Raw genomic sequence first — 72,089 nt, 5'->3', positions numbered from 1 at the left:
CCACCTTCCCTGGAAGAGAGCCCAATGATCCAAAAATCTTATGCCTTCCCTCCTACACCAACTCCGTAGCCACGTATTAAATTATATAAACTTTCTAGTTCAGGCCTTACTGGCACATGGCATGGGTAGCAATCCAGAGATCAAAACCCTGGAGGTTCTGACATTTAACCTAGCACCTAACTCACTGAACTCTCTTTGCAGAACCTCCTCACTCATCCTACCAATGTCATTGATGTCTATATGGATTATGACCTCTGGCTGTTCACCTTCTTACTTAAGAATGCTGAGGATTCCATCAGAGATGTTCCAGATCCTGGCACCTGGGAGGCAGCATACCATCAGGGAATCTCATTCTCACCCGCAGAACCTCCTGTCCGTTCCCCTACCTTCCGAATCCCCTAACACCACTGCATGCCTTTTCTCCATCCCTTCCCTTCTGAGTCACAGGAGACCTGACAAGAGACCTGACCACTGTGACTTTCCTCTGTTAGGTCATCCCCTTCAACATTATCCAAAGTGATATACCTGTTGATGAGGGGGGTGGCCACAGGGGTACTTTGCACTGGCTCCTTAACCCTTTCCCCTTCTTGACTGTCACCCTGTTCCCCATGTCCTGCACCATGGTTATAACTACCTCTCTATATGTCATATTGATCACCCCTTCAGCCTTCCAAATGATCAGGAGTTCATCCTGTTCCAGCTCCTCAACGCAGATTGCTTGAAGCTGCAGCTGGATGCACTTCTTGCAGTTGGAGTCGGCTGGGACACTGGAGGTCTCCCTGCCTTCCCACATCCCGCAACTGGAGCCTGACATCTCTACTATCCTAACTGAGATGGAAAGAAGGGAAGGAAAAAATAAATTCTACCCGCAGCTTTTCTTTTTTGCCTTTTCTGACTGAAGCCTCTCTTCGATGGAGATTCGAAGAGCAAAAGCCTCATCACTCTAACTCTGTCCAATCTAATGACAGTCACTGTGATGAAGGCTGCTGCACTTGCCCCTCTATTCTTTACTTTGCTCTTACTAATCAATCCCAAAGAGTGATTGGTCACTGTTCAGAGCTCCAGTTAAACCACCACAAGCTGTGACTCCTTGTTCTACTCTATCAGTAGACCTGAGTGAAATCCACTCAAACTTCTGATGTCTGAACTGAATTGAAATGAATTGACTTTATTACTTACATCCTTCCTATACACGAGGAGTAAAAATCTTTACGTTATGTCTCAATCTAAATGTGTAATGTGCGATTTACGGTAATTTGTCATAAATATTACGTACAACAGGACAGTCAATATAAAATAGAAATACAATTGTATTAGCATGAATTAATCAGTGCGATGGCCTGGTGGAAGAAGCTGTCCTGGAACCTGCTGGTCCTGGCTTTTATGCTGCGGTACTGTTTCCCAAATGGTAGCAGCTGGAACAGTTTGTGGTTGGGGTGACTCGGGTCCCCAATGGTCCTTTGGGCCCTTTCTATACCCCTACCTTTGTAGATGTCCTGAATAGTGGGAAGTTCACATCTACAGATGTGTTGGGCTGTCCGCACCACTCTCCACAGAGCTAGTCAGAGCTCAAATTTATACAATATTTCCATGAAATTACTTCAAGGTCAGGTTGTCTCTCTGCATTTATAAATGTATCAGTGCACTTCCTGACATTTTCACTGTTTGATTTTTTTTTCGGACATTCTCTTGGAAGGCCCTCACTTTCAACAAAAAGCAACTCCTTTTTGTCCATTGGAATGTATTCAGTATCAGATTTATTTACTTGTCACATGTACATCAATACATGCACTGAAACACATCATCTGTGTCAAAAATCAAGAATCTGCTGGGGCAGGTGTGCCCACACAGTCCAGAACCAACATAGCACGTCTAGAATGCTTGGCTGAGCCGCACAGATCACAACAAGCATCAAAAGCAACAGCAAAACAAGCTACAGTCCCCCCTCCCACCTAGCCACCCACGCACATACTGCACACAGATCTGTAACCCCAGGACAGGCCGTCTTTGGCTGCCAGGCTCCAGAAAACTCATGGATTTGCGATCATTGAGCCTCTGTTTTCCCCAGCAGACCTGCAGAGATTCACAGAGTCAGGGCTCCAACAACTGGACCTTGACTTCGGCGGATCCGATCGACCTTCGGACTTTGATTTGGACTTCCTGCTGTCCTCTCCGGCAGTCCTGCTCCTCTGGCCCCGTGTGAATCATCCACTGCAACTGCATCAATTTTAGTGAAAGAATCACAGAAATCTTAGATAAAAACAAAACAGGTGAGAGTCTAACTACAGAAATTTACTGTCCAAGATCTTTGAGTCTTTCCATGGTCTCATCTACATTTACCTCAATGATAGTTTATATAGCTCTAGGCACTTTTGTGCTTCTATAACACTTTTCTGTAATGACTTCCACAACTGATTAGCCCCATCATCATGGCCTCTTCACTTGCAAAGGGTCCTGATGTAAAACATTGACTGTCCTTTTTCTTCTGCAGATGATTGCTGACCCACTGAGTTCCTCCAGCAGCTCATTATGTTGCTCCAGAAATGATCTCCTGCTTCTATTTCTTCCCTAAGGGTGTCTGTGCTTTTGCTGGAGCAGGTGAGGGGAGGGGAGGGCTAATACTGTTGCTGCTGCTTGTGTACGAGGGAAGGGGGCTTTGGGGTTCTGATGTTTCGGTCATTTGTTATTTGGGTTGTTTTCTGTTTTTTGGAGGCCTCTGAAGAGTAAGAATTTCAGGCTTTATACTGTATACATTCTCTGAACCGTTGAACCATTCCTACCTTTCAAACTTTGAATGGCAGCTCCATCTAGGAAACAATAACAACAACAAAACAGAAGCCCTCATATCAGGGACTGTTTGATGGCCTTAACCTTGTTAGCTATTCTTAGCACATAATAGCATATTTTACCTGCTGCTTTAGAGGAAATTGAGCACAATATGCATCTTGGAAGAAGGGCACTGTGAACAGTGTAAAGTCACGATTAGTCAATGCTTGCAATAATCGGTAGTTAAGGCTTGGCAATTTTTCCTTCTACTGCTAATTTCTTTGAGTTCCTCATTTATCCTGAACCTGCAGTCTTTTGCTATTTCCAGAAGTGTTCATCCTTTTTGTTTCTTTTCCACAAAGGTGCATTCCTGTGCAAAAGTGCAAACAAGAGGAATTCTGCAGATGCTGGAAATTCAAGCAACACACATCAAAGTTGCTGGTGAACGCAGCAGGCCAGGCAGCATCTCTAGGAAGAGGTACAGTCGACGTCTCAGGCCAAGACCCTTCGTCCTGTGTGTTTCCTGTGCAAAAAGTGTCAGCTGGGGTGCCTAAGACTTTTGCACAGTACTGTATCTACTAAATTAACAACAACATAAGACTCACAGATATTGCTGTTTCAAGGGAAGATAAGAGAGGATGGAGATGGATGCCTTTCCACCATGTGCTTCTTCTTCTTCTTACAGAAACATCTGCATGATGCTAAACTAGGACACATCATCAGTGATGCTACCTGGGGTCGTCAAGTGTTTCGGGTCTTTCAACATCATACACCCTCGCCCAGACGACCCGACAGGGGTTGATCAGACCCCGGCCTGTGTCCTAGCAGCAACCCATGGATCTGCCCTCTTTATCCAGAGCCATCTTGATGCTTTCTCTGCTGCATCTATGGTGGTAGAAATGGCTTTCCTTCTTATCTCTCCCGTGATTCCAAGTGCAGTGTACACTTTGCAGAGTGACTGGCCTGTAAAGCCACGTCACCCGACCTCCATGGGCCAACACTTTGCTCTCCAGCCTCTTCTTTGGCAGTTGTTCTTCAGATCTTCATACTTGGCTCTTTTCCGTCTCGTAGGCCTCCTCCATGCGTTCTTCCCGCGGCACGGTAAGCTCAAGCATAAGAATGTGCTTCGATGAGTCGGATCACAACACAATGTCGGGCCACAATGTAGTCTCTGTGATGTGGGGAGGAAACTGCAGCTGTTTTCCCAGGTCTGCTTTTAGCTTCCAGTCCTGCGCAGTGAAGAGCAACCCAGTTGCTTTCCAGTGTTCTGTTGGTCTTTCCCCCTCTTTGACAAAGCAGATAGTATCCTTGACCGGACTTGTTTTCCGGCAGATGTTAAAGGTGCTGCAGATTGTCTCAGCAATTGTCTGGAGGACCTGGTCATGCCACCACCGATAACAGCCATCAGCAAGAGATCTGGGGCAGCAGCTCAGAATATGCTCTGGCTCACAGAGGGTCTTCTCACAGAGGGGGCAAGCTGGTGGTTCTGCAAGGCCCCAGCAGTACAGGTTGGATGGACTAGGAAGGATGTCATAAACAGCCTGGATAAGGAATTTGATGCGGTGTGAATCCACCTTCCAGAGATTGTTCCACGTGATCTTTCGCTCGATCACCCACTCCCATTTGGTCCAGGCTCCTTGCTGTTTCATTGCCACTGCTCTGCTGATCCTCTCCTCCTCCACAGCTGCCCTTACTTCATTCTGGACTGGTTCTCATCGCTCTTTCCCTTGTACTTTGTCAAAATGGGGGAGCTTCCGAGTCCAGCTCTTCCCTTGGCGACTGCCCCCACCAGCACTTTGTGACACAGTCGTGCCTCAGCTTCTTCCACTGCAGCTTCTGCTCCCCGCTTTCTTCCAGTTCTCACTGCCACTCTTGCTCCGGCAACCTTTGGATCCGAAGATTCCTGGAACCACAGCACCTCTCTTGCTCGCAAAACCTTGAACTCCTCCTCGATGGATTTCAGGGGGAGCCTCGGTTTGCAGTTATTCCTGTACAGAGCGATGCTGCTGATGTTCCTTGGTAAACCCAGCCATCTTCGCAGGAACCGGCTGACTATCCTCTCTAATTCAGCAACAGTGGAAATTGGGAACTCATAGAGAAGCAGTGGCCAGAGGATTCTTGGTAGTATACCGTGCTGGTAAATCCATGCCTTAAACTGCCCTGGAAGACCTGTCCCGTCAACCTCTTGCAACCATTGTTCAAACTGCCCACAGGTGTTTCCTATCACCGCCTTATCTCTGAGTGTTGCATCAAACATCTTCTCAAGAATTTTAACAGGGTTTTCTGTGATGGTAGGATTTGAAATGTCCTCAATAGAGAAACAAAATCTCTCCTGTACTCTCCCCTTCTTCAGCACTACAGATCTTGATTTTTCAGGCTTAAAGGACATCCTTACCACCTCATCAACCTTTCCAGCCCCTTAAGAATCCATCTAGCACCAGGCACTGACTCCGTAGTGATAGTCAGATCATCCATGAAGGCTTGTATTGGTGGTTGGCAGAACCCAGATCTTGATCTTGGGCGTCGACACTCTGGCTCTGCAGATTTTACCAGCACGTTCATTGCCAGGGTGAAAAGGATGACTGAGATGGTGCAGCCTGTGATGATACCAGTCTCCACCCTGCACCAGTCTGGTGTTATTGGCCCTGTTGAGACTCTCAGGTGGAACTCGTTGTAGTAGTCCATAAGGAGGTCTCTGATTCCTTCAGGAACATGGTGCCTCTTCAGAGCATCTTCAACAACCTCATGGGGGATTGACTCATAGGCACTGGCCAAATCCGACCACAAAACCACTAAGTCACCCTTATTCTCTCTGGCGTCTCTCAGGAGCTGTGTGATGACTCCAGTGTGCTCCAAGCAGCCTGGTACCCTTGGAACGCAACCCTTCTGAACGGAGGTGTCGATGTAATAGTTCCTCAGGAAGTACTCTGTTAGGCGCTTTGCCACCACGCTGAAGAAGATCTTCCCTTCAACACTCAGCAAGGATATTATCCTAAACTGGCTGATGTTCTCGGAGTTCTCTTCTTTTGGAACCCACACTCCGTTTGCATACTTCCATTGCTTGGGCACTTTGCCTTTCTTCCAGACAACCTTGAGGATTCTCCACGGCCGCCGGAGAAGCCGGGGGCAGCGTTTGTAGATGTTGTAAGTGGTGCCACTCGGACCAGGAGCTGAGCCAGCTCTGACTTTCTTGACTACTTGCTGAACCTCCTTGAAGAGAGGCTCTCGAAGGTGGAAAGCCTCTGTTGGTTCTGCGGGGGCGATGAGGGCATCACAGTCTCCCAGTTCAACTTCTCTGTCCGGTTTACTGAAGGTGCTTCGAAGATGGTGGTCCATCAGTTCCTTTCTGCAGGACAGCTTTCCACTTCTCTTCTGACCCAGCAGCTGTTTGGTGAACTGAAATGGGTTACTGATAAATGCAGATCTTTCCTGTGTTCTTTCTCTCCTGCGCCTCCGATGTTGCTCCGCTCTCCTCAGAGTTATGAGCCTCTTCCTCAGCATCACAAGCAGCTCTTCCAGTGGTGCCCTTTCCTCATGGTTTGCCAATTTATGTTGTTGCTTGATCGCCTTGAGTTCTTTCTGGATGTTGTGGATTTTGGTGGCCCTGTTGTTTTTAACGTATGGCTGTTTGGCCCGTTTCTCTTCCTCAGTACCAAATCTTCCTGCTGCCACAGTTATGATCACTGTTGTCATTAACCGCACCCCCCCCACCTCTCAGGCTTCCCTGGGGGTATCTTTCCATTCTTTGATCTGAAGCTTTCTCTGGTACTCCTTTACAGGAGCTGTGGTTCAGGCTGCTAACCCACCCCACCCCGGTTTGTTGTCTTTCCAGGCTGCCAACTGTCTTTCCAGTAGTCACCAAACTTTCTTGATCGTCAACCAGACTCTTCAAATCAAATCAAAATTTACCCATGCAGAAAGTGATGCAAAAAAACAGCCTGTGCAAATCTTAGGCACCCCAGCTAACACAAAGACTTTTGCACAGTACTGTAGGCATTAAATATTTGTTTTTTTTTTAATAATTAACACCATATTTGTCTTAATCAGTCAGTTAGGGTCCCACATTAAGTTGCAGTAATCTTTTCCTTTTTATGTATGTGTCAATTCTCATACAATCTATATCTGTTTTTTCCTGGCCTACTCTTGTATTGTGTCTTTGCTTTCCTTATCAATGTCTTTTCTGGAGCTGACATATTTCTAATCCACAGGTTTGTGGCTTTTATTCTGAGATACAACGGACTGGAATCTGGCGTGAGAACAAACTGCTGGAGGAACACAATGGGCCAGGCTGCATCTGTGCGTAGAAGTGGACAGTTGACATTTCGGGATCTGGACTGCTGAGGGACCTCAACCCAAAATGTCATCTAGCTACTTCCCTCAATAGGTGCTGCCTGACCTGCTGAGTTCCTCCAGCTGCTTGTTTCTTTACTAACAGGTTTTTCTATTGGCAAGGTTAGAAGTCTTTATTTCTAATTTTAGCATTTTGTAATACCACTGAGCTTACAAAATAAATAAAAAAAAAACCTATGTAAGAAAACCAGCATGAACGAAAGATTCGGGGAATAAAGGAGAACATTGGAATCCAGCCTGCAATCCAAGCAGTTTACCACCGTAAGTACATATTTTCCTCGCAAAATTTCAGTGCTGGATATCCTGAATATTGCACAGATGTTCTGGGCACATCTTACACCAGAATCCATTAAAACAGCATCCAGTAATGTAAAGCTATAATTTTTTATTTTCTTTTCAAAATTGTTTCAATTTTTTTTTCTTTTGTTCCCTATGTAGTTATTTTGTCTTATTTAACAGGTGTTAATTACACACCATCCATTTTCCACAGGTCAGATCAAACGAGTTTATTATATCAGTAAAGAGTGGTAAGCTGTTCTAACCAAAAATGTATTTTTTTTGGATGTATAACCATTTCAACATGGTTCTCATTGATAGGCAGGATTATATTTATTTGGGAATAAGAACTGTCAGATTGTGTTGGTCTCAGGTGGCACATGAACACAATAATCACAAGAGCTAAGAAGGAGAAAAGCACATTCATTCATCACATCAACACTTGTTTCCATATGCTAACTGAATGATTCCAGCATTCTGGTCTCCACTATACTATCTGAATGCAAATTGGTTGGTGTGACTAAGTGATTTTTGACATCAAAATAAATACACCTTTCGCTAATTTCTACCCAGTTTACATCTTTGCTTATTATTATTATTATACTTCAAGCAAGAGTCAGTTGCTTTTCAATTCTTAAAACATAAGGTTCCCATCATATACACTCATACACACTTTATTAGGTACTTCCTGTACCTAATAAAGTGGCCACTGAATGTATATTCATGGTCTTCTGCTGCTGTAGTTCATCCACTTCAAGGTTCGACATGTTGTGCGATCAGAGATGCCTTTCTACACACCACTGTTGTAATGTGTGGTTATCTGAGTTACTGTCTCCTTCCTGTCAGCTTGAACCAGTCTGACCATTCTCCTCTGTCCTCTCTCAGTAACCAGCTGTTTTCACCCACAGAATTACCCCTCACTGGATGATTTTTGTTTCTCACACCATTCTTTGTAAACTCTAGAGACTGTTGTATGTGAAAATCCCAGGAGATCAGCAGTTCCTGAGATATTCAAACCATCCCATCTAGCACCAACAATCATTAATTCCATGGCCAAGGTCATCTGGATCACAATTCTTCCCCAATCTAATGATTGATCTGAATAACAAATAAACTTGAACATGCCAGAGGCTTTCATGCACTGAGTTGTTGCCACATGATTGGCTGACTGGATATTTGTACTAATGAGCAGGTGTACAGGTGAACCCAGTAAAGTAGCCACTGAGTGTATGCAAATAAATGTGACACTTCTGCATGATGTGTTTGATGATGCAAGCACTATTTTGCATATTTGCACAGTACTCAAGTGAGCCTGATGTTCCCGAAAGAGCTCTTTATGCTTCCTCTTACTATTCTTCATCTTCTGCACATTATTTAACAAAAGATTAGGAACTCACAGGAGCATTTATGGTACAATGGTGATGGTACCCAAGACCAACGAACTGATTGTGCATTTCAGGAGGGGAAATTGAAGAGATCAACAAGGGTAAGCAGTTTCAAATTCCTGGGTATCAATAACTCTGGAGATCTATCCTGGGTCTAACATACCGATGCAATTACGAAGAAGGCATGCCAGTTGTTATATCTCATTAGGAGTTTGAGGAGATTTTGTACGTCTAGCAAATTTATACAGTTGTACCAGAGATAGTGTTCTAACTGGTTGCATCACATTCTGGTATGGAGGGACAACTGCACGGGATCCGAAATCTGAAAAGGCTGCAGAGGTTTGCAAACTCAGCCTGCTTCATTATGGGCACTTGCCTCCTCAGCATCGACAGCATCTTCAGAAGGTGATGTCTCGATCACTAAGAACCTCCATCACCCAGGACGTGCTCTCTTTTTATTACTACCAGCAGAGAGAAGGTACAGGAACCTAAAATACACACAGCATTTTATGAACCGCTTCTTACCCCGCCCCCACTATCAGATTTCTGAATGGATAATGAACCAAACTATGAACACTATCTCACTATTTTCACTCTCTTTTTGCACCACTCATTTATTTATTTACATTATATATATATAAAACTGTATATATGATAAGAATGTTTTCTCGAAACCAATAGAAAACCTGATAAAAATTGGCATGGATGTAGCTGCCAATTTAGAAAATGCTATTATTTCACACAAGACAATGGTTGTTTCATTTGATGAGATGATAGGTTACGGAATCACTTGAAACTATAGAAACCACAGAAAAAACTACAGCACAGAAACAGGCCTTTTGGCCCTTCCTGGCTGTGCCGAACCATTTTCTGCCTCGTCCCACTGACCTGCACACGGACCATATCCCTCCATACACCTCCTATCCATGTATTTGTCCAATTTATTCTTAAATGTTAAAAAAGAACCTGCATTTACCACCTCGTCTGGCAGCTCATTCCATATTCCCACCACTCTCTGAGTGAAGAAGCCCCCCCTAATGTTCCCTTTAAACTTTTCCCCCCTCACCCTTAACCCATGTCCTCTGGTTTTTTTCTCCCCTTGCCTCAGTGGAAAAAGCCTGCTTGCATTCAGTCTATCTATACTCATCATAATTTTATATACCTCTATCAAATCTCCCCTCATTCTTCTACGCTCCAAGGAATAAAGTCCTAACCTATTCAACCTTTCTCTGTAACTGAGTTTCTCAAGCCCCGGCATCCTTGTAAACCTTCTCTGCACTCTTTCAACCTTATTGATATCCTTCCTGTAATTTGGTGACCAAAACTGAACACAATACTCCAGATTTGGCCTCACCGATGCCTTATACAACCTCATCATAACATTCCAGCTCTTATACTCAATACTTTGATTAATAAAGGCCAATGTACCAAAAGCTCTCTTTACGACCCTATCTACCTGTGACGCCACTTTTAGGGAACTTTGTATCTGTATTCCCAGATCCCTCTGTTCTACTGCACTCCTCAGTGCCTTACCATTAACCCTGTATGTTCGACCTTGGTTTGTCCTTCCAACGTGCAATACCTCACACTTGTCTGTATTAAACTCCATCTGCCATTTTTCAGCCCATTTTTCCAGCTGGTCCAAGTCCCTCTGAATATGGCACTTTCTGAGAAGTGATAAATTTGTTACCAGAAAGTTCATTCAAATCTGGCAGTAGTTGTATTAGTTGTATACAATAGTTGTATTGAGGAATCTGTCTTGGCAGTACAATTTTGGAGTTTTCTCATTTGAGCACTCTGGGACAGGTTTATGTGGTGTTTGTCAAATGAGCAAATCTAAACTAAATTATTAAATGGACAAGATTTAGCATTTGAACATGCATGAAAAATTATCAGATCAATGGAAATGCTAAGAAGTTCTAAAAAGTTTGATCTGGTGCAATATGTCAGGCTTAATGCTGTAAATAGTCGGATGGAGGTAGCAAGGGCAGGAACTCAGACACAAAGCCCAAATCTTATTTGCGATTTTGGCATGAAAGGAGAGAATGTCAGGTAATGTTACCACTTACTGTATGTAACAGAGATAATTCATCATCCAGTTTGGGGCAGTGAAGTATTTCAGCTACAAAAGGAGAGGGTAGGTAGCTCCAGTGGGCAAGGCTAGAGAGAGAAATGCAAACCATAATACTGTCAGCCAAGTAGGTTCTCAATGTAAGAGTAACATTTATAACAGAGAACCTGAAAGGTGGGCTTGTAGAGTATTGAAGTTGACGAATAGTTGGGAAAGTTAAACCTAAACAGATTAAATACCATCAATAGTGAAAATGCACTAAAATTAAAGTGTAAGTTAATCATTTGAATACAAATAAAGTTGCTGATTGCTGTTTATTACAGGGGTATACACATTTCTTAAAAATCAGCAAATTGTTATTAATAAAAAGCACACCGAGATTCAACACATGCTCTATTCTGGCACAATACTGGCGCAACAAGGTTTCTTGTTAGAAACAAAAATTGAAGCTACCAAACAAAAACAGAGTACTCCATTGTGAAAGATTTTATCAACAAATAAAAAAGCAAATGGAAGAATGTACTGCATTTAGTGTGAGCATTTTGCAACCACATCCAGATAAACTTCTGGAGAAATCTACAGATTATAGTCACAAATTTGTATGCTGGCATGAAGGCACACAGCACTCATTTGTCTGTTGAGCCAAGCCAGGTTATTGCAGGTCCAAGCTAATACCTTATGTACTGAAGGAGTTGAACAAACTCAAATAACCCAGTGCACTGAACAAAACTGCACAGACAGACTGGGTGGCAGGCATTGCTGCTGATCTCAAAATGAATAGCACACGTGAACAGCTAACTTGAACGAATTACAAGGAAATGCCCGGCAAAGGCATAGAAAATGAATAATACCCATTAGCAATTTCATAGGATATTTGTGCTGAATTTAGAGAGCCCTAGGTCTTTAAACATTGGATATCAGCAATAGAATGTGGATAAAGATAGCTAACCCTATCTAGTAATTGGCACCGAGAGATTCATGAAGGTATATACAGAAAATATATGTACATGGGTGTATACAGCATACAGTATATGAAGATGTAAACAGAAAACTTCATTAAATTATTGAAGAATAATTGTACGTTTAGATGAGCAGTTAAAAACAAGAGATTCTGCAGATACTGGATATCTTGAGCAATATGTTCAAAATGTTGGAGAATCCTAGTAAGTCAGGTAACATCTGAGAAGGGGAATAAACGGTCAACATTTTGGACCGAGGCCCTTAATCAAGTTCTGATAAATGGTATTGGACCTAAACGGGAATTGTTTATTCCCTTCTATAAATGCTGCCTAACTTATTGAGTTCCTCCAACATGTTTTGCCTTTGGATAAAAAGATCTGAACTCTGACATGAATGGTCACAAGTCTGTCTGCAAAAGCAGGAGTGTTGGGCATGGGGCTAGTAATTCCATTCCAGAAAAACCCGGTGCTACAGAAAGGACAACAGAAGCTCTGGAAGCCTCATTCCTGGAAGAGGAAGGATCTTTGAGAATGGGCTACACCTGAACCAAATAAATTAGTATTCAAATAGCCAACTAAACTAATCCCTTATGCCTAAACAATCTTGATATCCTTCCATTTTCCTCACATTTATGTGCCTATCTAATTTAGAAGTCTCTAATATTTTTGTCTCTACCACCACCCCAAGCAGCGAATTCCAGGCACCCACCACTCTTTGTATAAAAAAAATCTGGATGTGAATGTGGCGCCAGTGAACAATGCAACCAAGGGCGACATTCTTCAGACAATTCACGAAACTACTTATTTCACTTCTTTTAATTCTTCTTCTTCTTTGAACTATGATTCTGCTACGGTTGGAACCTGTGACTTACATTTTGATGGTGTGTTTTCAGGCTGATTGAGTGACCTGGCACTTTGCTTTCTCAGAGGAGTTTGCTGAGGTTTTGAGCAGAAGCCAGGAAGCCTGGAGATGGTGCGCGAGACCATGATCGACTCCATTTCGTGCTGAACTCGCTATTGAAAGTGTTGAGCAAGATTGAAATCAATGAGGCCGAGAGCGGAAGGAGAGTGGATATTCAGGTCTCTCTCTCTCTTTCACTTGCTGCTGCCAGAGGAAGATGTTTGTGCTTGCTCATTACTGCTGGAGGATGGTGCCGGAACCTTACAGGCTTGGACAAGGTTTAATCAACACAGTTTGTGGATTCACCTCTGCAGTTCATGTTATATACAGAGGTAAATACAGGACTAAAGGTGTATATTTGATTGCATCAGTATATGGAATAAGGTCGATGAAGTTGTAGCACAGTTACAGATTGGCATGTATGATGTTGTAGACATCACTGAATCATAGCTGAAAGAAGATTATACTTGGGAGCTTAATGTCCAAGGAATGAAATTGTACTGAAAGGACAGACAGGAATGACGGGGGAAAAGTTTAAAGGGAACATTAGGGGGTGCTTCTTCACACAGAGAGTGGTGGGAGTGTAGAATGAGCTGCCAGACAAGGTGGTAAATGCGGGTTCTTTTTTAACATTTAAGAATAAATTGGACAGATACATGGATGGGAGGTGTATGGAGGGATATGGTCCTTATGCAGGTCAGTGGGACTAGGCAGAAAATGGTTCGGCACAGCCAAGAAGGGCCAAAAGGCCTGTTTTTGTGCTGTAGTTTTTCTATGGTTTCTATGGTTTCTATGAATGCAGAAGAGGTTACAACAGGAGGTAGAAAATGCATGCCAAAACGGCAATGTTGCAATAGTCATGGGGAATTTCAATATGCAGGCAGATTGGGAAAGTTAGGTTGGTGCTGGATTCCAGGAGGGGGAATTTCTAGATTGTCTATGAGATAGCTTTTCAGAGCAGCTTGTGGTTGAGCCAACTAGTGGATCAACTATTCTGCATTGGTTGTTGTGCAATTAACCGGAATTGATTAGAGAGCTTAAGACCGAAGAGCCCTTAGAGCTAGTGATCACAATATGATCGAATTCACCCTGAAATTTGAGAAAAGTAGCTAAAGTCTGATGTATCGGTATTGCTGTGCAGTAAAGAAAATCACAGAGGCCTAAGAGAGGGGTTGGCCAGAATTGATTGGAAAAGAACATTGGCAGTGATGATGGCAGAGTGGCTGGAATTTCTGGAAGCAATTCGGAAGGCACAGGATATATATGTACTAAAGAGGAAGAAGTATTTTAAGGGTAAGATGACACAACCATGACTAACAAGGGAAGTCAAAGCAACATAATAGCCAAAGAGAGGACATATAACAGAGCAAAAAAATGATGGGAAGTTAGGGTATTGGGAAGCTTTTAAAAACCAACAGAAGGCAAGCAAAAAAAAATTGAGAAGGTAAAGGTGGAATACAAAAGTAAGATAGCCAATAAGATTAAAGAGGATACCAAAAGTTTCTTCAGATACATACAATGTAAAAGAGAAGTGAAAATGGATATCAGACCACTGGAAAATGATGCTGGAGAGGTAGTAATGGGGGAAAAGGAAATGGATGTTGAACTGAATAAGTATTTTGCATGACTGGACACTGTGGAAGACAGTAGAGGTTTGGTGGAAGTTCCAGGTGTCAGGGATCATGAAGTGTGTGAAGTTACCATCACTAGAGAGAAGGTTCTTGGGAAACGGAAAGGTCTGAAGGTAGATAAGTTACCTGGAGCAGATATTGTACACTCCAGGGTCTGAAACAGGTGACTGAAGGGATGGTGGAGGCCAGTAATAATCTTTCACAAATCACTAGATTCTGGAAAGGTTCCAGAAGACTGGAAAATTACAAAAGTCACTCCATTCTTCAAGAAAGGCGAGAGCCAGAAGAAAGGAAATTATAGGTCAGTTCGTCTAACCTCAGTGGTTGGGAAGATATTGGAGTCCATTGTTAAGGATGTGGTTTTAGGATACTTGGAAGCACAGGATAAAATAGGCTGTAGTCAGCATGGTTTCCTCAAGGGAAAATCTTGCCTGACAGATCTTCTGTAATTCTTTGAAGAAATAATAAGCAGGATAGACAAAAGAGAATCAGTTGATGTTGTGCTGGACTAGACACACCCAGACATCATCCCTGAAGACATTGGCAGAGTCTGTCATTGAAATGTTGGTTATAATTGATATCTGTACCTGATTGGGAGCCCAAGAAGAGTTTATTCTAGAAGGCATACATTTAAAGTGAAAGGGAGTAAGTTCAAAGGAGATGACTGGGGCAAGCTCTTTTCACAGTGTGTGATGTGTGCTTGGAACACACTGCTAGGCATTGTGGAATAGTCAAATACAACAGAGACATTAAAGAGACTCTTAGGTAGGCATGTAAATGTGAGAAAATGGAGAGATATGCTGATGCTCCTGCTGCGGCCTCCTCCACAATGGTGACCTGTCATAAATTGGGGGGGACGGGGGTTGGTGCTGCTTTGTCAAGCACCTCCACTGCATCTGCCAAAAGCAGAAATTCCTGGTGGCCAAACATTTTAATTCCAATTCCATTCTGACAAGTCGGTCCAGGGCCATCTCTTCTGCCAAGATGAGGCCACACTGAAGGTGGAGGAGCAACACTTTATATTCCATCCAGGTACCTCCAAACTGATGGCATGAACATCGATTTCTCCCTTCAGTAAAAAAGATCCCCCTCTCCACTTCCTGTATTCCTCACTCTGACCTTTTATCTCTTTTCACCTGCCTAACACTTCCCTGTATGTTCCCTCCTCCTTTCTTTTCTCCTTTGATTCTCTCCTCTCCTATCAGATTCCTTCTTCTCTAGCCCTTTACCATGCCCACCCACTTGGCTTCACCTATCACCTACCAGTTAGTCTCCTTCCCCTTCCCCAACCTTTTTATTATGGTATCTTCCCCCTTCCTTCTCAGTCTTGAAGAATGGTCCCGGCCCAAATATCAACTGTTTATTCATTTCCATAGATACTGCCTGACCTGCTGAGATCCTCCAGAATTTTGCGTGTGTTGCATATGGACATTGTTTAGGCAGAAGGGATTAGTTTAGTTAAGTGATTACTTGCTAGTTTAATTGGTTCAACATAACATCATGGCCAAAGAGCCTGATTCTGTGCTGCACTATTGTATATTCTATGTTCTTTGACTTTTGTTTCTTTCTAAGGGAAGCAGATACAAATAAGTCTCATGGATTCTTGGTTTCATGTCTCTGCTAGGTGACATGTCTGACCTTCAGTAAGGCACTGAGCTTTCAGTACAGAGCATGGGCTGTGACCTGTGGAGTGAGATTTTAAAACACAACCTTTTGAAATGATGCCAATAATGATGCCTGTGCCCCTTGGTTGAGGTCTCACTTATTCACCTGAAGAAAGATATCGAGGCCAAATAAAGCTGTGGTGATATGTGTAAATTTTCCTGCATCATTTGGACGATGAACCATATCCCACTCAAAGAGGAACACCACATAGTGATTTTTCTATTTCACAGACAATCAATCTTTAAGGTCCTTCTGAGAATGTCTGCCCAGGAATCCAATCAATCCTGCATGCAATCTCTACATTGTAGTGAGGATATCAATCCTTTGAGCATCAGACCAAGGTTGACAAACGTATTTCAGTGAAGACTATTGATATCCTCCAGAGGCTATCCATCCACCAGGAACTGACCCAACTGAGTCTGCGGGTTGAGAGGAACTGTGTCCGAGATATCAGTTTTTTAGTCTGTAGATACAACTTGTGTGCATTTTGGTACTGGTATTGGTTTATTATTGTCACGTGACAAGATACAGTGAAAATCTCATCTTGCATACTGCTCATTTAAGATGCAAGACTCAAAATTGCTTATTGTCATTCGTCAGTACCCGAGTGTAAAGGAAAACGAAAGGATTGTTACTCCAGATCTGATGTGACATAAAAGAACACAGTAAGCATAAAAAATACAAGAAGTATAAAAATAAAAGGAATCCTATACAACACAATGTACAAGTAATTGTTTGAGTGTGTCTATATGTATATAAGTTTAGCTTATATACATACACTGATTGTATGTACATCAGTGATGCTGGGTGCAGGAGTATCTGAACATAACGCTGATTCAGATAGGAAGTGTTGAAGTGACAAATTGACTCTTGGCAAGAACAATATTTAGAGCCATACAGTTATAGTACAGAAAGAGGCACATCGGCCCATCTAGTCCAGGCTGAACTATTAATATGCTTAGTCCCATCAACCTGCACCCAGACATTAACCCTCCATACCTTTCCCATCCATGCACCTATCCAAATTTCTTTTATATTTTGAAATCGAACCTGCCTCCACCATAAGACCATGAGATATACGAGCAGAATTAGGTCATTTGGCCCATCAGGTCTACTCCTCCATTTCATCATGTCAAATCCACTTTCCCTCTCAGCCACAGTCTCCTGCCTTCTTCCTCTAATCAAGAATTTTTCAACCTCTGCCTTAAATATACCCAATGATTTAACCTCCATAACTGCCCGTGGTATCAAATTTCACAGATTCACCACTCTCTGGTTAAAGAAATTCCTCCTCATCTCTGTTCTAAAAGGATGCTCCTCTGTTCTGAGGCTGTATCCTTTGGTCTTTGACTCCTCCACCATAGGAATCATCCTCTCCACATCCACTCTAACAAGGCCATTCACCATTCAATATGTTTCAATGAGGTTACCCCTTGTTCTTCTGAATTCCAGTGAGTAGAGACCCAGAGCCATCAAAAGCTCCTCATATGATAAGCATCAATCCCAGGATCATAATTTTGAGCTTCCTTTGTACTCTATCCAATGTCAACACATCCTTTATTAGATAAGGGGCCCAAAACTGCTCACAATACTCCAAGTGAGGCCCTACCAGTGCTTTATAAAGCCTCAAAATTACATCTTTACTTTATTCCATCTACCACTTCTTTGCCCATTCTTCTAATCTGTCCAAGTTCTTCTGTAGCTTGTCTTCCTCAAAATTACCTGCCCCTCCACCTATCTTTGCATTGTCCATGAACTTGGTCACAAAGCCATCAGTTACATCATTCAAATCATTGACATATAATGTAAAAAGAAGCGGTCCTGACACAGATCCTTGTGGGAAACCCCTAGTCACCAGCAGCCAACCAGGAAAGGCTCCCTTTATTCACACTCATTGCCTCCTTCCAAATAGCCAGTGCTCTGTCTATGCTAGAATCTTTCCTGTAATACCATAGGCTCTTAACTTGTTAAGCAGCTTCACAAGTGGCACTTCGTCAAATGCCTTCTGAAAATCCAAGTACATAACATCCACTAATATTTCTTTTTCTATCTTTCTTGTTATTTCTTCAAAGAATTGTAACAGATTTGCGAAGCAGGATTTTCCCTTAAGGAAACCATGCTGACTATGGCTCATGTGTCTCCAGATACCCTGAAACCACATCCTTAACAGTCAACTCCAATATCTTCCCAACCATTGAAGTCAGAATAATTAGCCTATAATTTCCTTTCCTCTGCCTCTCTCCCTGCTTGAAATGTGGAGTGACATTTGCAATTTTCCATTCTTCTGGAACCATGCCAGAATCTGTTGATTCTTGAAAAATATTTACTAATACCTCCACAGTCTTTTCAGCCATCTCTTTCAGAACCCTGAGGAGTATGCCACCTGGTCCAGGTGACTTATGTACCTTCAGACTTTTCAGTTTCCCAAGAACCTTCTCTCTAACAGTGGCAACTTCACACACATCTGCCCCCTGACATTCTCAAACTTCTAGTATACTGCTAGTGCCTTCAACAGTGAAGACTGATGTAAAATACTTATTCAGTTCATCCACCCTTTCTTTGTCCCCATTACTACCTCTCCAGCACTATTTCCAGTGGTCCTATATCTACTCTCACCTCCTTACACTTTATGTATCTGAAGAAACTTTTGGTATCCTCTTTAACATTATTTGCTAGCTTACCTTTGTATTCCATCTTTTCCTTCCTTATGACTTTTTTAGTTGCCTCCTGTTGATTTTTAAAGGCTTCCCAATCCTCTAACTTCCCACTAATTTTTGCTCTATTATATGCTGTCTCTTTGGCTTTTATGTTGGCTTTGACTTCTCCTGTTAGCCACGGTTGTGTCATCTTGCGTTTAGAATACTTCTTCTTCTTTCTTCCTGTGCCTTCAGAATTGCTCCTAGAAATTCCAGACTTCATTGCTGCTCTGCCATCATCCCTGCTAGTGTTCCTTTCCAATTAATTTGGCCAGCTCCTCTCTCATGCCTCTGTAATTCTCTTTACTCCACTATAATACTGATACACCTGACTTTAGCTTCTCCTCAAATTGCAGAGTGAATTCTATCATACTATAATCACTGGTCCCTAAGAATTCCTTTACCTTAAGCTTACTAACCAATTCCGGTTCATTGCACAACACCCAACTAAGGATAGCTTATCCCCTGATGGTTTTAGCTATGAACTGCTCTAAAAAGCCATCTCGTAGGCCGTCTAGAAATTCCCCCTCATGAATTCCAACAGCAACCAGATTTTCCCAATTTACCGGCATATTGAAATCAAAGTTCACAATTTCAATGTTCAAAGTACGTATAAATTATACAACCTTGAGATTTACCTGCTTACAGGCAGCCGCAAAGCAAGAAACCTGAAAGAACTCAATTTAAAAGAAGTCCAACATCCAACGCATAGAGAGAGAGAAGAAAAACACAAATCATGCAAGCAATAAAAGCAAGCAACAGTATTCAGAACCAAATTGAGTTCACAGACCTGGAGCCCGGAGCAACTGGAGTCGGCCCACAGCCTCATTCTCAGTTTATCACACAGCAGGCTAAATCACCACGATGCTTGCAGACACGAGGTTGGAGCAATCTCACAGCCTCAGCACTGCAGATAAAGGAGTAATCATCATGGAAGAGTGAGCAGAGTCAGCCCAATCCTCGCTTCTGGTCCTGACACCCTGCCTTGATGGTCTCTCCGGGCTGGTGTTTAAAACATCCCAACACTGAGTCATCACCCACTCTATATCACTGAGCCCTGCCACAGTGATATGCTTTGGGCCTGTAACACGTCACTCCACCCATGACTATACTTGACCTTTCCAAATCTTTCCAAATGTTGCTTAGATCAATCAAACCTCGCTCCCTGTTTAGGTGAATGGACTCCGAAACTCATGCGCACTGACTCCTCTCTGATTTGTTTGCTCCAACTCCAACTTGACCATTCCTTGTCCTTGCTTCTCCTTGAAAATAATATGCTCCGACTTTGCATCACACCCACATGGCTCAACCCTCAAGTCAGCCTCACCTTCACTTGCCTCTTTATTGTTTGCAGTGATAATTTAATGTGTTATTAATAAGGTATTTAGTCATATTTATTGCCTTTTGAACTACCAGTAAGCTGTTGCCTGACTTCACTAGCGCCATCTTCATCCTCCATGAACGTTGTAATATTGCCCTTTTGACAAGCGTTCTCTATCTCCCATTGTAATTTATAGACCACATCTTTACTACTGTTTGGGAGTCTGTCTGCAACTCCCAACAGAGTCTTTTTACCCTTAGCTTTGCCCACAACGATTCCACATTTTTGAATCCTATGTCCCCTCTTTCTAATGATTTGATTTCATTTTTTACCAACTCCTCCCACCCCCACCTACCTGCCTGTCCTTTCGATACGTGTATACTTGAACATTGAGCTCCCAGGTATAATCTTCTTTCAGCCACGATTCAGTGATACCCATGATGTCATACATGCAAATTTGTAAATGTGTTACAAGTTCATCTACTTTATTCCGTATACTGCATGCATTCAAATATAACACCTTCAGGTATGTATTAACTCTTCTGATTTTGTCCACCTTTTACTTTGCAGCTGTCTAATAAGTGGACAGTCGCAAGGCTGTGGGACTGGATGGCATCCCAGGGCGGGTACTCAGGATGTGCGTGGCACAACTGGCAGGTTTGTTTACAGACATTTCTAACTCCCTCTCCCCCAGTGTACAGTGCCCTCCTGCTTCAAAACATCCACCATTGTTCCCCTACATAAAAAGACCAAGGTAACATGTCTGAATGACTGGCGTCCTGTCACACTCACCTCAATAATAAGCAAATGCTTTGAGAGGCTGGTCAAGCACTACATCTGCAGCATACTGCTACCAACACTGGACCCTCAACAATTCACCTACCGACACAACCGACCGACAGATGACACAATAGTCACAGCTCTACACACCGTCCTTACACATCTGGAAAAGAAGGATGCTTATGTGAGAATGCCGTTCTTGGACTACTTTTCAGCATTCAACAGCATAATTCCCTCCAGGCTCGAGAAGAAGCTCAGAGTCCTTCACCTTCACCCTGCCTTGTGCAGCTGGATCCTAGACATTCTGTCAGATCGCCGGCAGGTGGTAAGAGTGGGTTCCCTCACCTCTGTCCCACTGATGATCAACACAGCAGCCCCTGAGGGCTGTGTACTAAGCCTCCTCCTTTACTCCCTGTATACCCATGACAGTGTCGCCACCCACAGTTCCAATCTGCTAATTAAATTAGCTGACAATACTACATTGATTGGCCTAATCTCAAATAATAACGAGGCAGCCCACAGTTGTGTCAAGAAAACAAACTCTCCCTCAACATCACAAAAACAAAGGACCACACAACAAAGTTGCTGGTGAAAGCAGCAGGCCAGGCAGCATCTCTAGGAAGAGGTACAGTCGACGTATCAGGCCGAGACCCTTTGTCAGGACTAACTGAAAGAAGGGATAGGAAGAGATTTGAAAGTGGGAGGGGGACGGGGAGATCCAAAATGATATGAGAAGACAGGAGGGGGACGGATAGAGCTAAGAGATGGAAAGTTGATTGGCAAAAGAGATACAAGGCTGGAGAAGGGAGAGGATCATGGGACGGGAGGCCTAGGGAGAAAGAAAAGGGGAGGGGGGCACCAGAGGAAGATGGAGAGCAGGCAAAGAGTAATTGTGAAAAGGACAGAGAGAGAAAAAAAGATAAAAAAGGAAAAAATAAAAAAATAAACAAACAAACAAACAAACAAACAAACAAATAAATAAATAAATAAATAAGGGATGGGGTAAGAATGGGAAGAGGGGCATTAATGGAAGTTTGAGAAGTCAATGTTCATGCCATCAGGTTGGAGTCTACCCAGATGGAATATAAGGTGTTGCTCCTCCAACCTGAGTGTGGCTTCATCTTGACAGTAGAGGAGACCGTGGATAGACATATCACAATGGGAATGGGATGTGGAATTAAAATGTGTGGCCACTGGGAGATCCTGCTTTCTCTGCTTTCTCCATCTTCCTCTGGACTCCCCTCCCCATTTCTTTCTCCCCAGGCCTCCCGTCCCATGATCTTCTCCCTTCTCCAGCCTTGTATCCCTTTTGCCAATCAACTTTCCAGCTCTTGGCTCCATCCCTCCCCCTCCTATCATTCTCCTATCATTTTGGATCTCCCCCTCCCTCTCCCACTTTCAAGTCTCTTACTATCTCTTCTTTCAGTTAGTCCTGACGAAGGGTCTCGGCCCGAAACGTCGACTGTGCTTCTTCCTATGGATGCTGTCTGGCCTGCTGTGTTCCACCAGCATTTTGTGTGTGTTGCTTGAATTTCCAGCATTTGCAGATTTCCTCGTGTTTGCTGAATAGCGGGAAGTTCACATCTTGGAATGGGGCCTGGAGTCAATGACGCCTGGGGGAAATCGATGGAGGACTAACGGATGGGAAACCGTAAGCGCCAACATGCACATTAGACTGTTTCAGTAAAATGGGCCCTTTTCTTTTTTGTTTTTTCTTTACTAACCCTCTAGTCAAATTAAGAATTATAAAGCTAAATTGTTTAATTGCATATAGTGTACTATTATTTCGTGGTATTGATTTGTAACAGGGGAACACATCACGCAGCATCCAAACAAACAAGAGGTTTTGCACCTTAGCTTTCACATGTTTGGCAGGGCCAGATGCTGTCTTAGAATAACGCCGCCAGCCGAACCTGAGGGTTGCACCTTCGTCAACTTTCCTGGTAACTTCCTTGAAAACCTCTATTAAATTGGTTAGACACAACTTACCACACAAAGCCATGTTGACTGCCTCTACTTATTCCCTGTCTATCCAAACTATTTCCAGTCCCTTAGAATACTTCCCAATAGCTTTCACACTACTGATGTTAGGCTCACCAACCTATAATTTCCTGGCTTATTTTTACACCCTTTCTTAAACAAGGGTTTAAGAATGGCCTATGGTCAGGCCACACTTAGATCCCCTCCAGTTCACCTACCAGCCCCAACTAGGAGTTGAGGATGCCATCGTCTACCTGCTGAGCCGTGTCTACTCCCACCTGGGCAAGCCAGCAAGCACTGTGAGGGTCATGTTTTTTGACTTCTCCAGTGCGTTCAACACCATCCGCCCTGCTCTGCTGGGGAAGAAGCTGATGGCGATGGAAGTCGATGCTTTCCTGGTGTCATGGCTTCTTGATTACCTGACTGGCCGACCACAGTACGTGTGCTTGCAACACTGTGTGTCCGACAGAATGATCAGCAGCACTGGGGCTCCACAGGGACTGTCTTGTCTCCCTTTCTCTTCACCATTTACACCTCGGACTTCAACTACTGCACAGAGTCTTGTCATCTTCAGAAGTTTTCTGATGACTCTGTTTTAGTTGGATGCATCAGCAAGGGAGATGAGGCTGAGTACAGGGCTACGGTAGGAAACTTTGTCACATGATGTGAGCAGAATTATCTGCAGCTTAGTGTGAAAAAGACTAAGGAGCTGGTGGTAGACCTGAGGAGGGCTAGGGTACCGGTGACCCCTGTTTCCATCCAGGGGGTTAGTGTGGACATGGTGGAGGATTACAAATACCTAGGGATACGAATTGACAATAAACTGGACTGGTCAAAGAACACGAGGCTGTCTACAAGAAGGGTCAGAGCCGTCTCTATTTCCTGAGGAGACTGAGGTCCTTTAACATCTGCCGGACGATGCTGAGGATGTTCTACGAGTCTGTGGTGGCCAGTGCTATCATGTTTGCTGTTGTGTGCTGGGGAAGCAGACACCAACAGAATCAACAAATTCATTCGTAAGGCCAGTGATGTTGTGGGGATGGAACTGGACTCTCTGACAGTGGTGTTTGAAAAGAGGATGCTGTCCAAGTTGCATGCCATCTTGGACAATGTCTCCCATCCACTACATAATGGACTGGTGGGCACAGGAGTACATTCAGCCAGAGACTCATTCCACCGAGATGCAACACAGAGCGTCATAGGAAGTCATTCCTGCCTGTGGCCATCAAACTTTACAACTCCTCCCTTGGAGGGTCAGACACCCTGAGCCAATAGGCTGGTCCTGGACTTATTTCCTGGCATAATTTACATATTACTATTTAATTATTTATGGTTTTATCACTATTTAATTATTTATGGTGCAACTGTAACGAAAACCAATTTCCCTCGGGATCAATAAAGTATGACTATGACTATGACTAAACAACAGAACAAATTTATCTATCCACCAATCCTCTGATATCTCACCTGTTGCTAAAGACATTTTAGGTGTCTATGCTAGAACCCCTGCAATTTCAGCACTAGCCTCCTGTGGGGTCTGATGGAGCATCATGTCAGACCTGGGGGATTTATTCACTGTAATTTGCTGAAACAGCTAACATTTCCTTATCTGTAATCTGTCTAGGGCACATGACCTCACTGCCATGTTGCCTCACATATGTAGACTCTGTGTCTGTCTCATGAGTAAATACAGATGCAAGCATTTCATTTAAGATCTCACCCATCTCATTTGAGTCCATGCATAGATGACTACTGTGATTTTCCAGAGGACCAGTTTTGTCCCTTGCAATCCTTTTGATCTGAATATATCTGTAGAAGCTCTTGTGACTTTCCTTCACCTTGACTGTTCCTTTTTTCTATTCACAAAAGAAATCTCATGCCTTCTTTTAGCTATCCTGATTTCCTTTTTAAGTGTTCTCTGCATTTCTTATACTCCTCAAGTACCTCATTTGTTCCTTCCTGCCTATACCACCTTCTTCTTAACCAGGACCTCAATATGTCTTGAAAAGCGAAGTTCTCTGAACAAGAGAAAATCTGCAGATGCAGGAAATCCGAGCAACACACACAAAATGCTGGAGGAACTCAGCAGGCCAGGCAGTATCTATGGAAAAAAGTACAGTCGACATTTTGGGCCAAAATGAACCACAACCTCTGACTGCTAACTCTCCCACTTAAGAATAATGTGGACTCGATCCAAGATGTCCCTAACCCTGGCACTCGGAGGCGACGTATCATCCTGGAATCTCTTGCTTCCAAACCCAACTGTCCATTCCCTTAATCATTGATTCCCCTATTACCACAATTCCGCTGTCTTCCCCCTTCCCTTCCGAGCCACAGAGCCAGACTCACTGCCTCTGTGGCTTTCCTCTCAAATGTCACCCCACACCACTCCCCAGCCTCACCAGTGTCCAAAGCGGTACACTTGTTACTGAGGGGAACAACCAAAGGGATACTCTGCACTGAATGCCCATGTCCTTTCCCTCTCCAGATAGTCAGCCAGTTACCTGCCTCCTGCAACTTGGGCGCCCCCACCTTCCTATATATCCTATCAAACAACCCCTCAGCCTCCCAAATGACCCGATGTTTTTACACAGCCTGTAAGAATCTGCAGCTGGATGCATATGGAGTCGCAGTATGTCTGTGACAGTGTAGGTGTGGGTTTGAGGTGTGGCGTGTAAGCGTAAAGTGATGAAGGTTGCTGAGGTACAGATCACACAGTGCATTAAGGTAAAACAATATGGTGCAGTTGCAGAGCATAGCATTTAGCATAAAGCTGTTACAGCGACTGTGACCTAACTTCAATTCACCCCCTGAGCATGTGGGTTTCTTCTGGGTGCTTCAACTGCCTTCCACATTCCAAAGACATACAGGTTAGTAGGTTAATTGGGTATAGGGGTACACCTATAGGTATATAGGGGCATAATTTGGAGTGGTAGGCTCTTTGGGCCAACAGAGCCTGTTACAATGTTATATCTCAAAATATAAATAAATATATAGGTAGATAAATAATGTGGAATAAAGTGGAAAAGGTACCAAAAAAGTGCAGGTCTTAATGAGGTAGATTGTGAGGCCAAGAGTCCACCTTATAGTATAAGGTGTCCATTCAGGAGTCTGATAATGATGGGATAGAAGCTACCCTTAAGACTGATGGTACATGCTTTCCTATCTTCTGCCTGATGGCAAAGGGGATTAGAGAGAATGGCCAGATAGGTGATGAATTTGATTTATGCTGGCTGCTTTACGGAGGCAGCAAGAGATTTAGATCAAGTCGATGGAGGAGAGGCCGGTTCCCGTGATTTACTCAGTTGTGGCCACAATTCTCTGCAGTTCATTGCAGTCACGTGCAGAGCAGTTGACATATCAAGTCCTCATGCATCTAACAGAATGCTTTCCAAGCAACACACACAAAATGCTGAAGAAGATCAGCAGGCCAGGCAGCATCTATAAAAAAGAATACAGACAATGTTATGGACCCAGTCCTTCAGAGTTGATATTGGACCACTGGAAAATGATGCTGGTGAAGTAGTAATGGGGGACAAAGAAATGACGAATAAACTTAATGGGTACTTTGCATCTGGCTTCACAGTGGAAGACACTAGCAGTGTGCCAGAGGTCTGTAAGTGTCAGGGAGCAGGAGTGAGTGCCATTGTTATTACAAAAGAGAAAGTGCTAGGCAAGCTCAAAGGTCTTAAGATGAATGTTACTTGAACGAGATGTTATACATCCCAGGGTTCTGAAAGAGGTGACTGAAGAGAATCATGGAGGCATTAGTAATGATCTTTCATGAATCACTTGATTCTGGCATGGTCCTGGAGGACTGGAAGATTGCAAATGTTACTTCACTCTTTAAGAAGGGAGGAAGGCAAAAGGAGGGAAATTATAGGCCAGTTAGCCTAACCTCAGTGGTTGGGAAAGTGTTGGAGTCTATTATTAAGGATGAGGTTTCAAGGTACTTGGAGACTAATGATAAAATAAGTCAAAGTTAGCATGGTTTCTGTAAAGGGAAAACTTGTGTGAAAAATCTGTTAGAGTTCTTCAAGGAAGTAACAAGCAGGGTGGACAAAGAAGAGGCAGTGGATGTCATTTACTTGGATTTTCAGAAGGCATTTGATAAGGTGCCGCACATGAGGTTCTTAACAAGATAAAATCCTGTGGCGTTACAGGAAAGATACTGGTATGGGTAGCGGAATGGCTGACAGGCAGGAGACAGTGAGTGGAAATAAAAGGGACCTTTTCTAGTTGGCTGCCACTGACTAGTGGTGTTCCTCAGGGGTCAATATTGGGACCACTGCTTTTCATATTGTTTGTCCATAATTTAAATAATGGAATTGATGGCATTGTGGCAAAGTTTGTAGATGATATGAGGATAGGTGGAGGGGTAGGTAGTGCTGAGGAAGCAACGTGATTGCAGCAGGACTTCGACAAATTGGAAGAATGGGCAAAAAAGTGCCAGATGAAAAGTGTTGGGAAATGTATGATAAAGTATTTTGGTAAAATGAACAATACTGTGGACTATTATCTAAATGGGGAGAAGGTTCAAACATCAGAGGTGCAGAGGGACTTGGGAGCCCTCATGCAAGATTCCCAGAAGGTTGAGTTTGTGGTAAAAAAAAATCAAATGCAATATTGACATTTATTTCAAGAGTAATAGAACATAAAAGCAAGGAGATAATGCTGAGCCTGTATAAGACACTAGTCAGGACGCACTTAGATTACTGTCAACAGTTTTGGGCCCGTATCTCAGAAAGGATGTGTTGTCATTGGAGACAGTCCAGAGGAGGTTCACTAGGATGATACCAGGGAATGAAGGGGTTAACATATGAGGAGCATTTGGCAGCTTTGGTCCTGTACTCATTGGAATTTAGAAGGATGCAGGGGGATCTCCTTGAAACCTATAAAAATATCATTTACTGTTGTGTCTGCTCTTTTTCCTTATTTCTCCATTGTTCACAACTCAATTAAGCTGCAAGAGCTTGAAGATTACTAGTAGATTGACTGACTTGTTTGAAGTAGGATAGCTCACTTAGATGATCAGCCCTTTTAACATTGTTAGATAAATCATCTTTCAACAATGGTAAACTGGGTTTAACATGAAACAATGAAGAATCTGTGACTTCACAATTTAACTTGCAGCTATTTCCTAACTTTTGAGTATTCATCTTGACATTCAGATAGCACAATTTAGTGAATCTTAATGTATTAATATTGTACATTTACTTGATGAAACCAGTCTGCAATATACCCCAATTTTAGATGAAGCTTTCATAGGCCCTATTTATATTGCAGACCTATCTCTGGGAGACACTTATTTGCCTTAGTCTCAGTACCTGCAGAATTGGTTCTTCATTTCCTTCCAACTTATCGTTAAGGATGGAATGCTGAATTTGATGGCCTTGCAGGGTAAATACAAGGCAAGCTGATAAGGCTGAATTTTTGCTTCCACACCACTTCCGCAGGACTAACTTCATGCTCATTACAGGTCCATTCTGCAACCTAATTGAGCATATGTGAGTATATTTGAAAGTGGTGTCGCAGGTAGATAGGGCCATAAGGAGAGTTTTTGATACATTCATAAATAAAATTATTGAATACAGGAATTGGGATGTTATAGAAACATAGAAACCCTACAGCACAATACAGGCCCTTCGGCCCACAAAGCTGTGCCGAACATGTCCCTACCTTAGAGCTACCTAGGCTTTATCCATAGCCCTCTATTTTTCTCAGTTCCATGTAGCCATCCAGCAGTCTCTTGAAAGACCCTATTGTTTCTGCCTCCACCACTGTTGCCAGCAGCCCATTCCACGCACTCACCACTCTCTGCAGAAAAAACTTACCCCTGACATCTCCTCTGCTCCTACTTCCAAGCACCCTAAAACTATGCCCTCTTGCGCTAGCCATTTCAGCCCTAGGGAAAAGCCTTGACTATCCACACAATCATGTTGAATTTGTATAAGACATTGGTGAATTGTAATTGGTAGTATTACGTGCTGTTCTGATCACATACCTACAGGAAAAATATCAACGAGAGTGCAGAGAAAACTTAATGGATTTTGCCGGGAAGTGATTACATAAGTCATACAGAAAGGTTGAATAAGTTAATACTTTATTCCATAGAATGTAGGAGAATAAGGGGATTGTTGACAGAAGTATACAAAATAATGAGGACTATAGATAGGGTTCTTCACCGAGGTCGGGTGAGATGTTGAGTTAAGGGTGAAAGATGAGATGTTTAAGGAGAACATGAGGGGGAATTTCTTCATTCAGAGGGTGGTGAGAGTGTAGAATGATCTGCCAGAGGAAGTGGTTGATGTGGGTTCAATTTGGACATTTTAGAGAAATTTAGATAGGTATGTGGATGGGAGGGGTATGGGGGGCTGTGGTCAGTGTACAGGTTGATGGGACTAGGCAGAAAAATAGCTCAGCATGTACTAGATGGGGTGAAATGCCTGCTTCTGTGCTGTAGTAACTATGTAAAGAACAAGACTTGTGCTTATTTTTTTAATTAAATGCTCCGCTAGAAGACCTGTATGAATTATACATTGTCTAATGTCCTGAAGTTTGGCTGACTGAGATTTTCTTTCTTCAGCCGGCAGCTATTCATCAGTGTTACAATCAGCAGGTCAGTGAAGCCCTGTAAGCTACTTTTGTTTGATGGCACATGCTGTCCATCACCCAGTGTGGCATGCCTTCTTTGTGGCCCTCAAAGGCGCTACAACTGCTACCAGCAAACACATACCAGCATGGAACCATCCACAGCTACCAGTCTACAGTATGCATGTGTATTTAGTAAAACTATTACAATGATAATTTGTAATACTTTTAGCAAAAAAACACTTTGATTTTTATGAAATATTTGTGCTTGGGAAAGGTAATGGGCAGGGTCCCTAAAACCACTGGAGGCAGTAGGCCTGGACTTTATGTGTGTGTGTGTGTGTGTGTGTGTGTATACAAGTATGCACGTACACGCGTGTATGGGTGGGAGGTATTTTGCTGTTATCTTTTTGTTGTTCATGTTGTTGCTTGTGCTGTTCTGTGAACATGGTGGGCATTCTATGTTGGTGCTGGAATGCGTGGTGACATTTGCGGGCTGCACACAATACATACTTAAATTGTGTTAGTTGTCAGTGCAAACAATGTACTTCACAGTGTGCTTCAATATACATGTGATAAATGAATGAATCTCAGTCTCAAACCTTCTCTCTTATTAATTTCTTCACTTAGGTTCTGACTAATCATTAATTCATTATTCCAGCAGCGTACAAAATAATCGATTCCAGTAAACTTACGGACTAGAGTTCATTTATAGAATGCTAAAGCAGAACTATCTTATGCTGTTAAAATATTGAACATAGAAAACCTACTTCACAATACAGGCCCTTCGGCCAACAATGCTGTACCGAGCATGTACCTGCTTTAGAAATTACCTAGGGTTACCCATAGCCCTCTATTTTACTAAGCTCCATGTACCTATCCAAGAGTCTCTTAAAAGACCCTATTGTAGCTGCCTCCACCACGGTCGTCGGCAGCCCATTCTACGCACTCACCACTCTCTGCATAAAACACTTACCCCTGACATCTCCTCTGAACCTACTTCCAAGCACCTTAAAACTGTGGCCTCTCCAGTTAGCAATTTCAGCCCTGGGAAAAGGCCTCTGACTATCCATATGATTAATGCCTCTCATCATCTAATACACTTCTATCAGGTCATCTCTCATCCTCCGTCGCTCCTAAGAGAAAAGGCTAAGTTCACGCAACCTACTCCCATAAATCATGCTCCCAAGCCGGGCAACATCCTTGTAAATCTTCTCTGCACCCTTTCTATGGTTTCCACATCCTTCCTGTCGTGAGGTGACCAGAACTGAGCACAGTACTCCAAGTGGGGTCTGACCAGGGTCCTATATAGCTTGGCATCACATTGTATTACAGCTTTTTTAGGATAACCTGCCATTGTAAGGTTCTGAGTCACTGGTTTGAATCTATTAAATTGCTCATATGACCTAAAGTGAGGTTGACAACTGTAGTGTTACGTACCTCAAGGAGATCTTGTGAGAATGATGTAATGGTCTTTTGGAGGTCACCTGATGTAGTTTTCCTGCCGACGTGAGGTCACGTGAGGACATGTTCACTATGAGTATAAAGGTGAAGACCTCTGATGACGCAATTAGTTTTTTCCAGTTCGAATGCTAATGAGATACTCCACTCCGCTGTGTATTTGCATTATGACGCAGTTTTGATTTTAAACAGAGTTTTATGTTCTAACGTAAGGTACAGAAGTCTGAGCCAGCAGTTTGACCAATCGCTGCTAGATTTGTTAACATATCTTTTCAGTAACATTGGAGAGTGAAGGCGGGACCCTGAAGGAAATGTTCGACGGGTTTGGAAAGGATCAACCATTACTGAATTCATTCAAAAAAGAGTGATCTGCATGAGATAGCCTCTGCTAAAAGTGGCAGGAAGGCTGTGCAAGATTATTCTATGGAGGAAGGTCAGTGCCTTTAAAATTGTTTTATTTCTGTCGCCGTGAATCCTGTGGAAAAGGTAGGATCCGACTGGGGGTGGCAGTGATGTCGTGTCTTCGAGGAATTCGTTACTTCATGAAAGTCTCTCCTAATTGACTATATAAATCTCTTGGACTTTAAAATTTACCATTCGAAGAACTGTGTTTGAATTTACCACTTTATGAAATGTTTTCACCTTTGTTGCTTTAAGAATCAGTACCGAGTGACGATTTGTTGAACGGCCGCATAGCGGTTAACTTCCGGTTAAGGTTTTCATTTGTTTTTTATTGTTTATCCATGTTTAATAAATGTTTGGTTGTTTTTATATAACCTGTCTCGATTGATATTCATTGTTGCCAGTTGCGTAACAGTAGAGGCAGTAATGATTGCTGCCTGATGCTACAGTGCGCAAAGTAGCATCCTAGGTTGCTCTCATATAGTTGGGTTCAATATGCTCTCTTGTGAATGTTGTGTAGGGTAAACGTTGAGAAACGGGCAAGCACTGTCTCAATGTACGCAGTCACCTAAAACATTCAATAATGCATAGGAATAAAAGCACAAACTGATTAAAGTTCAATAACTGGAAGCTTTAGCTTTGTCCCTCTCTCCACAGGTGCTGCCTGACTAGCTAGCATTCAAAGCAATCCCATGTAACGTCAAATAGTGGGCAACTACTTTCAATTTAGAAGCCTCCAATTAAAATTATGTGGAGAGGGGGATCATTCTGATGAAGGGAGAAAAGTTCAAAGTAAATTTATTCTGAAAGTATGTACCGTATATGTTTGAATATATTATTCTGACATTTACTTTCTTGTGGACTTTCACAATAGAACAAAGAAATACAAGAGAATCAATGCAAAATTACACACAAAGACAGACAAACAATGTACCAATCCATTATTACTGATTGGACAATGCTTAATAACCGTCCAGATATAATATTACAGGATAAACAAGCAAGAACAACTTACTTATTAGATATAGCCATTCCAAACATGCATAACGCACAGAAATCAATAAGTGAAAAATATCAGAAATATGCTGAATTAAAAGAGGAAATTGAAAGACCATGGAATATGATAAGGATATATGTTGTCTCAACAGTAAGATCTACATCTGGTATCACCCCAAAGTCATTAGACAGTAGCATTAAACATTAGGCCAACACAGCAATATTTATGTAAATCTCCAGAAAGACAGAATACTAAACACAACTAAAATAGTCTAGAAGCTCCTAGCAATTGAGAAATGAGTGTGTTTGGTTATGCCTGTACCTCAGGTTTTACCAGCTTTAGCTGAGAAAAAATAAAAAGATATTAATAATAACTAAGTACTAAAGACCTGTGCTGATCAACTGGCTGCAGTGTTCACTGAGATCTTGAACCTCTTGCTTCGACAGTCTGAGGTACATATCTGCTTCAAGCAAGTTTCATTTATTCTTGTGCCTAAGAAGAACGTAGTAACCTGCCTCAATGCCTATTGTCCAGTAGCACTTACATCCAGAGTGATGAAGTGTTTTGAGAGGTTGGTGTTGAAGTATATCAAACCCTGCCTGTGAAGTAACTTGGATCTGCTCCAATTTGCCTATTGGAGCAACAGGTCCACAGCAGATGCCATCTTATTGGCTCTTCACTCATGCCTGGAATATCTGGACAGCAAAGACAGCTACAAAATGCCCTTTATTGCTAATAGCTCAGCATTCAATACCATCACCCCCTCAAAACTAATCAATAAGCTTCAAGCCCTTGGAGACAATACATCCTTGTGCAATTGGGTCCTTGATTTCCTCACTTGCAGACCCCAGTCAGTACAAATTGACAACAACATTGCTTCCAGAATCTCCATCAGCACAGATACACATAAGGCTGTGTGCTTAGCCCCACGCTCTACCCTCTTTATACTTATGGCTGTGTGGCTAAGCACAGTTCCAATGCCATATTCAAATTTGCTGATGACACCACCGTCGTAGGCCAATTCAAAGGTGGTGATGATTCAGCATATAGGAGGGAGATCGAAAATCTGGCTGAGTCATGGCATAACAACAACCTCTTACTCAATATCAGCAAGACCAAGGAGCAGATTATTGACTCAGGAGGAGGAAACCAGAGGTCCATGAGCCAGTCTACATCAGAGGATCGGAGATGAAGGAGTCAGCAACTTTAAATTCCTCAGTGTAATCATTTCAAAGGACCTGTCCTGGACCCAGCACTTGAGAGCAATTATGAAGAAAGCATGGCAGTGCCTCTACTTCCTTAGGAGTTTGCAAAGATTTGGTATGACATCTAAAACTCTGACAAACTTCTATAGGTGTGTGAGTGGCTGCAACACAGCCTGGTATGGAAACACCAGAACTCTTGAATAGAAAATTCTTTCTAAACGTAGTGCATATGGCCCAGTCCATCTCGGGTGAAGCCCTTCCCACCATTGACCACATCCACATGAAGCATTGTCGCAGAAAAGCTGCATCCCACAAACCTGCCTGTCCTGGCCGACCTATTGTCTCAACTTGCTCCTGCCCCACTGAACTCGTTTATGCATACCTCGACACGGTTTTATCCCCCCTTGTTCAATCCCTTCCTACCTATGTTCGTGGCACTTCTTACACTCTTAAACTTTTCGATGATTCTAAGTTCCCTGGCCCCCACCGCTTTATTTTCACCATGGATGTCCAGTCCATATATATTTCCATTCCCCCTCAGGAAGGTCTCAAAGCTCTCCGCTTCTTTTTGGATTCCAGACCTAATCAGTTCCCCTCTACCATCACTCTGCTCCGTCTAGCGGAATTAGTCCTTACTCTTAATAATTTCTCCTTTGGCTCCTCCACTTCCTCCAAACTAAAGGTGTAGCTATGGGCACCCGTATGGGTCCTAGCTATGCCTGCCTTTCTGTTCGCTTTGTGGAACAATCTATGTTCTGTACCTATTCTGGTATCTGTCCCCCACTTTTCTTTTGCTACATTGACGACTGCATTGGCGCTGCTTCCTGCACGCATGCTGAGGTCGTTGACTTTGTTAACTTTGCCTCCAACTTTCACCCTGCCCTCAAGTTTACTTGGTCCATTTCCGACACCTCCCTCCCCTTTCTAGATCTTTCTGTCTCTATCTCTGGAGACAGCTTATCCACTGATGTCTACTATAAGCCTACTGACTCTCACAGCTATTTGGACTATTCCTCTTCTCACCCTGTCTCTTGCAAAAATGCCATCCCCTTCTCGCAATTCCTCCGTCTCTGCCGCATCTGCTCTCAGGATGAGGCTTTTCATTCCAGGACAAGGGAGATGTCCTCCTTTTTTAAAGAAAGGGGCTTCCCTTCTTCCACCATCAAATCTGCTCTCAAACACATCTCCCCCATTTCACGCACATCTGTTGTCACTCCATCCTCCTGCCACCCCACTAGGAATAGGGTTCTCCTGGTCCTCACCTACCACCCCACCAGCCTCCGGGTCCAACATATTATTCTCCGTAACTTGCGCCACCTCCAACGGGATCCCACCACTAAGCACATCTTTCCCTTCCCCCCCCCCCACTTTCCACAGGGATCGCTCCCTTTGCGACTCCCTTGTCCATTCGTCCCCCCCCATCCTTCCCCACTGATCTCCCTCCTGGCACTTATCCTTGTAAGCGGAACAAGTGCTACACATGCCCTTACACTTCCTCCCTTACCACCATTCAGGGCCCCAGACAGTCCTTCCAGGTGAGGCGACACTTCACCTGTGAGTCGGCTGGGGTGATATACTACGTCCGGTGCTCCCGATGTGGCCTTCTATATATTGGCGAGACCCGACGCAGACTGGGAGATCGTTTTGCTGAACACCTACGCTCTGTCCGCCAGAGAAAGCAGGATCTCCCAGTGGCCACACATTTTAATTCCACAACCCATTCCTATTCTGACTTGTCTATCCACAGCCTCCTCTGCTGTAAAGATGAAGCCACACTCAGGTTGGAGGAACAACACCTTATATTCCATCTGGGTAGCCTCCAACCTGATGGTATGAACATTGACTTCTCAAACTTCCGCTAATGCCCCACCTCCCCCTCGTACCCCATCCATTATTTATTTTTATACACACATTCTTTCTCTCACTCTCCTTTTTCTCCCTCTGTCCCTCTCACTATACCCCTTGCTCATCCTCTGGGTTCCCCCCCCCTTGTCTTTCTTCCTGGGCCTCCTGTCCCATGATCCTCTCATATCCCCTTTGCCATCACCTGTCCAGCTCTTGACTCCATCCCTCCCCCTCCTGTCTTCTGCTATCATTTTGGATCTCCCCCTCCCCCTCCCACTTTCAAATCTCTTACTAACTTTTCCTTCAGTTAGTCCTGACGAAGGGTCTCGGCTTGAAACGTCGACTGTACCTTTTCCTAGAGATGCTGCCTGGTCTGCTGCGTTCACCAGCAACTTTGATGTGTGTTGCTTGAATTTCCAGCATCTGCAGAATTCCTGTTGTTTGACCTCACATTTACTGACATTGTACTCCATCTGCCAGACCCTTGCCCACTCAGTTAACCTATATATATCTCTCTGCAGACTTGCCGTATCTTCTGCACAGTTTGCTTTTCCACTCAATTTACCATCATCAGCTAAAATCAGTTTAGAGAAAAAACAAAGGACAAGGCCATGTGCAGCCCCAACTATAGCGTAATGTCGGTAAAATATAAATTAGGATGCATGAGAGAACTTTAATCTTCTGGGCAGACCAAATTAATAGTGGTAATGTAGAAGTCAAGTTCAGAGAATGAATAACAGATCATTTCCTGGAACAATGTGTTGGGAAGACATTGAAGGAAGAGATACTTCAAGATCTAATATTATGCAGTAAATGAGTATTAATTCATAATCTAGCTGTTAAAAACACTTAGGGTAGACTGATCATGATATAATCAGCATATAAAATCTGAAGCTATGTTTGCCATGAAGGTATAAGGCACAAGCTGTCCATGGGATACTGTCATTATGTTAAAAGATATGACAGCATACAATTAGTTGCTACCATTAAAATAGTTAATAATTTACAATCCACATCTCTTTAAGGCAGCCAATAGGAAAAGTAGTTCAACCTTGGCTAAGGAGAGAAATTTAAAAGTATTAAAAAATCAAAGGAAAGTTTTTATAATGTTGCTAAAAAGCATTATAAACGTGGGAACTGGGAAAATTCAAATATACACCAGAACATTGATAAGGAAAGTGAAAATATAATATGGAAATAATCTTGCAAGAAACATTAAAAAAGATTGTAAAAGCTTCTTTGGATATACAGTATAATGGGAAAAAAAGTTAATGTTTGTGTTTCATAGTATGAGAGAGGAAAAGTTAGATTATGGAATAAGGAAATGGCAGAAGTTCTAACTAAATATTTTATTTCTCTTTTCATGGAATAAGGTACAGAAATATTGCAGAAATATTGGAAAACAAGTGCTTTGAGATGGAATGAGGAAACAAAAGCAATTAGCATTAACAAAAAATGGAGAAATTAATTGGTAAATTATTAGGATTTGACGAGCTTTATTCCAAGGGTTAAAGGAGGTTCATATCGAGATGGTAGTTGAGCTAGGTTCAAAGGTTCAAAGATTCGTTTATTATCGAAGTACACAACTCTAAAATTTTTCAATTCTCCAGTAGTCGTGAAACCAAGAAATAAAAGAAAGGCAGTATGATCATCAAACCCCAAATGCCTCCTCCCACACAAAAAAAACAAACAAACTGGATCAGGCACATTGCCCCCAAATCTGTCTTCCTGTACAAAAAAATGAATAAAACAGATCAGGCACATCAACCTCAAATCCCCTCCCCGCACAAAAAAAAACGAGAAGATTGGGTGAGAAAACACAGAATATAAAAACTATAAGACTGAAAAAAAAGTCTATAGTCCAAGTCTGCATCCAAAATGCAGAAAAATCCTGGGCACCAGTTGCCAGGCAGTGTGACAGGCTCTCCCCTCTCCAGTACACAGCAACCAATCAAAAGGCAAGCAGCCTGTGCTCACCCTCTGCACTTGCTTTGATGATTCATTCTCCCTTGACTCTTTAATTGGCAAACAATGGAAGCTTTAATCAACAAAATGGAGCCAGACTTCGGCTTGCACCCTATCTTGCAGCCTGCCCACCATTAGGCTCGCATACACTGCCTCTGCCTCTGGGAATCCTCTTTGAGACTGCCGAGCACTGAAGTACCCAAACTTTCTCTAAACAGCAAAACAGAAACTCCAACAGTTCCAGAATCACATTCAAGATGAGAAACAAATGTAAAAAACATTAAAAAAGTGAGAAAGACGGTTTCGTGATCTATCCAGAAGATGCCAACTAAAGGAGAGCTATATGCAGGTGTCATCTTGAAATCAGCTCTATCTTCCAAATTGTCATATATTTTAGAACTGTCCCCACAGATTAGAAGGTAGCAACTGAAAGAATATAGGAAGTTATATACCAGTTAGTTTGGTATCAACTGGAGGGGAAAGGCTAGAATCTATTTATCAGTAAATGATAGCTTGGCTCTTAAAGATAATAATAATAAGACTGAATCAACATGAATTATGAAAAGAAATTCAAGGTTAGATATACAGATAAAGAGGAATGTACTTTTCACAATCTGTTTCAATGATTTGGATGCATAAATTAAATTTAATATATCCAAGTTTGGTGATACCATGAAGATGAGTTGCTGTATGGGTTGTAAGGAGGACATTGACTGGATTTAGAAGGACATTAACATGAGAATGGGTAAGAGAAGGCAGATAAATTGTAAAGTAGAAAAATGTGAGATCATCCTTTTTGGTGCAAAAAAGTAGAAAAACAGTTCCTTTCTGTAAATATTGGGACGTTAAAAGATGCTGGTGTTCAGAAAATCTGAGTGACTCGTATACAAAACACAAGAAGTTAGCATGCTAGTAGAGTATTCAACTAGAAAGGCAAATGGTATTATGGACTTCAATGTAATGAGATGTGGGGAAAGGATTCTTACTGCATTTATATAGATGCTTCAGGGACTGCAGTAGAATAGAGTGCTTTCTGTACCAAATGAAGCACACGATTGCAATAGCTGGGAAACTCAAGGTTAACTAGAATGAAGGTTGTCCGATAAGGAGAGATTAAGCTCTGGTGATTAAATGAATGAGAGGTGACCTCAGCAAACATGCAAAAATCCTATGGTCTTTAATGAGGTAAATGCAGAGAAGATATGTCTAAGGTGTCTAAGCTGAAAATGAAGGCCCATTCGTTAAGCATAGTCGAGAGAGGAGAGATTTGATACATTACCTGCTCAAAGGTTATTGCACAAAATATAGGCTCATAGTATTGGAAGTAACAATTGTTGTAGATAGAAGATTAGCTGGTCAATAGGAAAAAGGAAGAATACATAAAAAAGAACTTTCTCTGGTTGGGAAGACGTAACTAGATGATTCACAGGGATCAGTGTTGTGGCGCAGTATTTTACAGTTTCTGTCTGTGACTTAGATGAAAGCTTCAAAAGATTATTTAAAATTAGCTTTATTTGTCACATGTATCCTATGACCATTAGACAAAGAAGCAAAATTAGGCCATTTGGGCCATTGAGTCTGCTCTGCCATTCCATCATGGCTGATTTATTCTCTTTCTCAAACCCATTCTCCTGCCTTCTCCCCATAACCTTTGACATCCTGACCAATCAAGAACCAATCAAAACTTTGCTTAAAATATACCCAATGACCTGGCTTCCATAGCTGCCTGTACATCGAAGTGTCAATACATGCAGTGAAATGCATCGTTTTACATCAGTGACCAACACAGTTTGAGGATGTGCTGGGGTCAAGTGTCAGCAGTCAGCATACTTCTGGCACCAACATAGCATGCCCACAACTTACTAACTCCAACCCGTATGTCTTTGGAATGTGGAAGGAAACTGATCCTGTGGATAGCCTGAGGCTTTTTCCCAGGGCTGAAATGGCAAACACAAAGGAGCGTAGTTTTAAGGTGCTTGGAAGCAGGTACAAGGGGGATTTCGGAGGTAAGTTTTTCACACAGAGAGTGGTGGGTGCGTGGAATGCACTGCCAGTGATGGTGGGTTTACAAAAGGGACTTTTAAGAGCCTCTTTGATAGGTACATGGAGTTTAGAAAAACAGGGGGGTATGCAGTAGGGAAATTCTAGACAGTTTCTAGAGTAGGTTACATGGTCTTCACAACAACATGGGCTGAGGGGCTGTAATGTGCTGTAGATCTCTATGTTCCATGTTCTATGAAGAATTTGGCAGAAACCCACTGGTTACGAGGACGGAATTGTTGCTAAATTTACAGAAGGGAGGAGATTAAGTTGTGAAGAAGACACAAGGAGAACATGTTGAAAGTGCGGGCAAAGGTTTAGTGAAACCTGAAGCTGCAGGGAAGATTAAAAAAGGAACATATTATGAATGTAATGGCTTCTTTGTAATGTTCACTGCTGGGGTAATGGTTTCTCTGTGGCAGCAATGTTTGGGTTATGGCTAGAGGTAACAGGGCTTTGGAATGCAGGGGTTAGCCAATGAGGAAATGTTGTTCTTTCTTCTGTGTCTGGGAGCCGGGCTTTTCGCAGTCTTTTGTCGAGGAGAGATGAAGAGGGAAGACACATATGGAGAGAGCTGGTAGACCACCGGACGGAGTGGACTGGGATCTGAGGGTCCGAAGGTCGGTGACGTTCAGAGGAGACCGATGGTGGAAGAATGACTATGTGAGATCCAACGTGATTCTCACTTGACTTGGGTCCTTTCTGCTTTTGTTTGTTTTCATTACTAACTCTATTTTCAGATTAAGATTCATAAAGTTCTGTCATTTAATTGCATATGGTGTACTGTCTGATATTTTGTGTTGTGGGTTTGTAACTGGGGGTACATTACACAGCATCGACACAAATGTGATTACCCAGTCTGGCGAGGCCGAAAGCTGATACTCCTAGATGAACACAAGCTGGGCGAGCCTGAGGGTTTACATAAAGAAAGTGTGATTGCATAACTGTGAAATGCAGAAGGATATAGATATCTTAGTTCATCATCACCAAATTCTAGTGTCAAGGAAGGCCAAGGAATTAAGAAAGTTAAAAGAATTCTATTTATTATTGCCAGAGGATCTGAATACAAAAATAGGGAGCTCAGTTCATACTTCACTGGCGCTCATAGAAACATAGAAACGTAGAAAACCTACAGCACAATACAGGCCCTTCGGCCCACAATGCTGTGCCAAACATGTACTCACTTAGAAATTACCTAAGGTTACCTATAGCCCTCTATTTTTCTAAGCTCCATGTACCTATCCAGGAGTCTCTTAAAAGACCCTATGGTATCCGCCTCCACCACCGTTGCTGGCAGCCCATTCCATGCACTCACCACCCTCTGCGTAAAAAACTTACCCTGACATCTCCTCTGTACCTACTTCCAAGCACCTTAAAACTGTGCCCTCTCACGTTAGCCATTTCAGCCCTGGGAAAAAGCCTATGACTATCCACATGATCAATGCCTCTCATCATCTTATACACCTCTACCAGTGGCCACTTTATTAGGAGGTCCCGAATAAAACGGCCACTGAGTATTTATAGGGTATTGGTGAGACCTAATTTAGAGTTCTGGTAAGTAAGATACTCTCCAGTGTGCACTTATAGAAGTTTTTCAAAGATTTTGTGACATGCTAAATTCAACATAAAATTCTAAGAGAGTGGGGGGTGGGGGGGGGCTGCTGACATGCTTCATTTGTGATAATACTTAAGTTCTGGTCCCAGATGCCTCCAGATCTCTACGTTAATATTTCAGGTTACAGTAACACCTTCATTTAGATGTCCTGTGGTTATTTGTAATTAATGCATTCCTCTAAATTTAGCTTTACAAACAATAAAAACAGCTCATTACTGTCTGATAACTATTCACCTAAAGCCTAGTTCCACCCTCAGAAAGTACAGGGAGATCTCCATTCTTCTATGCAGACCAGATCAAGCTGAACCTCAATTAAATTAAGCTGCACAGTGAGAGTATCTTCAAGGACATTGCTGGCATATATTTTAACAAGATAAGGCACAAGATATTTGCAGTCCTTCTCCACAATTGGTGAAGAATATGCAAACAACATTCAGCTGTGATATAGAAGATATACACCCTAGTCATCACTAAAATCACTTTGCAATACTCTTAAAGTCACATTCTGCTAAAGAGAGGGCTCCAGGATTTTGACCCAAAAATAGTGAAATAATGCAATATATTTCCAAATCAGGATGGTGGGTGATTTTGAAAGTACTTCTCTTTTGCTTGTTGTCTTTATCCTTTTAGGTTACAGATATTATAGGTTTATGAATGAAAGTTGATACAGAAGTATATACTAATCATAGATCATTAGATATAATTGAATGAATTATCGTGTCTTGCACTAACTTTTCATTGTAAGAGTAAACAGTTCAAACTTGACAACACTGAATGAACACGAGAAAGTCTGCAGATGCTGGAAATCCAAAGCAACACACACAAGATGCTGGAGGAACTCAGCAGGTCAGGCAGCATCCATGGAAATGAGTAAACAGCCAATGTTTCATGCCGAGACCCTTCATCAGGACGGGAAAAGAAGTGGGAAAGTCAGAATAAGAAGGTGGGGGGAGGGGAAGAGGAAGTACAAGGTGGCGAGTGTTAGGTGAGACCGAGAGAGGGAGAGTGGGTGAAGAGAAGAGCCGAGAAGTTGGTTGGTGAAAGAAATAAAGGGCTGGAGTAGGGGAAATCTGATAGGAGAGGACAGAAGACCATGAAGGGGGAGGAGGCGGAATAAACCAACACAACTGACTTGGAACACACATCAAAGTTGCTGGTGAACGCAGCAGGCCAGGCAGCACCTCTTCCTAGAGGTGCTGCCTGGCCTGCAGCGTTCACCAGCAACTTTAACATGTGTTGCTTGAATTTCCAGCATCTGCAGAATTCCTCGTGTTTACAACTGACTTGGGACAGTCAGACCTTTGGGTAATGGTTTACGATCATTATGCATCACAAAGATATGGCTAGATAGATAATGTGTTTTACTGTGATTTGAAATAGTAATTGCTAATGTAGGTTTAAAAATGCCATGGAGTGACAGTGATGAACAGTCAGCTCCAATAAATGATCTCTTCACTCTATCCTCTGAAAAAAATGAATTGGTTCAGATCTTGTGTTAACTTATAAGCAATGAAATGCTGACAGCCAGTATAACACATCATTCTGAGAAATTTATAGAAAACAGATTTCACTAGAAACTACCTTCACCCAGAAGATGCCTGAACGTTTTGTTTTTCTCCCTGTGCACATCATAGGGAGCAGTAGACTGTTCGGAAAACAGTACTGTGGAACAACACAGCTGGCAGTAGGACAGAGCCCTACAATTTATGTGCTTGCCTCTGTGTCGTTGGAACAGACTTTCAGTGAAGGCTGCAATTTTGCTGCCAGTCTTAAAGGACATGAACTGGTGGTGGTAACATTATCTGAGGAACTCATTCGATTCAAAATGCAGCAATATCCATGTCACATTTTTCTTTTCACGAATGGAGAAAGGGAGACCCTGAACCATCTAGATGCCAACAAGTAGCTGGAAGCTTGATGAAACCACAATGCAACCTCTAAACTTGGTAATTTGCTTGGCCAATCAATTATGTTGTAGCACTTGAAAGACTGAGAATTGCAGACAAACAAGGAGGAGAGCATATTTGTTTTTCTGTAGCAAACAAAGCAGCCACAGAATCCCCATTCCTTTGGCTGTGATACTCTCCAGGCAGTGGCCAGTGAATGGCACCACTGTGCACCCTGGAAACCAATGCAGCAAGATTAACAGACACCACATTATTTATAGCAGGCTGTAAGGCGTTTCATAACTTAGTTGTTTAAATAATGAAAACAATTAAAAAGAGTTGCAACAGAGCATTTGTAAATTTATTTGTTTATTGAGATACATCGCAGAGCAGGCTCTTCCGGCCCTTCGAGCTGAGCCGTCCGGCAACCCCCCATTTAACCCTAGCCTAACCACAGGATAATTTGCAATGACTAATTAACCTACCAACCAGTACTCCTTTGGACTACAAGAGGAAACCGGAGCACCTGGAGAAAATCAACACTTTCCATGGGGAGGACGCACAGACTCTTTACAAATGACGTCAAAATTGAACTCTGACCTCTGACGCCCTGAGCTGTAATAGCGTTGCGCTAACCGCTACGCTACCGTGAAGCCCCAAAATGGATGAACATCAGAAACGAAATTCCTTTGCAATCTGCAACAAAAACAGAGAACGCGAGATTGTAATTAATCTATGCCTGCCTTTTTGTTGGGTTTGTGGAACAATCTATGTTCCGTGCCTATTCTGGTATCTGTCCCCCACTTTTCCTTCGCTACATCAACGACTGCATTGACACTGCTTCCTGCACGCATGCAGAACTCATTGACTTTATTAACTTTGCCTCTAACTTTCACCCTGTCCTCAAGTTTACCTGGTCCATTTCCGACACCTCCCTCCCCTTTCTAGATCTTTCTGTCTCTGTCTCTGCAGACAGCTTATCCACTGATGTCTACTATAAGCCTACTGACTCTCACAGCTATCTGGACTATTCCTCTTCTCACCCTGTCTCTTGCAAAAACGCCATCCCCTTCTCGCAATTCCTCTGTCTCTGCCGCATCTGCTCTCAGGATGAGGCTTTTCACTCTAAGACGAGGGAGATGTCTTCCTTTTTTAAAGAAAGGGGCTTCCCTTCCTCCACTATCAACTCTGCTCTTAAACGCATCTCCCCCATTTCACGTACATCTGCTCTCACTCCATCCTCCCGCCACCCCACTAGGAATAGGGTTCCTCTGGTCCTCACCTACCACCCCACCAGCCTCCGGGTCCAACATATTATTCTCCGTAACTTCCGCCACCTCCAACGGGATCCCACACTAAGCACATCTTTCCCTCCCCCCCCCTCTGCATTCCGCAGGGATCGCTCCCTACGCAACTCCCTTGTCCATTCGTCCCCCCCCATCCCTCCCCACTGATCTCCCTCCTGGCACTTATCCATGTAAGCGGAACAAGTGCTACACATGCCCTTACACTTCCTCCCTTACCACCATTCAGGGCCCCAAACAGTCCTTCCAGGTGAGGCAACACTTCATCTGTGAGTCGACTGGGGTGATATACTGCGTCCGGTGCTCCCGATGTGGCCTTTTATATATTGGCGAGACCCGACGCAGACTGAGAGACCACTTTGCTGAACATCTACACTCTGTTCGCCAGAGAAACAGGATCTCCCAGTGGCCACACATTTTAATTCCACGTCCCATTCCCATTCTGACATGTCTATCCACGGCCTCCTTCTACTGTAAAGATGAAGCCACACTCAGGTTGGAGGAACAACACCTTATATTCCGTCTGGGTAGCCTCCAACCTGATGGCATGAACATCGACTTCTCTAACTTCCGCTAAGGCCCCACCTCCCCCTCGTACCCCATCTGTTACTTATTTTTATGCACACATTCTTTCTCTCACTCTCCTTTTTCTCCCTCTGTCCCTCTGAATATACCTCTTGCCCATCCTCTGGGCCCCTCCCCCGTCTTTCTTCCCGGACCTCCTGTCCCATGATCCTCTCGTATCCCCTTTTGCCTATCACCTGTCCAGCTCTTGGCTCTATCCCTCCCCCTTCTATCTTCTCCTATCATTTTGGATCTCCCCCTCCCCCTCCAACTTTCAAATTCCTTACTCACTCTTCCTTCAGTTAGTCTTGACGAAAGGTCTCGGCCTGAAACGTTGACTGCACCTCTTCCTACAGATGCTGCTTGGCTTGCTGCGTTCACCAGCAACTTTGATGTGTGTTGCTTGAATTTCCAGCATCTGCAGAATTCCTGTTGTTTGTAATTAATCTGCTGATTTAACTTGATTTTTCTGTTAAAGTTGACATTTGTCGAACTGCAGAGGAATTTTGCACATCTGGAAATATCTGTGGGGGAATAATCAACATATTGGGTTAATACTCTGCGACAGAACTGGGAGTGTAAAGGGCAGAGAGCTGGTATGAAGGGATGAGCAGGAAAACTGAGTCAGGAGTTGGAAAATGATACCGAGATCAAAGAGCTGATGGGCAAATGGAGCCAAATGGGAGAGGAAGAGTTGAGATAGCGACAGAGGGTGATTAGTGGAGAAAACAAAAGGGTTACAGACTATGGAATCTGATAAGAATGAAAAAGGAAAGGAAAAAGAGGAGTTAGGGATCTTATTTGGTTCCCTGACTCCCTGATTGCCTCCAATAGCTTGTTTTTTGATCCAGATCCCAACATTTGCAGTCACTTGCATATTGATTTTCGTAACCAATGTTTGTGGCTGAGTCTATCTAGACCTACCAAATGAGGATCCTACCTTTAACCTAACTGCAAGTCTCTGCTTCATCTGGAAAGTGGTGCACATGCTGAGCTGAATCGGGAAGGATACCCCACACCACCAGGTTCAGGGACAGATATTACCCTACAAACATCAGATTCCTGAACTGGTGTGGATAACTTCACTCACCGCAACTAGGAGCTGAATCCACAACCTACACTTTCAAGGCCTCTACAACTCATGTTCTCAGTATTATTTATTTTTGTTTGCATTATTTGTCTTCCTTAGTACATTGGCTGTTTGTCAGTCTATATTTATGTATAGTTTTTCATAATTTCTAATGTACATCTGTACTTAAATTCCTTCAAGACAATGAATCTCTAGGTAATATATGGCAACATAAATGTATGTACTTTGTTAATAAATTTATTTTGACTTTGACTTTTGACTTGAATGTGATCCGTGTAGGTGTGCAAATGGACAGCATTCAGGATGTAGTTTATCTGAGAAAAGCAGTTGACTAACAAGAGAAGATAGCTGATAATAGATCCATGGAGGAGTTAAGAGGCAGTGAGACAATGAGGCATTATTGAGATGCTCTGATGTAAATACAAATTAAATCTTCCAAAGTTCATAGTCACTATCTCTACCAAATGTTGGCACCTTATTCTGAAGGAACAGCTACTTTCACTATATAAACCATGAAGATCTGAAAATATGATATAATTTGCATAATTCAACTGTTCTGTGAAACACACATTTGTAACATACAGACTGATAGCTTAGGCATTAAGCTCAAGTTCCAGTTCAAATTTATTGTCACCTGACTGCGCATGTATACGACCAAATGAAACAACTTTCCTCTGGACCATGGTGCACCCACGATAACTACAGTTTATCACACACAGCACATAAAACAAAATATTACCACAGATAAGTTAATAAAATATGATTTAAAATGCATGTGCAGCACAGGTAAACAGTAAACAGTAAGCAGCTCCCTGTCCTAGTGCCAAGACCTCAGTGGTGGCAGGGTATTCATTAGTCTCATAGCCTGGGGGAAGAATCTGTTACCCAGTCTGCCAGTCCTAGTCCTGATACTCCTGTACCTGACAATGGGTCAAAGACAAACAAGAGAAAATCTGCAGGTGCTGGAAATCAGAGCAACACACACAAAATTCTGGAGGAACCCAGCAGGCCAGGCAGCATCTATGAAAAAAAGTACAGTCGACGTTTCGGGCCAAAACCCCTGGCAGGACTGGAGAAAAAAAAGCTGAGGAGTAGATTTGAAAGGTGGGGGGAAGGGAGAGAGACATGCCAGGTGATTGATGAAACTTGGAGGGGGTCAAAGAGATTGTGGGATGGGTGGTAGGGATCCTGAACATTGCTTCTGATCATTCGTACACAGTGCTCCTGGTAAGTGTCACAAATGGGGGGGAGGGGGGGGTCCTCTTAGCAGTTCTTACTGTCTTGCGTAGGGCCTTGTGGTCCACTGCCTTGCAGCTTCTGTACCACGCAATGATACAGCCAGACAGGACATTCTTGATGGTGCTCCTGTAGAAAGTTGTTAGACTGGGGGTGGGGAGCCTTACATGCCTTAATCTCCTCAGAAAGTGTCGACGCTGCTGTGCCTTCTTGAATAAGGAGGGGGTGTTGTAGTGTGCCATTATCGTGTTAAAATGAGGAATTCCAGAATAGTTATTATGCAAGGCAATGTCAAGATAAATTTATTATCAAAGTGTACATGTGACCACATATTACTTTGAGATTCATTTTCTTGCAGGCATTTACAGGAAAATAAAGGAATACAACAGAATTTATGCAATCAATATGCAAGTAAAGACTGACAAAGAACAAATGTGCAAAAGAAGACAAATTGTTCAAAAAATAATACTGAGAACATGAGTCCTTGTAGGTTGTGGAATCAAGTCAGGGTTAAGGTTAGTGATGTTATCCATGCTGATTCAGGAGTCTGACGGTTGAAGGGTAATAACTATTCCTGAACTTGGAGGTGTGGGTCCTATACTGTACCATACCATACAGGATCTATGTCCTGTACTTCCTGCCTGATAGTGGTAGCAGAAAAGTGCAAGGGATGAATGATGGATGTTGCTTTTTTGTGGCAGTGCTCCTTGTCGATGTGCTCAATTGTGGGAAGGGCTCTGCCTCTAATAAACTACGCTGTATCATCACTTTCTGCTGACTTTTCCATTCCATATTCTGTCTAGGTAGCCCCCAAAATAATGGCATGTACATCAATTTTTCTAACTTCTGTTAATTTCTCCAACCCCCCTTTCTCGCTCTTTCCGCTCCCTATTCTGGCTCCCTGCTTACACCTTCTCTTTTCCTCACCTGCTTTCATATCAGTCTGGTGCCCCCCCTCCTTCCCTTTCTCCCACGGTCCACTCTCCTCTCTTTTCAGATTCCTTCTTCTTCAGCCGTTTACCTTTTCCACCTATCATCTCCCAGCTTCTCACTTCATCACCCCCTCCTCCATCTACCTACCTTCCCCCTCACCTGGTTTCGCCTATCAACTACCAGCTCATATTTCTTTCCTTCCCCCAAATTTCTTACTCTTGCTTTTTTTCTTCCCTTTCCATGCCTGATGAATGGTCAAACCATTGAATGATTATTCTGCTCCATAGATGCTGCCTGATGTGATGAGTTTGTCAGCTTTTTTGCATGTTACTCCAAACATCATATGATTGATGCCTTTAAAGTAAGAATCGTATGAGATAGTTAGTAAGGCTTTATTTATGAACAAAACATAAACTATAATTCTAGAACCAAATTCATCATTATTGTTATTCTCCATGTGAAATACTGTGAACTTCATTTTCTGAAAAATATAAGTGTCCTGTGTTGTGAAATTCTCTTCCAGTAAACCAGATATTTGGATAGAACCTTCTCCATTTCTATAACAAAAAAATCAATTTACATAAAATCATGAGGTGGGCAGGTGCCCACTCTTGCCTCTCTTTCACACTTTATATATATCATGGTCCCGTCTGGCAATTCCCCATCTTGCTATTACCTCCTTAATTGGGCCTTAATCCCCTAGTCTGATTTCCAATCATTCCCAGTTCCACTAATTACAGCACACCTGATTCCCATTAGCGAACATAGGATAAAACTTGGGCAGCACAGCCATGCTTTGCCAGTTTGTTGGTTGACTCTATTGTGAGTAAACCTTGTTTCCTGATTCCTTGGAACTACTAGTTTTAAGCTCTGTATTATTTCCTGGATACTCTACATAAACCTTGTCTCTGTGTAAAGACTCTTCTGGATACTGGTTCCTGTTAGCGGTGGTGCTAATGCCTCATGACTCTACCTCTGTGCCTGTGTCCTGCACTTGGATTCATCCTCAGCCTTGTCCTTACAACAGAACAAACTGGCCAAGAATGAACCCAGTGGACATGGACCCTGTGCAACAGGCCCTCACCAGCCAGGGCTACCTACTGGGCATCCATAACCAGCTGCTCAGAGAAGTCACGGAAAATCTTTGTGCGCTGTCCACGAATGTGAGGAAAGTCAGTGAGCAGGTTGACTGGGTATCCGCTTCCTTTACTATGTCCCTTCCAAAAACTCCGACTGACCAAACTGCACAGCCTGGGATGGCTATGCCCCTTGGATTGACAACATGCATTAGTGGAAGTTAGAGAGGTCACTTCACCTGTGAGTGGACTGGGGTGATATAATGTGTCCGGTGCTCCCGATGTGACCTTCTATATATTGGTGAGACCTAATGCAGACTGGGAGACTGCTTTGCTGAACACCTACGCTCTGTCTGCCAGAGAAAGCAGGATCTCCCAGTGGCCATACATTTTAATTCCATATCCTATTCCCATTCTGACATGTCTATCTGTGGCCTCCTCTACTGTAGAGATGTAGCCACACTCAGGTTGGAGGAACAACACCTTATATTCTGTCTGGGTAGCCTCCAACCTGATGGCATAAACATTGACTTCTCTAACTTCTGCTAATGCCCCACCTCCCCCTTGTACCCCATCTGTTATTTATTATTATACACACATTCTTTCTCTCACTCTCCTTTTTCTCCCTCTGTCCCTCTGACTATACCCTTTGCCCATCCTCTGATTCCCCCCTACCTTGTCTTTCTCCCTGGACCTCCTGTCCCATGATCCTCTCATATCCCTTTTGCTAATCACCTGTCCAGCTCTTGGCTCCATCCCTCCCCCTCCTGTCTTCTCCTATCATTTTGGATCTCCCCCTCCCACTTTCAAATCTCTTACTAACTCTTCCTTCAGATAGTCCTGATGAAGGGTCTCGGCCTGAAACGTCGACTGCACCTCTTCCTAGAGATGCTGCCTGGCCTGCTACATAAAACTCGGCAGCACCGCCATACTTTGCCAGTTTGTTGGTCAATTCTAGTGTGAGTAAACCTTGATTCCTGATTCCTTGGGACTGTCAGTTCTAAGCTCTCCATTTCCTGGATACTCTATGTAAACTTTGTCTCTCTCTAAAGACTCTCCTGGATACCGGTTCCCCATTCGCGGTGGTGCTAATGCCTCACGACTCTGCCTCCGCGCCTGTGTCCTGCACTTGGGTTCGTCCTCGTCCTTGCAACAATATATGTGATGTCACTATTGGTATCCTCTTTAATGTTATTGGTTCATATTTCATCTTTTCTTTCCTTACTGCTCCTTTAGTTCCCTTCTATTGATTTTTAAAAGCTTGCCAATGCTCTCGCTTCTCACAGGTTTTTGCTTTTGGGCTGTTTTTGACTTTCTTTGTAAACCTCAGTTGCCTTCCTTTAGAATGCTGCTGCTTCTTTGGGATGAACCAATCCTTCATCTTCCAAATTACTCCCTGCAATTTCATCCATTGCTGCTCTACTGTCATTTCTGCAAGTGTCCCCTTTCAAACAACTTTGGCCAGATCTTCTCTCATGCATCTGCAATTGCCCACAGGGTGAATTCTATCTTATAACCATCACTCTGTCCTAACAGTTCCTTTACTTTAAGGTTGAATTAACTGTATTACTTGCATCCTTAATATACATGAGTAGTAAAAATCTTTGTCTTTGTCTAAATGTGCAATGTACAATTTTTAGTAATTCATAGTGAATATTATATACAACAGGATAGTTAATATACAGTTGAGTCAGCATGAATTAATCTGTCTGATGGCCTGGAGGAGGAAGCTGTGTTGGAGCATGTGAGTCCTGGTTTTTATGCTGTGGTACCATTTCCCAGATGGTAGCAGCTGGTACAATGTAGTTGCCAATGATCCTTCAGGCCTTTTTTATACACCTGGTTTTTGTAAATGTCCTGAATAGTGGAGGTTCACATTTACAGATGTGCTGGGCTGTCAGCACCACTCTCTGCAGAGTCCTACAATTGAGGGAAATACAGCTCCCATACCAGGCCCTCATGCAGCCAGTCAGGATGCTCTCAATTGTGCCCCTATAGAAAGTTCTTAGGATTTGGGGGCCCATACTAAACTACTTCAACTGTCTCAAGTGAAAGAGACGCTGTTGTGCCTTTTTCACCACACAGCCGGTATGTACAGACCATATGAGATCTCCTTGGTGATGTTTATGCCGAGGAACTTAAAGCTGTTCATCCTCTCGACCCCAGATCCATTGGTGTCAATAGAGGCTGGCCTGTCTCCTCTCCTCCTGTAGTCCACAAGCAGCTCTTTTGTTTTTGCGACATTGAGGGAGAGGTTGTTTTCTTGACACCACTGTGTCAGGGTGTTGACTACTACTTTGTATGCTGCCTCATTATTATTTAAAATTAGGCCAATTAGTGTACTGTCATCAGCAAATTTAATTAGCAGATTGGAGCTGTGAGTGGTGACACAGTCATGGGTATACAGAGAGTAAAGGAGGGGGCTTAGTACACAGCCCTAAGGGGCACCTGTGTTGAGAGTCAGAGGGGCAGAAGTGGTGGGAGCCCACTCTTAACACCTGTCGGCGATCTGACAAGAAGTCCAGGATCCAGGTGCACAAAGTAGGGTGAAGGCTGCAGTCTCTGTGCTGCTTGTCGAGCCTGGAGGGAATTAAGGTGTTGAATGCTGAACTGTAGTCCAAGAACATCATTCTCACATAAACATCCCTCTTCATGTAAGGTGTGCTATTGCCGCAGCTCTAAACACTGTCCCAAATCCCAAAACACATCTGGTTTCTTACACAACACCCCATCCAGAATTGCCTTTTCTCTTATGGGCTTGACCACAAGCAGTGCTCTAAAGCCATCTCATAAGCATTTTCCAAACTCCTTCTCTTGGGATCCAGCACCAACCAAATTTTCCCAATCTACCTGCGGATTGAAATCCCCCGTGACCATCAGAACATTTCCCTTCTAACATGCCTTTTCTTATCTCCCATAGTAGTTTGTACCCTACATCCTGGCCACTGTTCGGAGGCCTGTATACAACTTCTGTAATGCCCTGGTTAAGATTTCTACTGCATGTTGTGAGCTACTTTATTTTAACAGTTTTCTGTAAAAGCAGTGTATCCCACTGCAACACACATCAAAGTTGCTGGTGAATGCAGCAGGCCAGGCAGCATCTCTAGGAAGAGGTACAGTCGACGTTTCAGGCCGAGACCCTTCGTCAGGGCTAACTGAAGAAAGAGCTAGTAAGAGATTTGAAAGTGGGAGGGAGAAGGGGAGATCCAAAATGATAGGAGAAGACAGGAGGAGGAGGGATGAAGCCAAGAGCTGGACAGGTGATTGGCAAAAGGGATATGAGAGGGTCATGGGACAGGAGGTCCGGGGAGAAAGACAAAGGGTGGGGGGAACTCAGAGGATGGGCAAGGAGTATAGTGAGAGGGACAAGGGGAGAAAAAGGAGATTGAGAGAAAGAGAGAGAGTCATGAACATTGACTTCTCTAACTTCTGCTAATGCCCCACCTCCCCCTTGTACCCCATCCGTTATTTATTTTTATACACACATTCTTTCTCTCACTCTCCTTTTTCTCCCTCTGTCCCTCTGACTATACCCCTTGCCCATCCTCTGGGTTCTCCCTCCCCACCCCCCGCCCTTTGTCTTTCTCCCTGGACCTCCTGTCCCATGATCCTCTCATATCCCCTTTGCCAATCACCTGTCCAGCTCTTGGCTCTATCCCTCCCCCTCCTGTCTTCTCCTATCATTTTGGATCTCCCCCTCCCCCTCCCACTTTCAAATCTCTTACTAACTCTTCCTTCAGTTAGTCCTGACGAAGGGTCTCGGCCTGAAACGTCGACTGTACCTCTTCCTAGAGATGCTGCCTGGCCTGCTGTGTTCACCAGCAACTTTGATGTGTGTTGCTTGAATTTCCAGCATCCACAGAATTCCTCATGTTTGTGTCCTACTGCAGAAGTGTTTTGGCTTTGTCTAAAGGTAAGAAGTAATTTTGTCCAACTTAGGAAAGTTGTGTCAGCCAGTTGTAACTTTCTGCCCAGTGGAAGGTTCGGGAGACCTGGGCAGGATCAGGTTTCTGAAGGAGAGTATTCTAGTTTGGGGTCTTTTGGCAGGAGCTGCTGTACAGGGCACAAATGGAGATGCTGCAGAATGCCTTTGGAAGGTGAGTCCTTGTTGCAAGAAGTGCTTTGTGCTGATGAATGGCTCCAAGGAGGAAGGGCCAATACTCTTGAGAAATCCAGTTCATTTGAGGTGGTCTTTGAGGGACGTTCGCGCAGACCATGGGTCCAGCCTGTGAGTGAAGCAATACAGCCCCAACAACTCCAGAACTGAGCTGCAAATTTCAGTGCACATTTAGGCTGGATTAACTGTAATGGGCCCTTTTACCTTTTTCTTTCTCTGTTAAATGTTCGATAAAGTTGGAAATTGGTAAATATACTTTCTTTATAATTTCATGCTGGTGCACAATCTGTCATTTCTGGGCTATGGAGAACTGTGTATGTCAGTATTCACACCGCATTCACTTAAATCAAGGTTTTGTTGAATCGGAACATCCTGACGTTTCTATATGGTTGAACCCCAAATCATACCAACCCTGGACGTTCATTGCTTATGAAAGGTGGCTTTCTCACCGCTGAGTCACGTGGCTGTTGGCAGAGTTGGCTAATGAGGCAAGTTGGTGCATGATCGACACTCACAACTTGGTGTATGAGCCCCAGTGAGAGGATTGCTCTCCCAGCAGGGAATTTTTACCCTTGCATTTCAACTCTACCCACAAGGTTTTAATATCTTATCATATCTTATTTCTTTCTAAGGCTTTGATTTCATTTTTACCAACAAATCAACCCTGCACCTTCTGTCCATTCAATATGATGATCATCTTTGGGTGTTAAGCTCCCATCTGTGAACATTTTTCAAAACATTACACTGTGATGCCAGAATGTCATATTTGCCACCTTCTAACTGTGCTACAAGATTATTTACCTTTTATCATATGCTGTGTGCTTTCAAATATGACACTACCTATCCTGTATTCACCACCGTTCTTTTCAATTCTGTCTCCATGTTGCCTGAAATTAAATCCTCATTCTTGTCTTATTCTTTATTCTGGAGATTTCAGTAACCTCTCTTGCACTCTTTTCTTTCTATTAGTCCATACTTAATATCAACTCCTGGCTTCGGCTTCTCTTTTCAAAGATAAAGATCTTTAAAGATTAGCTTTATTTGTCATGTGTATATTGAAACATATAATGAAATGTCATTTGTTTCTCATCAAGTCCACAAGGATTATTCTGAATGTCGCTACATTTCTGGAGCTAATATAGCATGCCTATATCTCATTAACCCTAAACGTAAGTCTTTAGAATGTGGGAGAAAACTGGAGCACCTGGAGCAAACTCACATGGTCACCAGGAGAATATACAAACTCCTTACAGACAGCAACAGGATTCAAACCCAGATCTTACTGCTGGCGCCATAAAGTGTGGAACTAACCATTGTGCTGATTCTTGTCTACTTTGATGTTGCTGAATCTAAGGGGCTTTTTGGAATTCAAATCACTATCAAATAAGAAAGCTATGGATTGTACCTACAAACAACCAAACAATCTAACTGCTAGCTAGTAGATTCCATTTCCAGGAGCTCATCATTTAGTTATGCCCCTCAGTACTATTTGTCTTTTCCCTCTCTCAAGGTTTGTATGTTTGTTTCTTTCCAGATTGTTGCCATTCATTCTTACTTCATTCAGCGATCTTAACAGAAAGCACAATTCTGTGATAGGAATTAACTAATTATCATTCATTTGAATTTGAATATGGTCCTTGCTAAAGAGTTTGCAGTCATGTAGATCCAAAGAACCGAATAGACTGATGGTCACTGGGCAAAAGGATGAAATTTATTATCTTGATTAGTTGCAATCATACAAGATAGAACTAATTTTCAGTTATTATGGACTCCTGTGCTTGTGCATTGCACAAATAAAACAACACAATGTTGCATGTTCAAAGAAAAACAGAAAAATTTCTCTCGAGAAAACTAATGCCACTTGTTCATTGAAATTTATTTTTCTTGTATTACACTTGATCTATTTTTTAACTATCTCAAGTTATATGACAACTAGCTTCCAAACAGCATTTATCCCAAGCATGCATAAAGTTTACAGCTTTACAAAACCCTTTGTCAAAGTCTGACAGCACTCCCACACATAAAGTAATTTCAGCACTTTTATAAGAAATTCTTTTCAGAAGTAAAATTGTGCTTTTATTAATCCATCATGCAGTGGATATTTTAAAATCCACATTCTGTAAAATATTTGCAGTACTGCAATATAAAATATGACATTGCAAAGTAAGTAGAATGTTTGCAAGAACAATGAACATTATAACAGTTGAATATTATGGAGCACGGATGACTTCCCGTCAATATGGCACCAGCGAACAATGGTTCCTTGGGCACCATCTTTCAGATAGCCAATCCCTTCAATAATTTACATATTACTATTTAACTATTTATGGTTTTATTACTATTTATTATTTATGGTGCAACTGTAATGAAAACCAATTTCCCCTGGGATCAATAAAGTATGACTATTTCACTTTTTCTATGTCTTCTGCTTGTTCTTGATTGTACTTTGGAAACTGTTGGAGCGTGTGATGTGCAGTCTGTAATTTGATCGAATGATCTAGCACTCTGCTGTGTCCGGAGAGCAGCCTCGAGGAGAAGGATGGGGTCCCAAAGAGGACCGAGAACATGAGTTGACTCATGAAAAAGACCAGAGATGGGGTGCAAGTTTGCGAATGACTCCATTTCGAAGTGTCAAGGAAGATTGAAGCATCAAGGCGATTGGAGAGGAAGTCAGCGGTTGGTCGCTCTCGACGGGGGCAACAATAGTCGGTGATCTGGTCAGCGGTGTTCAGACCCGGCGTGCTGGTTGCTCTTCACAGAAGGTTTGAGTTCATGCGGCCGCTATCCTTGAATGCTGACAGGAAGATGTTTTTAACATTCTGATCTTTGTGATTATTGGATGGTATTTTTATATTGGTTTCCTTCAGTTTTTCATTGTTTTCTTTCTTGCCAGGTGGAGGATCTGTTAGTTTTTGTGAGAACGAGGGCCTTGAGGAACGGGGTCTGATCTCTTATTGGTGCTTCTCTGTGTGGCTGATCTGTTAGCTTTTTGTCAGAGGGGGTTGGGGGTTTTGATGCTATTGTCACTTCTTCTCTGCTGCTGAGGGGGTTAGGAATTTGATGTTATTGTTGCTTTTTTCTTCCTGTGGGTGAGGGTTTGGGGATTTAGTCATAGTCATACTTTATTGATCCCGGGGGAAATTGGTTTTCATTACAGTTGCACCATAAATAATAAATAGTAGTAGAACCATAAATAGTTAAATAGTAATATGTAAATTACACCAGTAAGTTATGAAATAAGTCCAGGACCAGCCTATTGGCTCAGGGTGTCTGACCCTCCAAGGGAGGAGTTGTGAAGTTTGATGGCCACAGGCAGGAATGACTTCCTGTGACGCTCTGTGTTGCATCTTGGTGGAATGAGTCTCTGGCTGAATGTACTCCTGTGCCCAACCAGTACATTATGTAGTGGATGGGAGACATTGACCAAGATGGCATGCAACTTAGACAGCATCCTCTTTTCAGACACCACTATTTAATGCTATTATTACTATTTTTTTTTCTCTGCAAGGGAGGAAGTGGGGTGGTTTTGGGTTTGAAAATTTTTTTCTATTCCTTTTTCATGGCGGGGTGATGGTGGTGGGTGGGGGGGGGGGTTAGCTGATGTCTTTCAACAACTCCCATGGTTTTTCTATATTTCATGGCTATCTGGGGAAGATGAATATCAGAGTTGTTTTGTACATACTTGGACAATAAAATGAACCTTTGAACATATACTCTGCTGTATATGGTCAGTGTCCAGAAACCATTACAATTTCCTTTTATTTCCTTTATTCCTTCTTTAGACTCTGCATCAAACAAAATAATAACATGATTGAATGTTATAACCACACTTTCTTCCCCTCAATGTTGGAGGAAATTTAGCTTGCTCACATTGCACTGACTCCAAGTCAAGTGCATCAGGGAGTTCCTTCATCTTGTAGATTCAAGAAGGCAGTTCATTGCCACTTTCTCAAACGGCAATTAGATGTGGGCAGAGAATGCTGGTTTTGCCACCTGTACTAATAATGAATAAAATCAACTTTGGCAGATGATCGGAAAAAAATCTCCTTCCCCTCAATCCCTCCACTTGCTGATCTCTGCTCTGGTTGTCTCCCTCCTGTCTAGTTTCAATAATCCTGGGTAGCACTAGCAAGCCTCCACACAAGGATATAAGTATTCTTCTTGTGAAGTCCCATTTGCTCAAAAACTTCTAAAGTTGTACAGTGGAGAGCATTCTGACAAGCTGCATCTCTGTCTAGTATGGAGGGGCTACTGCACAGGACCAAACCTTACAGAAGGTTGTAAATCTAGTCAGCTCCATCTTGGGCACTAGCCTACAAAGTATCCAGGATACCTTTAGGGAACGGTGTCTCAGAAAGGCAGCATCCATTATTAAGAACCTCTAGCACCCAGGGTATGCCCCTTTTCTCACTGTTACCATCAGGTAGGAGGTACAGAAGCCTGAAGGCGCACACAGTGATTCAGGAACAGCTTCTTCCCTTCTGCCATCTGATTCCTAAATGGACACTACCTCACTTTTTTTAATATACAGTATTTCTGTTTTGCATATTTAAAAAAAATCTATTTGATACACTGAATTGATTTATTATTTTTTCTCCCTGTTAGATTATGTATTGCATTGAACTGCTGCTGCTAAGTTAACAAATTTCACGTCACATGCTAGTGATGATAAACCTGATTCTCTAGAAGACAGCCAGTGGATCCATGCAACTGGAGCCCTCCTGCTGTACCAGCTTCATAGCCACATGACACTTTGTCTGGTGAGACACTTCATTCTCACAGCAAATAGCATTAAAGAATTTGCCTGTGTAAATTATAAGAGTGGAAAGACTATTTCATGCCAACAGAGCTTTTCTGATAGAACTAAGCTAATGATGCTACCAGATCTTTGGGGGTGGCAGTAACAGGAGAAAGCAGGAAGCTGGATTTTCACTTCAGAGTGTTTGTTTCAGGTCGAGCTAAATGTTCTGGATTTAACTTGTGCATCAAACAGTTAGTAGCCCTTTTGCAGTTCGTTCTTCTCACAGGTGTCACACAATCCAGAGTTAATCCAGCAGAATGCTTGTACAAACTACTCAAAAACCTCTGTTTTTAATGGATATCTAGACATGAAGGTGGCACTTGGTCTTGAACTATTCGGACAACAGCAGTACCTATGTCAGGCTGCTGTTTATTGATTGCAACTCAACGACTGACAATCATCCCCTCAGTACTAATTAACGAGCTTCAAAACCTGGGCCTCGCAGTTGAGCTACAAGTATTGCAGCTGCTTCAGGTTTCTTGCAATCAATAATGTTAAAATAGTGTCATTAGGGGGTGACTATTTGTGTTGAGCTCTGATGAGGATCATCAATTATTCCCATTTAGGACCACTGCAGCTGAAATCAATTCATTGTCATGTGTACTTCAGTAGGCAGCATTGTTTAAAGACATTTTTAAAAATCTATCTATACTCAAAATCGACAAACCTCGGACAGCAGATTCAGGTTGTGAGTGCAGTTCCCCTTTAAGAAAATGGAAGTGGGAACGGCAGGCTGATCTTTAAGTATAATTGAAATGCAAAGAGTTTAGACCCCTGCTTCCAACTATCCCGTTGCTGAATATACAGTCTTTGGAAAATATAATTGAAAATCTCAGCAAGATTGCTAAACCAGAGGGACATCAGGGACTGCTGTGCAATTTGCTTCACAAAACCATTTTGGATGCAGCACTGCAGCTTGATAACTTCACAATTCTCTGCAAAAACAGGACAGCTGAGTTTTGTTAAAGGTAGAGGAGGTGGAGTATACTTTATGATTAACTTGTACTCCATTCAACTCGCTCTACCTGGAAAATCTAGTAGTCAAATGTTGGCATTTTATCTGCCCAAGAAGTGATGGGTTTGCAAGAGGGAACACAGTTCCTTTATTTATCTTTCTAATGCTACCCCTACTGAGCTGATTTTGGTCAATGACATCTTTAGTTTTTTAACAGGTCAGTGGGGGGGGGGGATCATCATGATATGAAAGAAATCTTTAATTTACTGCTGACAGCAGCTTAATAGGCCCAGAATCCTTCTCAGTTCTCCCACTGTACTTGGTCTCTTCCCTTTCAGCACTGTTACTGCCAATGTGTCTGCAGGATCCTTTGCTTGCATCCTCGGAAACAACTCTAGTTCTATCTTTGTATCCTTTTTTTCCCTTTTGAAGATCCTGACCTGTAGTTACACTTTGACTTTGGTTCTTTGCGGAAATGTGTCCCGCTCTTGGGGCCTCACAACCGGCTATTTTTTTTAATATGTCAAGGATGTGGCCTGGAAGATTAGCATGCCTTCAGGGTGCCAGATTTTCATGGCTTTGGAGGCGGGTGGATCCAAGGCCGGTGCCGCCATCACCTGATGCATTGTGGGAGATGGAAGATTGTAAGCAGCGAGCTGGCTGTGTGCCCAGAGACCCGAGCTCTTTGGGCACAGAGCTCGGAAGAAACGATGCAACAGAGGATTAACACCAGAAATCAGCGAGTTGCTTTGTTATGCCTCTCTTCTTGCTGTGACACGGGGACACCTCTTTTTCCCTCGTTAGGGAAAGAGAGACTGTGGTATGTCGAATTGCCGGGTGAATGAGTAGTCTTTGAGGTACTGCAACTCTGTCTTTACTGATGCTTTGCTGCTCGCTTGAGTGCTCAGTGAGGGTTGCTGTTGCTTTTTTGCTGGTGGGGGAGGGGGGAACTGGGGGGGCTTTGGTGTCCTAACATTTAACTGTCATTCATTCTTTGGGGTATTCCTCTGTTTTCATGGATGTTTGGGAAGAATTATTTCAGGATGTACTGCATATTGTATGCATTTCTCTAACATTAAATGTACCCATTGAAACCTATTGAGGAAGAGACTTTTCATTCCAGAACAAAGGAGATGTCCTCCTTTTTCAAAGAAAGAGGCATCCCCTCCTCTACCAGCAACACTGCTCTCAACTGCATCTCTTCCATGTCACACACATCTGTTCTTACGCCATCTTCCTGCCACCCTACCGGGGTAGGATTCCTCTCGTCCTCGCCTACCACGCCACCAGCCTCCGCTCCAGCAGATAATTCTCCGAAACTTCTGCCACCTCCAACTGGATCCCACCACCAAACACATCATCCTCACCCCCCCCCACCCCTAAGACTTTCTGCTTACGGCAGGGATCACTCCCTATGTGTCTCCCTTGTCCATTCCTCCCTCCCCACTGATCTCCCTCCTGACTCTTATCCTTGCAAGCAGAACAAGTGCTTCACTTGCCCATACACCTCCTCCCTTGCTACAGTTCAGGGCCCCAAACAGTCCTTCCAGGTGAGGCAACACTTCACCTCTGAGTCTGTTGGGGTCATATACTGTGTTCAGTGCTCCCACTGTGGCCTCCTGTATATCGGTGAGAATGACGTAGATTGGGAAACTGCTTCACCAAGCATCTATGCTCCATCTGCCAGAACAACCAGGATCTCCCAATGGTCTCCCATTTTAATTCCACTTCCCATTCCGATATGTCAATCCATGGCCTCCTTCACTGCTGGGATAAGGCCACACTTAGCCTGGAGGAAGAACACTTTATATTCCATTTGGGTAGCCTCCAACCTAATGGTATGAATATCAATTTTTCAAATTTCCAGTAATGTCTCTACCAACCTTCCCCACCCCCCCCACTTCACCATTAACGGTCCCCTTGTCCCTCTCTCATGTTATCTCCTTGCCCACCAATTGCCTCCCTTTAGTGCTCTTCACCACCCCTCCCCCTTCTTTCTTCCAAGGCCTTCTGTTTCTTTCACCAATCAACTTCCTAGCTCTTTGCTTCATGCCTCCCCCTCCAAATTTCACCTATCATTTGGCATTTCTCTCTCCCCTCCATCCCCCCCACCCACCTTTCAAAGCTATTCCTCATTTTTTTTTTCCTCCACTCTTGCCAAAGGGTTTTGGCCCGAAATATTGACTGTACCTTCTTCCTTAGATGCTTCCTGAGTTCCTTCAGCATCTTGTGTGTGTGTTGCCTGGATTTCCAACTTTTGCAGACTTTCTTTTGTTTGTAGTGCCTGAGAATGATCAGTTGTTGAGCTTGCCTGCATATGAACCAGTACCGGTTCCAGTCATCTGAACCAAGTCGCCTGGGTGATTTACCTGCATCTCAACCAATACCAGTTCCTGTACTTACTCCGGCAAATGATAAACCAGGCAACTAGATGGAGCAAAGACAAGGGAGCTCAAAGATTCCTCGGAGAGAATGACATTCCATGGGGTTGCTCTCCAACCTCTGATCTCCCAGCCTCGACAGTGCCTGTCTTCCAGGCCGTTCCTGAAGATAGCTAAGCGTTAGGCTACACAGTCAGTCAGAAAGCTTATCGCTTGTATAAAACAGTAGTTTGAACTGCAGATCACAGACTCTGATAGAGCCACAACTACCTTGAAAATAAAAGAAAGACATAAGAGATGAGAAATAGGCTGTTTTGTGGACAAACTGGAAGAAGTCACCTGGGTCTGAGGAATTTGCTTGCTCCACCTTTCCTTCACTAAGAACCTCTTCAATCTCTGATGCTATTCCAGGTACACTTTTCTCCATATTGAAGAACTCAGTGAAGTCAAAGTCATCCAATCAGAGTTCATGCAGGACTGCTTCCTGGGGCAGCCTCCTTGGTCAGCTTCTGATGCAGAAACAGTAGGTACCTCTGGCTGGGCTCTACCATTACATTCTACACCTTCTTTAAGAGCTTCTGATTGGGTGTTTCACCTCTTTGCCCATCTTGGACCCTCCTATAGCACAATATTATCAACTATCATCTGCATTGTTTCTGATCGACTAGTGGGCTAACAAAAAACCATTCTGCTTCCTCTTCAGTATAGGAATCACATCTCGTCCGCTCACCAAAAATGTGTTTGCTATTACCCACTCTCTCCTAAAGCACTATTCCTTGTAGTCTCCTTCCCTTCCTTTTACAGCATCTCTGTCATGCAAATCTTTGTCTCTGCCATCCAGATCAAAGGTTCTTGATGTTATTATACACCCTGTTCCAATTCTCAGGCAACCCAACCCACAAATATTTTCATTCTCTTTAATTTCCAGTGGGCTTCCAGATCATTAACTATTGAAAGTATTGGTCACATAAGAACATAAGAAGTAGAAGCAGGAGTAGGCCATCTGGCCTGTTGAGCTAGCTCTGCTCATTCAGTAAGATCATTGCTGATCTGGTCATGGACTTTTCTCCGCCTACCTGCCTTTTCCCCATAATGCTTAATGGAAAAATTAAGGGTTTTGCAAAAATATAGTCAGCCTTGTCTTGAATATATCTACTGAGGTAGCCTCCACTGTTGCATTAGGCAGAGAATTCCACAAATTCGCCACGTTCTGGGAAAAGCAGTTCCTCCTCATCTCCATCCTAAATCTACTTCCCTCTGAATCTTTAGGCTATATCCCCTAGTTCTAGTCTCATCTATTAGTGGAAACAACGTTCCTGCCTCTTTCTTATGGATCCATTTCATAATTTTATATGTTTCTACAAGATCTCCTCTCATTCTTCTGAATTCCATCGAGTACAGTCCCGGGTGACTTAATTTCTCCTCATAGGCTAAACCCTTCATTTCTGGAATCAACCTGGTGAACCTCCTCTGCACCACCTCCAAAGCCAGTATATCCTTCCTCAAGTAAGGAGATGAGAACCGCACGCAGTACTCCTGGTGCGGCCTCACCAATACCCTGTACAGTTGCAGTGTAACCTCCCTGCTCTTAAATTCAATCCCTCTGGCAATGAAGGCCAACATTCCATTTGCCTTCCGGGATAGCCTGCTGTACCTGCAAACCAACCTTTTGTGATTCATGCACAAGCACTCCCAAGTCCCTCTGCACAGCAGCATGTTGGAATTTTACCATTTATATAATAATCTGCTCTTGCACTTTTCCTTCCAAAGTTAATGACCTCACATTTACCAACTACGACAGACAGCATCAAAGCTTTCAGCATTGAGGACAGAGTACAACATCGGGATCTTCTGCCTTTTTTCTCTCTTATGGGCCTGCAATTCCTCGCTTGAAAACTATTCACTCCAAATCTGAAGAATAGTCCTTAATCCAGTGGTGAACTTCTGCCAGAACTGGGATACAAGGATTCATGCTATTTTTCAGGGTTCCAGATGCCTTCGTGGTCATACTTTTCCAAAAGACATGCCAGTCTCTATCTTACACATGGGTATTCTTTGATATCTAGCAGCTTTTCCTTGGAATATCTATATGGTTTCTTCATGCTGTATATTTTTATTGCATCAATTAAATGATTTTTTTCAATTTTTTTTTTTTTTACCTATACCACCACTAAGGCCCAGCAGCCACTTCCATCGCTCTGCTAAGAGCCTGGCTTAACAGTGATTCTTTTCATACTGCCTGGTCCTCTGCTGGATACTTCCGCGTGTTTCTTTAAAACCTCTTGTATACCAGTGCTGCCACCGATCAGTGCATTTCTTAAGTTTGATCTGTTGCAACCATGAATGGCCCAGAAATGCTGGACAGCTATCTTTAACAGTGTAGAGTGAAATTTTCTTTCCTCGTTCATTAACCTCTAGGGTAACATTTTCTACTCCCCTCACTGGAGTAACCTCACCAGTGTTTAAAATCAACTGAGAAGATGCTGGAATTTCTCCTTGTAAACTATCTCTGACATCAGTGGTACTGCAGTATCCATGTCCATCTGCATCCTTACTGTTGCCCTATTCCACCAAGAGATCACTCAATAGCCACCTTTGTGTCCTGAAACAGATATAACATGCAGAGCTTCTTCAACTAAAGAGTGAGAGTCACTCAGTCCATCCTCTGCCTGCCCCATCTGGTTCTTATGTTTCTTTTGTTTTTCCAAAGGATATTTTCCTTTTTTTTCCCGCCCCCAAAAGTCTGTGTTACAGTGGTTTTTGTTAGATAGTGTCTTTTTACTTTTACAGTCACGATCAATGTGTTTATTTTGCCACAGCTTCAGCAATCTAAATCCTTATGCCAACATTCTTCTCTGAATGCCCAGTTGTGCCACAATGGTAACACTGATTGCCAATAGGTGTCTTATTCTTAGTCAGTAGTAACTTTATGAACTTGAGAAGATGTGCGTAATAGCTGTGCTTCTTTAGCTGCCATTTCTGTAGATGTATCAATTTCAATTGCTTCCTGTAATGTTAGTCTGTCTTCTGAGAGCAAACATTTCTGAATTGCCTCACTACGCAGACCACATATGAGTCTGTTACGCAATGCGTCATTCAGCGACTGCCCAAAATCACAATGATAAGACAATTGCTTCAGTACCACCACAAACCAGTGGTGTAGTGGCATCCATACTGAAATTTGGGGTGAGTAGTCCCTGGTTCTTTGCACGCTGGGTTGAGCATTGAGCAAGGTTGCTGCCCAAAACACCACCGGGCATAGAGAGGAACAACAACCACTACAAACAGTTAATCGCTTTTTTGAAATCTAAACCTCTCAGCTGTAATCAAAGGTTTAAATGAATACTGGTCTTTAAAACTTTATCTATGTTCCTCATAGGGCCCATCACCAGCCTTAGCAGGTTGTACTAGACTGTGTAATAAATTAAACATTTTTGCACCATCACAGTCAGAAAAGTTGGAACATGAATATCATCTGATATTTGATTTGCTAGTCCAAAATATTCAAATCTTTCAGTTTATGAACTCCATTGCTCTGTTGTTTTGTCATACTTCCAAACATTGACACCACCGTCAACCCCAATCACATTCCAGAAAGGTTACCTAGTCTTATCCATCCTCTCTGATTTGTTGTATTTAACTGAGCTGTTCTCTCCCCTCAGATTCCTCACCCACCATGCTTCCTGCGACCATTTTTTTTTTACGTGCGCCATCTTCTTTTCACTCACCCACACTATACAGCAGTACACCATCAGAGTTGCACACATTTTTTTTTGCTGAAAGGAACAAAACAATAAGTATCGTGTGAGGCCTTGTCATCTTGTCACCTGCTTCTTATGCTTGTGCTACTGGGAAGCTGGGTGGCCGTGAATAACACATGAGAGACAGAGAGTGAGGAATAATGTGTGCTGTTTAGTTTAATTGTAGCTCACCTACCCAGAAGGCCCTCTCACATTACATTCAGATTTACCAAATACTCCTCATAAGTTAAACTTTTCATTCCCAGGATCATTGTCATAAACCTCTTCTGGACTCAGTATGACTTTGTCAGATATGTGGGGTTCCTTAAAGTGGTTATAGCTGGGGGTGGTAGTGGGAATAAGATCCCACAATCTATTAAATGCTCCCAATGGTGTGCATCTCAAATAGCTTCTGACAGCCAAATCCAGCTCCTGGCCTTCACATGTGGCTTAGCTACGAAGCCTGTCACAACCGTTTCTATTGACAGAAGGGGCAAAGATATATATTGTTGCCTTCAATCCAGTTGCTTCCGGCAGATGGGGCTCATTAGCTGTGGTTGGCATCTCATTGAGAAGGGAAACTCTGATCTCAAACCTCTGTTGCCCTGTGGCTATATCCCCTCATGGGGAGCGCTTCAGGAGTAAACCCTGAAGAAAATTCTTTAAGGTGGTCCGACCTTGAGTTGAATGTTGACTGCCAATTCCTGCTACACCGCAGGTGCTAAGCTCTATCTGTCTCTACCATTCCTTTGGATTCATCAGATGCTTGGTGAGGGGGAGCCTGCTACATGGTCAATAGCTTGCTCTCCATATCATACTGCTTTGGCTTGCATATGGCAGAGAGAGTTGGGAGGCAGCTTTCATGGTCAATGCTGAAAGCCTCCGATATTGGTTCAGAAATATAAGCGCTCAGAGCTGCTATCATGATGACTGAGAGATTTCTCAGTAGCTTTCACATTCAGTAACATTCTTATATTGCTAGATGATGAACTTTAATATCTGCTAAGTCTTCAAGCAAGGCAAAATTATTCCTGACTGAATTAGCATGGTGGGCAGATTGCACATCAGCATGTGGCCAACTAAAGCTAACGCGAGTTTGAAAATCAATGTCTGTATAAATTACACCCACTTACCCAAATGATTACTATGTTGGTTGTACTTAGCCACAGAGACAATTGCAGTTCTTATTCTAAAGTGAATTAACCAAACCTTCTTATCAAAGCACTTTGCCCATGTCATTACATTGGATTAGTTGAGCTCCTGACAAACAAGACTGCTTAAAGCACTCCATAAAAAGCTTATGAGTTAGGCACATCTTCCTGGGGGTTAGGATGTTGCCTTACCATGCTACAGGTTAACTGGAAATACACAATTCTAAATTTCCAGATGTCTACAGGAAGATATTCTTGATCCTGAGCAAACCTGACGTAAGCATGGGGTCAGGAGTGGTGTGATTGCTGGTTCAAATAGATTGCAGTAGGATAGAGTCAAAGGCATTCACTTCAAGAGCATGTTTCAGTTGAAAGAGTTCCTTCCAACAGGTGTTGACTCACTCTTTGTCCTTCAGGAATTCACCCCCTTTCCTGGTTCTCTGTGGGGTAGAGCCTTGGGTGCCCAGGACATAGACTCAAGAGTAACAAGGCCGTTAGAAGCTTTTAAGATTATAGGAGGCATTGATAGACAGCTGGTGTCTTTTTCATAGGGTGAAAATGTCTAATACTATAGAGCATGCATTTAAGGTGAAAGGGGATTCAAAAGAAGTGCATGAGGCAAGTTTTTAACACAGAAATTGGCAGGTGCCTGAAATGTGGTAGTGGAAGCAGATATGATAGAGACATTTAAGGAGTTCTGAGAGAGGCCCATGAATGTGCAGAGAATGGAGGGATATGGACATATTGTAGGCAGAAGGGATCAGTTTAGTTAAGGGCTTAATTAGTTTATCACAACATCATGGGCCAAACAGCCTATTCATGTGTTGTACTGTTCTATGTTCTCAGGCCTTGGGAGAAGACATTTTCCTGCTGAAATCCACATCTACAAAAAGGGGATGCCATAACGATGATTACTTTCAAGAAAGAAGACAAATCCAGTTATGGTAACTAAATAGAAATCGCTCTGCTGTCAAATTAACAAATTTCTTTATCCTCCTGTAGAAGTTGGATAATGTACCTTTTACTTCATACAGTAGTGAGGCAGTTAGTGTGAATTTATTACAGCACCAATCACTTGAGTTTCATTCCACCATTCTCTGTCTGTAAGGAGTTTGTATGTTCTCCCTGTGACTGTGTGGGCTTCCTCTGGGTGCTATAGTTTCTTCTCACATTCCAAAAATGTACAGTTTAGTAGATTAATACAAAGGTCGCATGGGTGTAATAGGGTGGTGTTGGCTCACTGGTTACTGTGCTGTATCTCTAAACAGAAAATAAAAAATTAATTTTTTAATCATATGTCAGCTTCATTTATTTCTCATGCTTTATCAATTAAACTTTCAAACTGCTTCAGAAGCTGCAATTTACAATTTGTTGTAAATTGGATGTGTGAAATAAAAGCAAAGAACTTCAGAAATATTCAAGAACTCATCGACCTAATACATAAATTGTATTTCTCTGTTCACGGGTTCTGCCTGATCCACTGAGTGTTCCAGTATTTTTCCTTTTCTTTTTACAGCCGAATGCTGCTGCATACTTCTGATGCTTAAAAAAATAAACAGATTTATGTTAAGAAGTAATTGGAGGAATGAGGAGATGGCTGAGGACCACAAACTGCTGGAGGTAATCAATAAGTCAAGCACCATCTGTGGTGATAGTTGACATTTCGGGGTGAGGTCCTGCATCAGGTCTGAAAGTGTAGAGGGGTGATAGCCAGCACAAAGAGAGAAGAGAGAGGAGTGAAGAAACAGCTGGCAGGTGATTGGTGGAACCAGAAGAGTAATGGGCTGATGGAACCACTTGAAAGAGAGCACAGGGAACCCAAAGTGTGTGTGCGGGCAGATGGAACAACTTGAAGAAGAGAAACAAAACCAGGTGACAGGGGCACTGATGAAAGGGATTTGGAAGAAACTATGTGGATCTGAAGAAGAGAGGAAAGAGCACAGGGAGTGTGGTTCACTTGTAATTCAATGTTCATACTATTAGACTGTGGACTACCCAGATGGAATATGATGAGCTGTTCTTCGAGTTTGCACTTGAGCTCATCCTGACAGTGCAGAAGATTGAGAATAGAGAGGTTGGTATGGGACTTGGAAGGGAAATTGGAATGACATACAACCAGGTCCTCAAAGTGGCTTGTGAACAGAGTGCAGGTGTTTTGCAAAATGATCCTCATCTTTGCTTGGTTTCATGGACATAGGAGAAACCACGTCAAGAACACCATGCATTAGATGAGGTTGGAAGAGGTGTAAGAGAATATCTCCCTCAAATTTGTCTCCACTTCTTCCCTTCCAGCCTCTGTCTGTATCACCATATTCTCCTTCCCCCACCTGGCTCCAACATCACACTCCTCACTCATAATCCACCAACCCCTGCCTCACCTTTCCCTCTCACCTTCTTTATACTACCTCCTCGGGCTAGGAGAAAGGCTGTCTCCTTTCTACACACTGAGTCCTGAGGCAGGGTCTCAATCCAAAATGTTGACTGACCATTCCTTTTCCCTCATGGATCTTGCTCAGTTCCTTCATCAGTTTGTTTTTGGCCCCCTCCTCAGCTGCTTGCAGTATCTGCAGTCTCCTCTATCTTTGATTAATGTGACTGTTGTTAGATAGAAAGTTGATGAGGAAGTGATGGTTAATTATATAACTGTAGAACTGGCTGAAAATTGATCTGACATGCTGAAGCACAAATGCTGTGTGTTGTTATTCTCGTCACTTCCATCTCTGCTTTTTAATAAACACAGCACATCAGTGCTGAAGGCAAGATAAAGCTTGTGTTGAAACTAATCAATTTCTGTCCGACAATTGCTGCCCTTCCTTTTAAAATCCATTATTAATTGATTCTCCTTTCATTTTGAAATTGTCATTCTATTTTATTCCCAGTGCTTCCTCCTTTAATCTTTCTTTGCTAAGGCACGAATTGTGTTATTGGCTTCCTTCATTGGAGAGTAGGACAGGGTACTTACCATTGATATTGGTGATCGCAACGCTGTGCAGAGTGTCAGTCATCTAGAAGGAAAGAAATGCATTAATAGAGCAGATTTTATGACTTTGGCATGTCCCCTAAGTTGGTTAGCAGTCAATGAAGTACGTATAGTAATCACTGTAATGTTTTGGAAAAAACACAGCATTCAATTTTGCACACATTAATTCTGTTGCCTCTCACTAACAGCATTGACATAATGACCAGGTCACCTGCCCATTAGTGAAACTAGCTAGATAATGAACATCTGATTAAGTGCCGCTTAGAGGTGATGAAACTCTTTTGATATTACACTTTTGCTGAGAAACCTCAGCACTGGAGGTTCACTTCATAGATTCACTTTGTCACATGTACACTGAAACATCGAAACATACAGTGAAATGCATTGTTTACACCAACAACCAACACAGTCCGAGGATGAGCCGGGGGCAGCCCACAAGTGTCAAAATGCGTCCAGAGCCTACATGCATTGCCTACACTTCCTAACCAACCTGTACACAGAGGAAACCCATGCAGTTATGGGAAGAACATACAAACTCGCTTGCTTTGTAATAGCATTACGCTAACCACTATGCTACCATTAGTAATTTGCTCACATAATATTTTCTAGCTACTAAAACTGATACGAACAACCATTTTTTTCATGCTGTTATCAAAGGACAGAGCCTTTGTGTTGACATAAGAATATCACAAATCTATATTTATCAAAACACTACCCTAAAAATTAAAAATACAAAAATACTTGAATTTATATATTGCTATTCTTGACCTCAGCACAAATCAAAATACTTTGCAGATATTGGAATCATTTCTTGTGTTGGTGTTATTATAACAGAAAGAAGTTTAACATATGAGGATGTTTAATGGCTCTAGGCTTGTACTCACTGGAGTTTAGAACAATGAGCAGGGAGGATCACATTGAAACCTATTGAATATTGAAAGGCCTGGATAGAGTGAAGGTAGAGAGGATGTTTCCAATCATGATAGAGTCTAGAACAAGAAGGCACAGCCTCAGTATACAAGGACGTCCCTTTAGAGCAGAGATGAGGAGGACAGTCTTTAGCCAGAGGGTGCTGAATCTGTGGAATTCAGTGCCATAGACGGCCATGGAGTCATCAGAGTCTTACAGCATGGTCACAGGCCTTTCAGCCCAACTTGTCCATGTTGACTGTGTTGTCCAGCGAGCTAGGTCCCTCTGCCAGATTTGGTGCATAGCATTTGAAACCTCTCCTACCTGTGCACTTATTTAGATGATTTTTAAATGTTGCTAATGTGTCACTCACATCAGCATACAGGACCTTGAAAAAATATTCCGACCCCACAACTATTTTCACATTTTACTGTCTCACTTTCTAAATTTAAAATATATTGAAGTAAAATTTTTTGAGCTAATCTACAACGCAAGAGAAAAATTCCAAAACCTGTCAACAATTTACTAAAAATCAAAAAACAAAATTTTGAGGCTGAAAAAGTATTCATCCCCTTTGTAATTACTAGCCTCATTTTCCTCAGGTGCGATACTGTATATTAGAATCAGAATCACGTTTATTATCTCCGGCATGTGTTGTGAAATTTGTTAACTTAGCAGCAGCAGTTCAATGCAATACATAATATAAAAGAAAAAAAAACAATAAAATAATAATAAATAAACAAATCAATTACAGTATATGTATATTGAATAGATTAAAAATCATGCAAAAATACAGAAATTTTATATATTAAAAAAGTGAGGTAGTGTCCAAGGATTCAATGTCCATATAGGAATCAGATGGCAGAGAGGAAGAAGCTGTTCCTGAATCGCTGAGTGTGTGCCTCTAGGCTTCTGTATCTCCTACCTGATGGTAACAGTGAGAAAAGGGCATTACCTTACCAACTCACCCAATTTATTGATGTACAAAATTGGAGGATCACCTGCTTTCAACGAACTCATAAGAATAAATACCCCCTCTCTCTGTAAGGTCCAATAGTAAGATTTTCAACAGACTAACCCAAAGTGAAAGCAAAAGAGCATTCAAGACAAGCTAGGGAACTGATAATAGAGAAGCACAAACTTGGGGAAGAGCACAAAACCATCTCGAAGGGACTGAACATACCTCGGAGCTCAGTGAAGTCCATCATGAAAAGGTAGAACAATATGAAACCACAGCCATGATGCCTAGGTCAGGACGCCCTTCTAAGCTTAGTCACTGAGAGGGAATGGTACTTGTGTGAGAGACTACTGTGACATCAATAGTCACTAGTGGTTGTAACTGGAGATTAAGTTCATGGCATCACAATCTCTAAGTTCTTGCACAAAAAGGGTAATTATGGAAGAAGCCTGGCTAAAAACAAAGAACATAACCTTGCCTGTAAGGAATTTGCGAAGTGTCACTTAGGAGATAATGTAAAGGTGTGGAAGAAGGTCTTGTGGTCAGATGAGACTAAAGTGGAACATTTTGGCCTCAACACTAAGCAGTACTTGTGGTGTAAATCTAATACTGCCCATCAGCCAAGTAACACTATCCCTGCTCTATAGTATAGTATAATAGTATATCCCTGCATCTTGTTACAGGGATGCTTTTCAGCAGCACAGAAATCTGGTCAGGATTGCTGCGAAGATGAATGTGGCTAAATACAGAGAGATCCTGGATTAAAAACCTGCTAGCCTCTGCCAGAAAGCTTAAAATGGAGAGGTTCATCTTTTAGCAGGACTGCTGGGTAACGTAACTGGGGGAAATATACTGTACCTAATTCACAATCACTGACACTGAGCCAAGGCCCCACCCCCAAGAGACCGGTCCGACCTAATGACGCCACTATGCAGAACCCCCTAGCAAGTCATTGGGTATATTTCATCCAGAAGTTGATAGATTCTTGATTTGTCAAGATGTCAAAGGTTATGGGGAGAAGGTAGAATAATGGGGTTGAGAGGGATAATAAATCAGCCATGATCGAAAAGCAGAGCAGACCTGATGCGTTGAATGGCCTATTTCTG

General features: G+C 42.7%; 1 long non-coding RNA gene and 1 pseudogene across 1 annotated transcript; one reads left to right on the top strand and one right to left on the bottom strand.

The window, feature by feature from the left end:
* Nucleotides 1–3,568: 3,568 nt before the first annotated feature.
* Nucleotides 3,569–6,459, bottom strand: LOC140206441 (uncharacterized; annotated as a pseudogene).
* A 24,562-nt stretch (nucleotides 6,460–31,021) lies between these two features.
* Nucleotides 31,022–67,342, top strand: LOC140206281 (uncharacterized). Its single transcript, XR_011888107.1, has 3 exons — nucleotides 31,022–31,266; nucleotides 47,341–47,497; nucleotides 66,983–67,342. It is a non-coding gene; the product is annotated as an uncharacterized lncRNA (long non-coding RNA).
* The last annotated feature ends 4,747 nt before the right edge of the window (nucleotides 67,343–72,089 follow it).

The sequence above is a fragment of the Mobula birostris genome, chromosome 12, assembly GCF_030028105.1.
Source record: "Mobula birostris isolate sMobBir1 chromosome 12, sMobBir1.hap1, whole genome shotgun sequence".
Lineage (NCBI taxonomy): Eukaryota > Metazoa > Chordata > Chondrichthyes > Myliobatiformes > Myliobatidae > Mobula > Mobula birostris.
This window is presented reverse-complemented; position numbering and strand designations above follow the sequence as displayed.